This window comes from Anser anser (genome assembly GCF_964211835.1).
Source record: "Anser anser genome assembly, chromosome: 11".
In the NCBI taxonomy this organism is placed as follows: domain Eukaryota; kingdom Metazoa; phylum Chordata; class Aves; order Anseriformes; family Anatidae; genus Anser; species Anser anser.
In genome coordinates this window covers 901,019-973,107 of record NC_139732.1, presented here as the reverse complement: position 1 = coordinate 973,107, position 72,089 = coordinate 901,019, and the positions used below count along the sequence as shown (strand labels likewise).

General features: G+C 44.9%; 2 protein-coding genes across 2 annotated transcripts; both read right to left on the bottom strand.

The window, feature by feature from the left end:
* Nucleotides 1-19,639: 19,639 nt before the first annotated feature.
* Nucleotides 19,640-27,445, bottom strand: LOC310905452 (uncharacterized protein C6orf52). Its single transcript, XM_083851740.1, has 4 exons — nt 26,126-27,445; nt 21,415-21,610; nt 20,843-20,888; nt 19,640-20,024 (listed from the first exon to the last, which is right to left on the bottom strand). Exons 2-4 carry the CDS (start codon nt 21,472-21,474, stop codon nt 19,888-19,890), a joined length of 243 nt encoding a protein of 80 aa, XP_083707866.1. The 5' UTR covers nt 21,475-21,610; nt 26,126-27,445; the 3' UTR covers nt 19,640-19,887.
* A 27,900-nt stretch (nt 27,446-55,345) lies between these two features.
* On the bottom strand, nt 55,346-59,809 carry LOC310905336 (tRNA selenocysteine 1-associated protein 1-like; the record flags this gene model as incomplete). Its single annotated transcript, XM_083851509.1, has 4 exons — nt 55,346-55,880; nt 56,699-56,744; nt 57,271-57,466; nt 59,649-59,809. 4 exons carry the CDS (start codon nt 59,807-59,809, stop codon nt 55,744-55,746), a joined length of 540 nt encoding a protein of 179 aa, XP_083707635.1. The 3' UTR covers nt 55,346-55,743.
* Nucleotides 59,810-72,089: the final 12,280 nt, after the last annotated feature.

Genomic DNA, 72,089 nt, shown 5'->3' with positions numbered 1-72,089 from the left:
CTGCACTGCATCCCCAGTGGTGCCAGTGCACTCTCTGGACTCACTGCACTGCATCACCAGTGGTGCCAGTGCACTCTCTGGAGTCACTGCAGTGCATCCCCAGTGGTGCCAGTGCACTCTGTGGACTCACTGCACTGCATCCCCAGTGGTGCCAGTGCACTCTCTGGACTCACCGCACTGCATCCAGAGTGGTGGCAGTGCACTCTCTGGACTCACTGCAGTGCATCCCCCGTGGTGCCAGTGCACTCTCTGGAGTCACTGCACTGCATCCCCAGTGGTGCCAGTGCACTCTCTGGACTCACTGCACTGCATCCCCAGTGGGGCCAGTGCACTCTCTGGACTCACCGCACTGCATCCAGAGTGGTGGCAGTGCACTCTCTGGACTCACTGCAGTGCATCCCCAGTGGTGCCGGTGCACTCTCTAGAGTCACTGCAGTGCATCCCCAGTGGTGCCAGTGCACTCTCTGGAGTCTCTGCAGTGCATCTCCAGTGGTGCCAGTGCACTCTCTGGAGTCTCTGCAGTGCATTCCCAGTGGTGCAAGTGCACTCTCTGGACTCACTGTACTGCATCCCCAGTGGTGCCAGTGCACTCTCTGGACTCACTGCACTGCATCCCCAGTGGTGCCAGTGCACTCTCTGGACTCACTGCAGTACATCCCCAATGGTGCCAGTGTACTCTCTGGACTCACTGCAGTGCATCCCCAGTGGTGCCAGTGCACTCTCTGGAGTCACTGCAGTGCATCCCCAGTGGTGCCAGTGCACTCTCTGGACTCACAGCACTGCATCCCCAGTGGTGCCAGTGCACTCTCTGTAGTCATTGCGCTGCATCACCAGTGGTACCAGTGCACTCTCTGGACTCACTGCACTGCATCCCCAGTGGGGCCAGTGCACTCTCAGGAGTCATTTCAGTGCATCCCCAGTGGTGCTATTGCACTCTATGGACTCACTGCACTGCATCCCCAGTGGTGCCAGTGCACTCTCTGGACTCACTGCAGTGCATCCCCAGTGGTGCCAATGTACTCTCTGGACTCACTGCACTGCATCCCCGAGGTGCCTGTGCACTCTCTGCACTCACTACACTGCATCCCCAGTGGTGCCAGTGCACTCTCTGGACTCACTGCACTGCATCCCCAGTGGTGCCAGGACACTCTCTGGACTCACAGCAGTGCATTCCCAGTGGTGCAAGTGCACTCTCTGGACTCACTGCACTGCATCCCCAGTGGTGCCAGTGCACTATCTGGACTCAATGCACTGCATCCCCAGTGGTGCCAGTGCACTATCTGGACTCACTGCACTGCATCCCCAGTGGTGCCAGTGCACTCTCTGGACTCACTGCAGTGCATCCCCAGTGGTGCCAGTGCACTCTCTGGACTCACTGCACTGCATCCCCAGTGGTGCCAGTGCACTCTCTGGAGTCTCTGCAGTGCATCCCCAGTGGTGCCAGTGCACTCTGTGGACTCACTGTACTGCATCCCCAGTGGTGCCAGTGCACTCTCTGGACTCACTGCAGTACATCCCCAATGGTGCCAGTGTACTCTCTGCACTCACTGCAGTGCATCCCCAGTGGTGCCAGTGCACTCTCTGGACTCACTGCAGTGCATCCCCAGTGGTGCCAGTTCACTCTCTGGAGTCACTGTACTGCATCCCCAGTGGTGCCAGTGCACTCTCTGGACTCACTGCACTGCATCCCCAGTGGTGCCAGTGCACTCTCTGGACTCACTGCACTGCATCCCCAGTGGTGCCAGTGCACTCTGTGGACTCACTGTACTGCATCCCCAGTGGTGCCAGTGCACTCTCTGGACTCACCACACTGCATCCAGAGTGGTACCAGTGCACTCTCTGGAGTCACTGCAGTGCATCCCCAGTGGTGCCAGTGCACTCTCTGGACTCACTGCAGTGCATCCCCAGTGGTGCCAGTGCACTCTCTGGAGTCACTGCACTGCATCCCCAGTGGTGCCAGTGCACTCTCTGGACTCACTGCACTGCATCCCCAGTGGGGCCAGTGCACTCTATGTAGTCATTGCGCTGCATACCCAGTGGTGCCAGTGCACTCTCTGGACTCACTGCACTGCATCCCCACTGGTGCCAGTGCACTCTCTGGACTCACTGCAGTGCATCCCCAGTGGTGCCAGTGCACTCTGTGGACTCACTGTACTGCATCCCCAGTGGTGCCAGTGCACTCTCTGGACTCACTGCACTGCATCCCCAGTGGTGCCAGTGCACTCTCTGGACTCACAGCAGTGCATTCCCAGTGGTGCCAGTGCACTCTCTGGACTCACTGCACTGCATCCCCAGTGGTGCCAGTGCACTCTCTGGACTCACTGCACTGCATCCCCAGTGGTGCCAGTGCACTCTCTGGAGTCTCTGCAGTGCATCCCCAGTGGTGCCAGTGCACTCTGTGGACTCACTGTACTGCATCCCCAGTGGTGCCAGTGCACTCTCTGGACTCACAGCACTGCATCCCCAGTGGTGCCATTGCACTCTCTGGACTCACTGCAGTACATCCCCAATTGTACCAGTGTACTCTATGCACTCACTGCAGTGCATCCCCAGTGGTGCCAGTGCACTCTCTGGACTCACTGCAGTGCATCCCCAGTGGTGCCAGTGCACTCTCTGGAGTCTCTGCAGTGCATCTCCAGTGGTGCCAGTGCACTCTCTGGAGTCACTGCACTGCATCCCCAGTGGTGCCAGTGCACTCTCTGGACTAACTGAACTGCATCCCCAATTGATCCAGTGCACTCTCTGGACTCACTGCACTGCATCCCCAGTGGTGCCAGTGCACTCTCTGGAGTCACTGCAGTGCATCCCCAGTGGTCCCAGTGCACTCTGTGGACTCACTGTACTGCATCCACAGTGGTGCCAGTGCACTCTCTGGACTCACCGCACTGTATCCAGAGTGGTGCCAGTGCACTCTCTGGACTCACTGCACTGCATTCCCAGTGGTGCCAGTGCGCTCTCTGGACTCACTGCAGTGCATCCCCAGTGGTGCCAGTGCACTCTCTGGACTCACTGCACTGCATCCCCAGTGGTGCCAGTACTCTCTCTGGACTCACAGCACTGCATCCCCAGTGGTGCCAGTGCACTCTCTGGACTCACTGCAGTGCGTCCCCAGTGGTGCCAGTGCACTCTCTGGACTCACTGCACTGCATCCCCAGTGGTGCCAGTGCACTCTCTGGACTCACTGCACTGCATCCCCAGTGGTGCCAGTGCACTCTCTGGACTCACTGCACTGCATCCCCAGTGGTGCCAGTGCACTCTCTGGACTCACAGCAGTGCATTCCCAGTGGTGCCAGTGCACTCTCTGGACTCACTGCACTGCATCCCCAGTGGTGCCAGTGCACTCTCTGGACTCACTGCACTGCATCCCCAGTGGTGCCAGTGCACTCTCTGGAGTCTCTGCAGTGCATCCCCAGTGGTGCCAGTGCACTCTGTGGACTCACTGTACTGCATCCCCAGTGGTGCCAGTGCACTCTCTGGACTCACAGCACTGCATCCCCAGTGGTGCCATTGCACTCTCTGGACTCACTGCAGTACATCCCCAATTGTACCAGTGTACTCTATGCACTCACTGCAGTGCATCCCCAGTGGTGCCAGTGCACTCTCTGGACTCACTGCAGTGCATCCCCAGTGGTGCCAGTGCACTCTCTGGAGTCTCTGCAGTGCATCTCCAGTGGTGCCAGTGCACTCTCTGGAGTCACTGCACTGCATCCCCAGTGGTGCCAGTGCACTCTCTGGACTAACTGAACTGCATCCCCAATTGATCCAGTGCACTCTCTGGACTCACTGCACTGCATCCCCAGTGGTGCCAGTGCACTCTCTGGAGTCACTGCAGTGCATCCCCAGTGGTCCCAGTGCACTCTGTGGACTCACTGTACTGCATCCACAGTGGTGCCAGTGCACTCTCTGGACTCACCGCACTGTATCCAGAGTGGTGCCAGTGCACTCTCTGGACTCACTGCACTGCATTCCCAGTGGTGCCAGTGCGCTCTCTGGACTCACTGCAGTGCATCCCCAGTGGTGCCAGTGCACTCTCTGGACTCACTGCACTGCATCCCCAGTGGTGCCAGTACTCTCTCTGGACTCACAGCACTGCATCCCCAGTGGTGCCAGTGCACTCTCTGGACTCACTGCAGTGCGTCCCCAGTGGTGCCAGTGCACTCTCTGGACTCACTGCACTGCATCCCCAGTGGTGCCAGTGCACTCTCTGGACTCACTGCACTGCATCACCAGTGGTGCCAGTGCACTCTCTGGAGTCACTGCACTGCATCCCCAGTGGTGCCAGTGCACTCTCTGGACTCACTGCACTGCATCCCCAGTGGTGCCAGTGCACTCTCTGGACTTACAGCACTGCATCCCCATTGGTGCCAGTGCACTCTCTGGACTCACTGCGCTGCATCCCCAGTGGTGCCAGTGCACTCTCTGGACTCACTGCAGTGCATCCCCAGTGGTGCTAGTGCACTCTCTGTAGTCATTGCGCTGCATCCCCAGTGGTGCCAGGGCACTCTCTGGACTCACTGCACTGCATCACCAGTGGTGCCAGTGCGCTCTCTGGAGTCACTACAGTGCTTCCCCAGTGGTGCCAGTGCACTCTCTGGACTCACTGCACTGCATCCCCAGTGGTGCCAGTGCACTCTGTGGACTCACTGTACTGCATCCCCAGTGGTGCCAGTGCACTCTCTGGACTCACTGCACTGCATCCCCAGTGGTGCCAGTGCACTCTGTGGACTCACTGTACTGCATCCCCAGTGGTGCCAGTGCACTCTCTGGACTCACCGCACTGCATCCAGAGTGGTGCCAGTGCACTCTCTAGAGTCACTGCAGTGCATCCCCAGTGGTGCCAGTGCACTCTCTGGACTCACTGCACTGCATCACCAGTGGTGCCAGTGCACTCTCTGGAGTCACTGCACTGCATCCCCAGTGGTGCCAGTGCACTCTGTGGACTCACTGCACTGCATCCCCAGTGGTGCCAGTGCACTCTCTGGACTCACCGCACTGCATATAGAGTGGTGGCAGTGCACTCTCTGGACTCACTGCAGTGCATCCCCCGTGGTGCCAGTGCACTCTCTGGAGTCACTGCACTGCATCCCCAGTGGTGCCAGTGCACTCTCTGGACTCACTGCACTGCATCCCCAGGGGGCCAGTGCACTCTATGTAGTCATTGCGCTGCATACCCAGTGGTGCCAGTGCACTCTCTGGACTCACTGCACTGCATCCCCAGTGGTGCCAGTGCACTCTCTGGACTCACTGCAGTGCATCACCAGTGGTGCCAGTGCACTCTCTGCACTCACTGCACTGCATCCCCAGTGGTGCCAGTGCACTCTCTGGACTCACTGCAGTGCATCCCCAGTGGTGCCAGTGCACTCTCTGGACTCACTGCACTGCATCCCCAGTGGTGCCAGTGCACTCTCTGGACTCACAGCAGTGCATCCCCAGTGGTGCCAGTGCACTCTCTGGACTCACTGCAGTGCATCCCCAGTGGTGCCAGTGCACTCTCTGGAGTCTCTGCAGTGCATCCCCAGTGGTGCCAGTGCACTCTCTGGACTCACTGTACTGCATCCCCAGTGGTGCCAGTGCACTCTCTGGACTCACAGCACTGCATCCCCAGTGGTGCCATTGCACTCTCTGGACTCACTGAAGTACATCCCCAATTGTGCCAGTGTACTCTCTGGACTCACTGCAGTGCATCCCCAGTGGTGCCAGTGCACTCTCTGGAGTCTCTGCAGTGCATCCCCAGTGGTGCCAGTGCACTCTCTGGAGTCTCTGCAGTGCATCTCCAGTGGTGCCAGTGCACTCTCTGGACTCACTGCACTGCATCCCCAGTGGTGCCAGTGCACTCTCTGGACTAACTGAACTCCATCCCCAATTGATACAGTGCACTCTCTGGACTCACTGCACTGCATCCCCAGTGGTGCCAGTGCACTCTCTGGAGTCACTGCAGTGCATCCCCAGTGGTCCCAGTGCACTCTGTGGACTCACTGTACTGCATCCACAGTGGTGCCAGTGCACTCTCTGGACTCACCGCACTGCATCCAGAGTGGTGCCAGTGCACTCTCTGGACTCACTGCACTGCATTCCCAGCGGTGCCAGTGCACTCTCTGGACTCACTGCAGTGCATCCCCAGTGGTGCCAGTGCACTCTCTGGACTCACTGCAGTGCATCCCCAGTGGTGCCAGTACTCTCTCTGGACTCACAGCACTGCATCCCCAGTGGTGCCAGTGCACTCTCTGGACTCACTGCACTGCATCACCAGTGGTGCCAGTGCACTCTCTGGACTCACTGCAGTGCATCCCCAGTGGTGCCAGTGCACTCTCTGGACTCACTGCACTGCATCACCAGTGGTGCCAGTGCACTCTCTGCAGTCACTGCACTGCATCCCCAGTGGTGCCAGTGCACTCTCTGGACTCACTGCACTGCATCCCCAGTGGTGCCAGTGCACTCTCTGGACTTACAGCACTGCATCCCCATTGGTGCCAGTGCACTCTCTGGACTCACTGCGCTGCATCCCCAGTGGTGCCAGTGCACTCTCTGGACTCACTGCACTGCATCCCCAGTGGTGCCAGTGCACTCTCTGTAGTCATTGGGCTGCATCCCCAGTGGTGCCAGGGCACTCTCTGGACTCACTGCACTGCATCACCAGTGGTGCCAGTGCGCTCTCTGGAGTCACTGCAGTGCTTCCCCAGTGGTGCCAGTGCACTCTCTGGACTCACTGCACTGCATCACCAGTGGTGCCGGTGCACTCTCTAGAGTCACTGCAGTGCATCCCCAGTGGTGCCAGTGCACTCTCTGGAGTCTCTGCAGTGCATCTCCAGTGGTGCCAGGGCACTCTCTGGACTCACTGCACTGCATCCCCAGTGGTGCCAGTGCACTCTGTGGACTCACTGTACTGCATCCCCAGTGGTGCCAGTGCACTCTCTGGACTCACTGCACTGCATCCCCAGTGGTGCCAGTGCACTCTCTGGACTCACTGCAGTACATCCCCAATGGTGCCAGTGTACTCTCTGGACTCACTGCAGTGCATCCCCAGTGGTGCCAGTACACTCTCTGGAGTCACTGCAGTGCATCCCCAGTGGTGCCAGTGCACTCTCTGGACTCACAGCACTGCATCCCCAGTGGTGCCAGTGCACTCTCTGTAGTCATTGCGCTGCATCCCCAGTGGTACCAGTGCACTCTCTGGACTCACTGCACTGCATCCCCAGTGGGGCCAGTGCACTCTCAGGAGTCATTTCAGTGCATCCCCAGTGGTGCTAGTGCACTCTATGGACTCACTGCACTGCATCCCCAGTGGTGCCAGTGCACTCTCTGGACTCACTGCAGTGCATCCCCAGTGGTGCCAATGTACTCTCTGGACTCACTGCACTGCATCCCCGAGGTGCCAGTGCACTCTCTGCACTCACTACACTGCATCCCCAGTGGTGACAGTGCACTCTCTGGACTCACTGTACTGCATCCCCAGTGGTGCCAGGACACTCTCTGGACTCACAGCAGTGCATTCCCAGTGGTGCCAGTGCACTCTCTGGACTCACTGCAGTGCATCCCCAGTGGTGCCAGTGCACTATCTGGACTCAATGCACTGCATCCCCAGTGGTGCCAGTGCACTATCTGGACTCACTGCACTGCATCCCCAGTGGTGCCAGTGCACTCTCTGGACTCACGGCAGTGCATCCCCCGTGGTGCCAGTGCACTCTCTGGACTCATTGCACTGCATCCCCAGTGGTGCCAGTGCACTCTCTGGAGTCTCTGCAGTTCATCCCCAGTGGTGCCAGTGCACTCTGTGGACTCACTGTACTGCATCCCCAGTGGTGCCAGTGCACTCTCTGGACTCACTGCACTGCATCCCCAGTGGTGCCAGTACTCTCTCTGGACTCACAGCACTGCATCCCCAGTGGTGCCAGTGCACTCTCTGGACTCACTGCAGTGCGTCCCCAGTGGTGCCAGTGCACTCTCTGGAGTCACTGTACTGCATCCCCAGTGGTGCCAGTGCACTCTCTGGACTCACTGCACTGCATCCCCAGTGGTGCCAGTGCACTCTCTGGAGGCACTGCAGTGCATCCCCAGTGGTGCCAGTGCACTCTGTGGACTCACTGTACTGCATCCCCAGTGGTGCCAGTGCACTCTCTGGACTCACCACACTGCATCCAGAGTGGTGCCAGTGCACTCTCTGGACTCACTGCAGTGCATCCCCAGTGGTGCCAGTGCACTCTCTGGACTCACTGCAGTGCATCCCCAGTGGTGCCAGTGCACTCTCTGGAGTCACTGCACTGCATCCCCAGTGGTGCCAGTGCACTCTCTGGACTCACTGCACTGCATCCCCAGTGGGGCCAGTGCACTCTATGTAGTCATTGCGCTGCATACCCAGTGGTGCCAGTGCACTCTCTGGACTCACTGCACTGCATCCCCACTGGTGCCAGTGCACTCTCTGGACTCACTGCAGTGCATCCCCAGTGGTGCCAGTGCACTCTGTGGACTCACTGTACTGCATCCCCAGTGGTGCCAGTGCACTCTCTGGACTCACTGCACTGCATCCCCAGTGGTGCCAGTGCACTCTCTGGACTCACTGCACTGCATACCCAGTGGTGCCAGTGCACTCTCTGGACTCACAACAGTGCATCCCCAGTGGTGCCAGTGCACTCTCTGGACTCACTGCACTGCATCCCCAGTGGTGCCAGTGCACTCTCTGGACTCACTGCACTGCATCCCCAGTGGTGCCAGTGCACTCTCTGGAGTCTCTGCAGTGCATCCCCAGTGGTGCCAGTGCACTCTGTGGACTCACTGTACTGCATCCCCAGTGGTGCCAGTGCACTCTCTGGACTCACAGCACTGCATCCCCAGTGGTGCCATTGCACTCTCTGGACTCACTGCAGTACATCCCGAATTGTGCCAGTGTACTCTATGCACTCACTGCAGTGCATCCCCAGTGGTGCCAGTGCACTCTCTGGACTCACTGCAGTGCATCCCCAGTGGTGCCAGTGCACTCTCTGGAGTCTCTGCAGTGCATCTCCAGTGGTGCCAGTGCACTCTCTGGAGTCACTGCACTGCATCCCCAGTGGTGCCAGTGCACTCTCTGGACTAACTGAACTGCATCCCCAATTGATCCAGTGCACTCTCTGGACTCACTGCACTGCATCCCCAGTGGTGCCAGTGCACTCTCTGGAGTCACTGCAGTGCATCCCCAGTGGTCCCAGTGCACTCTGTGGACTCACTGTACTGCATCCACAGTGGTGCCAGTGCACTCTCTGGACTCACCGCACTGCATCCAGAGTGGTGCCAGTGCACTCTCTGGACTCACTGCACTGCATTCCCAGTGGTGCCAGTGCGCTCTCTGGACTCACTGCAGTGCATCCCCAGTGGTGCCAGTGCACTCTCTGGACTCACTGCACTGCATCCCCAGTGGTGCCAGTACTCTCTCTGGACTCACAGCACTGCATCCCCAGTGGTGCCAGTGCACTCTCTGGACTCACTGCACTGCATCACCAGTGGTGCCAGTGCACTCTCTGGACTCACTGCACTGCATCCCCAGTGGTGCCAGTGCACTCTCTGGACTCACTGCACTGCATCACCAGTGGTGCCAGTGCACTCTCTGGAGTCACTGCACTGCATCCCCAGTGGTGCCAGTGCACTCTCTGGACTCACTGCACTGCATCCCCAGTGGTGCCAGTGCACTCTCTGGACTTACAGCACTGCATCCCCATTGGTGCCAGTGCACTCTCTGGACTCACTGCGCTGCATCCCCAGTGGTGCCAGTGCACTCTCTGGACTCACTGCACTGCATCCCCAGTGGTGCTAGTGCACTCTCTGTAGTCATTGCGCTGCATCCCCAGTGGTGCCAGGGCACTCTCTGGACTCACTGCACTGCATCACCAGTGGTGCCAGTGCACTCTCTGGAGTCACTACAGTGCTTCCCCAGTGGTGCCAGTGCACTCTCTGGACTCACTGCACTGCATCCCCAGTGGTGCCAGTGCACTCTGAGGACTCACTGTACTGCATCCCCAGTGGTGCCAGTGCACTCTCTGGACTCACTGCACTGCATCCCCAGTGGTGTCAGTGCACTCTGTGGACTCACTGTACTGCATCCCCAGTGGTGCCAGTGCACTCTCTGGACTCACTGCACTGCATCCCCAGTGGTGCCAGTGCACTCTGTGGACTCACTGCAGTACATCCCCAATGGTGCCAGTGTACTCTCTGGACTCACTGCAGTGCATCCCCAGTGGTGCCAGTGCACTCTCTGGAGTCACTGCAGTGCATCCCCAGTGGTGCCAGTTCACTCTCTGGAGTCACTGCAGTGCATCCCCAGTGGTGCCAGTGCACTCTCTGGACTCACTGCAGTGCATCCCCAGTGGTGCCAGTGCACTCTCTGGAGGCACTGCAGTGCATCCCCAGTGGTGCCAGTGCACTCTGTGGACTCACTGTACTGCATCCCCAGGGTGCCAGTGCACTCTCTGGACTCACCGCACTGCATCCAGAGTGGTACCAGTGCGCTCTCTGGAGTCACTGCAGTGCTTCCCCAGTGGTGCCAGTGCACTCTCTGGACTCACTGCAGTGCATCCCCAGTGGTGCCGGTACACTCTCTAGAGTCACTGCAGTGCATCCCCAATGGTGCCAGTGCACTCTCTGGAGTCTCTGCAGTGCATCCCCAGTGGTGCCAGGGCACTCTCTGGACTCACTGCACTGCATCCCCAGTGGTGCCAGTGCACTCTCTGGACTCACTGCACTGCATCCCCAGTGGTGCCAGTGCACTCTCTGGACTCACTGCACTGCATCCCCAGTGGTGCCAGTGCACTCTCTGGACTCATTGCACTGCATCCCCAGTGGTGCCAGTGCACTCTCTGGACTCACTGCAGTGCATCCCCAGTGGTGCCAGTGCACTCTCTGGAGTCACTGCACTGCATCCCCAGTGGTGCCAGTGCACTCTCTGGAGGCACTGCAGTGCATCCCCAGTGGTGCCAGTGCACTCTCTGGACTCACTGTACTGCATCCCCAGGGTGCCAGTGCACTCTCTGGACTCACCGCACTGCATCCCCACTGGTACCAGTGCGCTCTCTGGAGTCACTGCAGTGCTTCCCCAGTGGTGCCAGTGCACTCTCTGGACTCACTGCACTGCATCCCCAGTGGTGCCGGTACACTCTCTAGAGTCACTGCAGTGCATCCCCAATGGTGCCAGTGCACTCTCTGGAGTCTCTGCAGTGCATCCCCAGTGGTGCCAGTGCACTCTATGGACTCACTGCACTGCATCCCCAGTGGTGCCAGTGCACTCTCTGGACTCACTGCACTGCATCCCCAGTGGTGCCAGTGCACTCTCTGGACTCACTGCAGTGCATCCCCAGTGGTGCCAGTGCACTCTCTGGACTCATTGCACTGCATCCCCAGTGGTGCCAGTGCACTCTCTGGACTCACAGCAGTGCATCCCCAGTGGTGCCAGTGCACTCTCTGGAGTCACTGCACTGCATCCCCAGTGGTGTCAGTGCACTCTCTGGACTCACTGCACTGCATCCCCAGTGGTGCCAGTGCACTCTCTGGAGGCACTGCAGTGCATCCCCAGTGGTGCCAGTGCACTCTGTGGACTCACTGTACTGCATCCCCAGGGTGCCAGTGCAATCTCTGGACTCACTGCACTGCATCCCCAGTGGTGCCAGTGCACTCTCTGGACTCACTGCACTGCATTCTCAGTGGTGCCAGTGCACTCTCTGGACTCACTGCAGTGCATCCCCAGTGGTGCCAGTGCACTCTCTGGACTCACTGCACTGCATCCCAAGTGGTGCCAGTGCACTCTCTGGACTCACAGCACTGCATCCCCAGTGGTGCCAGTGCACTCTCTGTAGTCATTGCGCTGCATCCCCAGTGGTGCCAGTGCAATCTCTGGACTCACTGCACTGCATCCCCAGTGGGGCCAGTGCGCTCTCTGGACTCACTGCAGTGCATCCCCAGTGGTGCCAGTGCACTCTGTGGACTCACTGTACTGCATCCCCAGTGGTGCCAGTGCACTCTCTGGACTCACTGCACTGCATCCCCAGTGGTGCCAGTGCACTCTCTGGACTCACTGCACTGCATCCCCAGTGGTGCCAGTGCACTCTCTGGACTCACTGCAGTGCATCCCCAGTGGTGCCAGTGCACTCTCTGGACTCACTGCAGTGCATCCCCAGTGGTGCCAGTGCACTCTCTGGACTCACTGCACTGCATCCCCAGTGGTGCCAGTGCACTCTCTGGAGTCTCTGCAGTGCATCCCCAGTGGTGCCAGTGCACTCTGTGGACTCACTGTACTGCATCCCCAGTGGTGCCAGTGCACTCTCTGGACTCACAGCACTGCATCCCCAGTGGTGCCATTGCACTCTCTGGACTCACTGCAGTACATCCCCAATTGTGCCAGTGTACTCTATGCACTCACTGCAGTGCATCCCCAGTGGTGCCAGTGCACTCTCTGGACTCACTGCAGTGCATCCCCAGTGGTGCCAGTGCACTCTCTGGAGTCTCTGCAGTGCATCTCCAGTGGTGCCAGTGCACTCTCTGGAGTCACTGCACTGCATCCCCAGTGGTGCCAGTGCACTCTCTGGACTAACTGAACTCCATCCCCAATTGATCCAGTGCACTCTCTGGACTCACTGCACTGCATCCCCAGTGGTGCCAGTGCACTCTCTGGAGTCACTGCAGTGCATCCCCAGTGGTCCCAGTGCACTCTGTGGACTCACTGTACTGCATCCACAGTGGTGCCAGTGCACTCTCTGGACTCACCGCACTGCATCGAGAGTGGTGCCAGTGCACTCTCTGGACTCACTGCACTGCATTCCCAGTGGTGCCAGTGCGCTCTCTGGACTCACTGCAGTGCATCCCCAGTGGTGCCAGTGCACTCTCTGGACTCACTGCACTGCATCCCCAGTGGTGCCAGTACTCTCTCTGGACTCACAGCACTGCATCCCCAGTGGTACCAGTGCACTCTCTGGACTCACTGCACTGCATCACCAGTGGTGCCAGTGCACTCTCTGGACTCACTGCACTGCATCCCCAGTGGTGCCAGTGCACTCTCTGGACTCACTGCACTGCATCACCAGTGGTGCCAGTGCACTCTCTGGAGTCACTGCACTGCATCCCCAGTGGTGCCAGTGCACTCTCTGGACTCACTGCACTGCATCCCCAGTGGTGCCAGTGCACTCTCTGGACTTACAGCACTGCATCCCCATTGGTGCCAGTACACTCTCTGGACTCACTGCGCTGCATCCCCAGTGGTGCCAGTGCCCTCTCTGGAGTCTCTGCAGTGCATCCCCAGTGGTGCCAGTGCACTCTCTGTAGTCATTGCGCTGCATCCCCAGTGGTGCCAGGGCACTCTCTGGACTCACTGCACTGCATCACCAGTGGTGCCAGTGCGCTCTCTGGAGTCACTACAGTGCTTCCCCAGTGGTGCCAGTGCACTCTCTGGACTCACTGCACTGCATCCCCAGTGGTGCCAGTGCACTCTCTGGACTCACTGTACTGCATCCCCAGTGGTGCCAGTGCACTCTCTGGACTCACTGCACTGCATCCCCAGTGGTGCCAGTGCACTCTGTGGACTCACTGTACTGCATCCCCAGTGGTGCCAGTGCACTCTCTGGACTCACTGCACTGCATCCCCAGTGGTGCCAGTGCACTCTCTGGACTCACTGCAGTACATCCCCAATGGTGCCAGTGTACTCTCTGGACTCACTGCAGTGCATCCCCAGTGGTGCCAGTGCACTCTCTGGACTCACTGCAGTGCATCCCCAGTGGTGCCAGTTCACTCTCTGGAGTCACTGCAGTGCATCCCCAGTGGTGCCAGTGCACTCTCTGGACTCACTGCAGTGCATCCCCAGTGGTGCCAGTGCACTCTCTGGAGGCACTGCAGTGCATCCCCAGTGGTGCCAGTGCACTCTGTGGACTCACTGTACTGCATCCCCAGGGTGCCAGTGCACTCTCTGGACTCACCGCACTGCATCCAGAGTGGTACCAGTGCGCTCTCTGGAGTCACTGCAGTGCTTCCCCAGTGGTGCCAGTGCACTCTCTGGACTCACTGCACTGCATCCCCAGTGGTGCCGGTACACTCTCTAGAGTCACTGCAGTGCATCCCCAATGGTGCCAGTGCACTCTCTGGAGTCTCTGCAGTGCATCCCCAGTGGTGCCAGGGCACTCTCTGGACTCACTGCACTGCATCCCCAGTGGTGCCAGTGCACTCTCTGGACTCACTGCACTGCATCCCCAGTGGTGCCAGTGCACTCTCTGGACTCACTGCACTGCATCCCCAGTGGTGCCAGTGCACTCTCTGGACTCATTGCACTGCATCCCCAGTGGTGCCAGTGCACTCTCTGGACTTACTGCAGTGCATCCCCAGTGGTGCCAGTGCACTCTCTGGAGTCACTGCACTGCATCCCCAGTGGTGCCAGTGCACTCTCTGGAGGCACTGCAGTGCATCCCCAGTGGTGCCAGTGCACTCTGTGGACTCACTGTACTGCATCCCCAGGGTGCCAGTGCACTCTCTGGACTCACCGCACTGCATCCAGAGTGGTACCAGTGCGCTCTCTGGAGTCACTGCAGTGCTTCCCCAGTGGTGCCAGTGCACTCTCTGGACTCACTGCACTGCATCCCCAGTGGTGCCGGTACACTCTCTAGAGTCACTGCAGTGCATCCCCAATGGTGCCAGTGCACTCTCTGGAGTCTCTGCAGTGCATCCCCAGTGGTGCCAGGGCACTCTCTGGACTCACTGCACTGCATCCCCAGTGGTGCCAGTGCACTCTCTGGACTCACTGCACTGCATCCCCAGTGGTGCCAGTGCACTCTCTGGACTCACTGCAGTGCATCCCCAGTGGTGCCAGTGCACTCTCTGGACTCATTGCACTGCATCCCCAGTGGTGCCAGTGCACTCTCTAGACTCACTGCAGTGCATCCCCAGTGGTGCCAGTGCACTCTCTGGAGTCACTGCACTGCATCCCCAGTGGTGTCAGTGCACTCTCTGGACTCACTGCACTGCATCCCCAGTGGTGCCAGTGCACTCTCTGGAGGCACTGCAGTGCATCCCCAGTGGTGCCAGTGCACTCTGTGGACTCACTGTACTGCATCCCCAGGGTGCCAGTGCAATCTCTGGACTCACTGCACTGCATCCCCAGTGGTGCCAGTGCACTCTCTGGACTCACTGCACTGCATTCTCAGTGGTGCCAGTGCACTCTCTGGACTCACTGCAGTGCATCCCCAGTGGTGCCAGTGCACTCTCTGGACTCACTGCAGTGCATCCCCAGTGGTGCCAGTGCACTCTCTGGACTCACTGCACTGCATCCCAAGTGGTGCCAGTGCACTCTCTGGACTCACAGCACTGCATCCCCAGTGGTGCCAGTGCACTCTCTGTAGTCATTGCGCTGCATCCCCAGTGGTGCCAGTGCAATCTCTGGACTCACTGCACTGCATCCCCAGTGGGGCCAGTGCGCTCTCTGGACTCACTGCAGTGCATCCCCAGTGGTGCCAGTGCACTCTATGGACTCACTGCACTGCATCCCCAGTGGTGCCAGTGCACTCTCTGGACTCACTGCAGTGCATCCCCAGTGGTGCCAATTCACTCTATGGACTCACTGCACTACATCCCCAGTGGTGCCAGTGCACTATCTGGACTCACTGCACTGCATCCCCAGTGCTGACAGTGCATTCTCTAGACTCACTGCACTGCATCCCCAGTGGTGCCAGTGCACTCTCTGGAGTCTCTGCAGTGCATCCCCAGTGGTGCCAGTGCACTCTGTGGACTCACTGTACTGCATCCCCAGTGGTGCCAGTGCACTCTCTGGACTCACTGCAGTACATCCCCAATGGTGCCAGTGCACTCTCTGGACTAACTGAACTGCATCCCCAATTGATCCAGTGCACTCTCTGGAGTCACTGCACTGCATCCCCAGTGGTGCCAGTGCACTCTCTGGAGTCACTGCAGTGCATCACCAGTGGTGCCAGTGCACTCTGTGGACTCACTGTACTGCATCCACAGTGGTGCCAGTGCACTCTCTGGACTCACCGCACTGCATCCCCAGTGGTGCCAGTGCACTCTCTGGACTCACTGCACTGCATCCCCAGTGGTGCCAGTGCACTCTCTAGAGTCACTGCAGTGAATCCCCAGTGGTGCCAGTGCACTCTCTGGACTCACTGCACTGCATTCCCAGTGGTGCCAGTGCACTCTCTGGACTCACTGCACTGCATCCCCACTGGTGCCTTTGCACTCTCTGGTCTCACTGCACTGCATCCCCATAAGTTCAAACGCTGCTTTATTTATTTATTTAAATGCCATTTTTCTTATTTAGAAGGATTTCCATAGGGTGACAGGCCTTTAATGACACTCACGACTCAGAAACATTTGCCGATGCAGTCAAACGGTGTCTATTAACGCGAGGCACTGAAGTTAATTGGTATTAAAAATGAGCCAAAACGAAAGGCAAGTATCTGCGTGTCCAGCAGAATGACAGCGATCATCACCATTTGATCAACCTTCCCTGTGAGGTCTATCTGCAAGTTACTTTGAGGTAGTGCTAGAAAGAAGCGGTTAGTCCAGAGCATCCCTGCAAAAAGAAACATCCACGGCTTAAGTACCATTTACTCTTTTGGTATCCTTTTAAGTACTTTTTACCCGTTTCGGACTCCTGCCTTTTCCCGGCTCACTGATGACAGCATTAGTAGCCCCTCAAGCTACTGTCCTACAGCCTTTCCCATCAGTGAAGAGATAGGAAAAAACCCACTACTTCTTGGAAGAGAAAACCAGCAGGTTTTTGAATAAAAGCACTCTCTGTTGCAGCTAGGTACAACGAAAAGAGTTTATGAAATCATTACGGGACATTCTTGTAGAAAACTTCCTCAAGCTTGGAAGAAAAAAAAACATTTCAGCTAAGTAAAACAGAAAATAACTGGAAGAAGTGAAGTCTGGTGGTGTTGGAAAAGTTGCTTCAAAGACTTGTTTAATTAAAAAGAAGGAAAAAAGCAAGTTCCTACTGCAATCCCATCTTTGTCAAACTGATGGCGGGCACCAGTACGATGTGTTCAGCTAACACAGGCTGGAAGTTGTAACTGCAGCTGTGAAGTTTACCCAGTAAAAAGACTCCGCAAAGCATTCTAGCAGTTCCGATGCAATCACTGCTTCCTGAATTTGTGACTCACGGTTAACACGGCAGTACAGGAAGAAGTCTGGCATTCACTGTGCTCTTACGGTAAAGAATCTGCACTGCGCACACCATCCCAAGCCAGGTATGCGCTCCTAACAGGAAAGGACGATAGGCTGATAAGTCTCAGCAGAGGGAAAAAGACATCAGAGAACTACTTTATAACAGCAGCACGCGGGCTGCAACCAACGTTCTCTTCCTCTCATCATTTTCATTTCTGTGGACTCCAAGAGAATACACTCCCAACATTTTTCAGCTCTGGAGAACAAACAGCCCAACCAATCTCATTCACTGAACTACAAAACTGGTATTTTCGCTATCTAGTCCGGAAAAGGAGGCGCACGTCTCTAACGTACAGTGTAGAGACCTTGTTAATAGGCAAAGTCTGCATAAAATAGGTGGCCACAGCCTGATTTTCTGACGTTCAGGGCCTTGGGTCACACACCACCACAGCATCAGACTTAATGAAGTCACCAATCTATGTGGGCCTCTCGTTACACAGGTCACATGTTATGGACCAACCTCTCAAAGGCCAAAAACCAGCACTGATACTGCCGGGCCAACACATATCTGTAGCATCCCATTTCTGGGTGACAACACAATGAATGTTTCCACAAAGTACTCGATGCAACCTAACTACTGTGTTTGGTGATGCAAAGCAAGCCGTGTCAAAGCAGGGTAGCACCCAGGCACATTCCTGGAAGATGTTTTGCTGCTCACGTTGAAGAAAATAGATAAAAAAATCCTGTGCAGTTTGCACTTCTGAGCTCAAGTACCACAGCTATGCACTACAATTGAAGTGGCATCAAAGCTTGTAAGGTTTTGAAGCTTCAGCACTGCCATCCAAAGTCAAGGAGGCTGCATCTATTATCTTGAATTTGCCCCAGCTCAGTCCCCTGAAACAATTCCATAGACACGTACAAGCAACCCTTTTCCCACCCAGATTCTTTGCTTCATCTATTGCACCTCTACCTTGTGTCATATTCTTATTAATCTGCCCCTCAAAAGACTCCCTGGCTCACACAAAGAAGCAACCCAACAAATCCCTGTTCCCAGCCACGTTGCTTTCATGCTTTGGGAAGAGTTAACTGCAACAGCTCTAACTGTGATGCCACCTCACCCCCTCCACCTATGTGAGGTTCTTTGCCTTCTGTCTCCTCCTACGTCTACACCTGCACTAGAACCAGGAAGAATGTGCTTCCTACAATACTCCAAGAGCCTCTTCTGTTTCAGGATGTCATCATTTCAATTCAGGACTGAAAGTATTCCTAGCAAAAACCCAACAGCTAATAGCTAACAGAAGCAGTTGCTGGTGATCAGCTACAAGTAACCTGGAAGTACTGAGGAGTCACAAAAGAGAATTTGCATTACATTTAAGAACAGCATGCAGCTTAGGACCACTGCTTTCACTGACTACACTAAGCCATAAAAAAGAATTGGATTCTTACCTGCCATCACAGCAATTATGGTTTATGTTGCCCCCAAAACACACATGGCAGTACCAGAACTGTGTCAACTAGCTTTAACAGCTTCCCCAGCTATTAAGTACAGTAATTTCTGCTTCCTTTTTTTTCTTGGAGGAATATTCTTTTGTTTCCAGCCTCACTTACTTATTATACACACTGTTAATTAGCAACTATTTCTCCATACTCATAGGGTTATGGAGTCCCTATGACTGGAAAAGACTCTGTACCCTTCAAGATAAAGAACAGCATAAAGGCAGCAACTCGCAAGACTGCTCTAGCTTAAAGCAAAGCTTTCCTCATTGCTCTCATCTCCTTTGACTTGAGTACTGTCATCCTTCTACCAGAGCTTTAAAAACTTCATTACCACGAATGAAGGAAGACCAGAGCAATCAGAGAGGGTAGCAGAGGGTATAACTTAAGGAGCTGTTACTAGGATTTTTTTGTTGTTCCTGGTGGACTATTTTTCTCCTTGCCAGCAAGGAGGGAAAACCAGCAAGTTGTTTTCTCCAAGATTTTTTTTTTTTTAGGTTTAAGAACACGGATTATGTTGTAGCAATTTCTTCGCTGTAAAACGTCAGCTGAGAAGTCTAACAGTAAGAAGGGCAAGGGAAAACTGAATGCTGATGCAGAGAGTGCCAGCAGACATCATCCTCATTCCATGGGATGTTTGTAGCTATGGCAGTTGAAGTCTACACTTCCATATGCTTAACATACCCTATTTATAAGCCAATTTTAGCTGACCTAGCATGTATCAGTAGTACAGTTAGAGCCAGCAGCCTGCAGGAAAAAGTGGGCACAGGTGTTTCCATAGCAAGGCCTGTGAGTGTCTCCCATACATACTTCCAGTCTAAGCAAGCACATGAAAGGCTTGGCTTGTCGCTTACCTAAGGAACCAGGAAAACAAGGGGAAGCTAGATTTTGCTTGTGTCCTAATGCCCATATAAAAATAAAGACAGATGAAATACCCTTACTACCTTGTTAAATTCCATAAGCCGGAAGAGAACGTGCTGCACACAGGTACAAGTAAAATCTCTTGCTGGCAGGTTTGCAGATACAAATTTTTTATTTACACAGGCAAGTCTATCTTTAGACCCCATTTACCTCTTTACATTTCTCGAATATTTACATGACTTCATGATGCTCCAAGAAGGGAGTGATGAACAAAAAGATTACAGAAACTGTCAAAAGCATAGCAAAAAAAACCCAACCTATCATTGTGCTTTAAAACTTATGAGCTAGAATAATGTAGAAGAAATGTAGTTTTAGCACTTTGGTCCTAACGGTCATGCTCTAGAAGACACTTAAATAGCAGAGGGGATTTCAGAAGTGACCGTATCCAGAGGTTGCCAGTGACAATTCATGAGTGAATCGTAGAGTTCTTCGCTTGTCTCCGTGAATTGTCTGTTCATTTCATCAACATCCAAGTAGAGCTGTGGATCTGAAAATAAAAGCCTGGTAAGTCCAAGTATCAAATCTGAGGCATGCACACAAAAAAACTTCATGTGAAATGGCTAATAAAATGTATTTTAAGCTAAGTGTAATAAGCTATTAGATCTACTAATTTTAGTGAGGTATTTAGTCCTCTAAAATTTTGAGCCTCACAACTCCAACTTTTGGGAATTTGTATATTAGAAGGCTGGGACTAGAACTGTCTTTCAAGATAAAGACAAAGACAATGTTTAAGATAGTAAAGATAACGTTTAAGGATAATCAGCCATGAAACCCTCCCAAGAGTCATTTAATTCACTTCTACGGCAATACACGTTACATAGGATAGTTTCTAAACACTAACACAAAATGCCTCCACGTGAGGTACTTTGCAAACCTTCCAGGACACAAATATGTTTTGTACCGTATTTGTAAGTGCAAGCTGAATCCTCCTTTTGGAATCTGCAACATAAGCTTTTACCTCAGGGTGGAGAACAAAGCTTTTGCATATTACTGAGTTTCTAATATAAAATCTGTTTAGCGGAACCAATACAAAGAACAAAATTCTGTCTTAGACCATTTTCAAATGGGAATGAAGGCACAGGTACAAGAAACCTGCTGCGAAGCATTGACAGTGTCCCGTTTTACTTGATGCGGTCAGTGTACGCTGTATCAGCTTTAAAACCCCAGCTGATTGCAGATCAACCCCACAGAGGTTTGACCTCAGCTGAACTTTCAAGATGTTCTTCATCCAGTAGAGGTTGGCTTGTATTGTTAAAAGGCACAAGGATGGCTAAACTCAAGTGACAATGATAGAACCCTTATTACCGTCAGTAATTAGGTCATCACCGATTGCAGTCATAACTGAAGATTCCTGAAAGACAGAAAAGGCTAAGTTTAATCATAACTCATTTCAGAAAGCATCACAGATTCAAAGTGCTGCAGTCTCAACCCATTCCTTCTTCCTACAACTACAAGGATAGATGGCATTTTATCTATTTATTTTAAGAAGAAAGCCAATATTACAGTACAGGTTGGAAGGGACCTCCGGAGGTCACAACTAATACATTGACCACGATAAGACCACTTACAACAACTGTTTAATTTGCTTTAAGCAAAGCAAATCAGAAGAACAGGAACAGAAGAAGCGTACGCAATTATGCTGTCAAAACCATTCTTTGGTATGCGTGAACAAATAATGGTGTATAAATCACTAATTCTATGGATTTACTATTTAAGCACTTAAATACAAACACCTCTGAATGGAATCTGCTCTTTTAACTTCACACTAAGCAGAAAGCATGTTTTCAACTTCGGATTCTTTTTGCTGATTCACACAAATCTGTACAACGTATTATCTGTGAAATATTTTCTTTACAGCAAGCGTGCACTATCTTTACCTCAAAAACAGCTGGAGCCATTAAAGAATCTCCTAAAGAGCAGTCTCCAACAGCTTGCATGCTGTCATAGGGAGCATAGGAGCTGTAGTTGTAGTCAGCGTAAGCATCGTAACTCTTCTGCGAGTGGTAGTTCTGGTAATCTTGGCAATAAGCATTATAGTTGTATGACTGGTACCGCTGCAATTCTGCTTTCAGTCTGAAACATGAGAAGTTGCATACAGTCAGAGAACAAGAGACTGTAAACCCAGTTCTGAACTTAAACAATTTGTCAGCTTACATACTTCAAAGCTTAAAAGGAAGCTTTCCTAAACAGTCACCTAAGTGACAGCTTAAGTCACAGCTCAAAACCTCATTTCTATAGAAGCAAGCATCCTCACCTTTGCCAATACCAGAAGGAATTGTTCTCATGGATTAACTCCAGAGCCTTGACATGGTTACCTGTACACATCAAGTATTTTTAGCGTTGGCATAAGCAAGCTGCTGCTATGTCTCTGTGCTTTGCTAAAGATTGATTTAAGACCAGAGACATTTATCAAGCACAGCTGCTTTAAAGATGCAGTCTTAACCCTTCTATCTTTTGTTTGGTTAATTACTAGATCTTATTTCCAGAAAGAAGTGAATGGAGTCAGATTATCCATTTCAAAGAAGCATCTGACGCTGCCTGTTAGTTTGCCATGTCTACCTCCACCTGCTCAGTTTTTTTGTTTGTTTAAAGTCCATTAAACATTCAACAGCTGCCAACTATACCGCTCAGGTGAAGTCAGTCTTGCTTAACAACACAATCGCGATTCTCCAGCGTGACGCCTTATTATTAGTGGGAGAATTACAAAATACGCTGGTTCTTAAGAAGAAAGGGCCAGCTGATTAGCTTTCACTACTTTCCCTTTCAAGATTTTCTCAGGGGCAGCTTCAGACTAATGACAAGAACCAAGACAAGTGCTATCTGTACTAAAACTGAGGTACACTGCATAAAGAACATTCAGATAACCCAGCTGCATATTCAAAAAAATCCGCTGTTTAGACTTGTCTTCACTGATTCTGTACAGGCAGACCTCCTGTGTCTGCAGTGCCCAGTTTCTCTGACTTGAATTGGGGATGCAGAGAAGTGAGTTCTATGCTTTTGGGGAAGAATACAAGCTGAAGGCATTCTGAAATAGCTTCCAAACTAAGCAAACATGAGGGACAAACTAATCCAATGGCTGGGTATTTCAATGCTAAGAGAGCACGGTACTCAGCCATTCAGAAATGTATTACTGATGTGTATTTTAATACCTACATTTGTTTCAATACTGCAAAGCTACACAAGTTCTAATAAAGAGGTAATCCATTGTCTTGTTACTGTAGTAAACAAACAGAAGATACATCATCTTAGGTCTTCTGCTTCCAACTGCACTCTTCCTACATACAGTTGTGTAGGGAAGGAAAATCTGAAAATACTGTTGACGTTCTTCTGGATAGCCGAAGCAAGAAAACATGTTTGTGGCTTATTCTTGTTTTCAAAATAAAACAATATTAATTTAATCAAAAAATTTTGGCAAAGAAGTTTGGACAGTGCTCTCTTGGAGAAGAGCATTTCCATTCTAAAGCAGAAGGAGGCAACATTTGCAGAATTATGCTAGGTAAACAGAAACAGAAGTGTCATTTTTTACTATTTAACAGAACACACAAGCTAACCTCATGAACATACTGAAATTGTTTATATGAAGTCCTGTTTTGTCAGTATCCTGGATCAAAGTTCATCAAATTTGGTATCAATTCTTTAACCGTTCAGAGACCTGAATTGCCTTAAATAAGTGATAGAACTGAGCCGGTAGAGTAAGAAACCCTCTCAGGAAGTGCTAAGCTTTAAACTCCCCATTGCCCTAAGCTCATGAAAAGCAAAGAATAGCATTCTAAACCTGTTCTAGTAATAACGCCTTTGGCTTTCTCCCTGCGTTCCCATTTTTCCCCCCCACTTCTTTCCTGTCAACCCACTGTAAAACTAGTTATGTGCTTCTCTCAAACTAGAGGGAAAGCTCTAAGAACAAGAACTCCCTAGCATATAAAACCACTTCTTGTCCCTTCTACCTTATGCAGGCCCAAACCTGAAAATATTTTCCAATGCATTCAGCTTTGCTACTGTTGAGAAACAAGGCTGGTTACAATGGCAGCTAAGCCCAAGTTGCGCTGTCTGGCTAGACTTAACAGTTGGATTCCCCCAGCCATCCTGAAGCAGGTTGATGAATCCAGGGAGTCAAAACATAGGACTTCTGCATTTCTGGTTTTGTAGACTGCATCCTGTGTACAGCCACTACAGCAAGGGCCACAGACTTTCCAAAGGCAGAGCTACAAGAATCCGATTATTTAGAATAACTGTATCAATGCACAACTCCTTGGTTACCTTTTAGAAATTCCTATGCTCAGCCGGATTCCTTTTCCCCCCAGACCTGGTGCGTTCTGGCAGTCTTGCAGTGCCCTCATCTGATCACCTTGCTCACCAAATCTGACATAGGCATACCCTCTACTATTTTCAAAAGGGAGAAAACCAATTCTGGTATGCATAACAGTTACAAAGCTAACGAATTCAGTTTCTGTCTTCTACAAAAAACAGAAGATAGCAGCTACTATAGCTTCTATTACTTAAGCAACCTCTCTGGCATGTGCACGTGCACAGAAAAGGCTTTCACCAAATTAAAAAACTTGGGCCAGGAGCAAAAAGCTTATTCCTTGGTAGCATTAAGATGCAACTCACTGAGAGCCAGCAAAACAATACATTTTAAGTGTTCTCTGCGTAAGTAATCAGATTCCATATTTCTGCATATACAGCAGTTAATCAGTTAGCACTAACCCACTCCTTTTGGAGCCACAAACTTTATTGGTCACAAACACCAAGAGCTGGCTGTAATTATCTGAACCAGTATTAACCGGTACCTCCGAACTCTTCAAACAAAAATATCTTTCAGGTGCTCTTAGAAGAACAACATCAATTGCCTGCAACAATTTGATGGCTTTGCTAAACGGAGCACTGAAAAGCACAGTGGTACAGTTTCTTTTGTAGCCTGTTCAGAAATTATAGCCCCGTGCCTACAGCTTCAAATCAGGCCAAGCTTACCAGCCCAACTCTTACAGCTTAAGTTCACTGCACTCGAATGCCTTCAAGACGTGCTTTTAGGAGCCATGGAGAAGAACCCTCTGGTAAGACCACCATTATAAAGTACTGAGTGTTGTTTTACACTTAAAATAGAACTATCTGTTACAGTCATTCATCAGCTTTCCCTAGGCTGCTGCTCTCTCACTACTGAATGTGATCCTGCTCTCAGTTTCCCACTAACTTTTTCCCCCAGCGTTTATAGCCTCTTTTCATCTATGACACTTTTAAGGGACTACACCGTGTTGAAAAATGCTGGTTAACATTTCCTTTTACACAAGGTGCCTCATCGAATTTTCCTGACTAAACCAAACCCCAGAACCTTAACTAGAAGAGGAAGCACACAAACACACACGCCTCCCTGGCCACCATATCTCCCCAAAACATATCTGTTCAGTAACAGACCAACTGTAAGAATACTGCGATTAAAATCAGTATAGCTCTATACACTGCTTTTGTTCGGGATTACTAGCTAATGTCCTTTCCCTTACCCCTTCTGGAATTAATACTGAATTCTGTACTCCAAAACGTGGTTCTTAAGTCATACAAATGACATTTAACAATCAGAATTTTTCCACACAGTGATCCTCAATAAAAACTTCAATCCTCTACTGCAGTCTTTCAACAAATTAAAGGAATACAAAACTGGCTAATAACTGTTCAGTGATTTTTGGACCTTTGTAGCACTAGAGTAACAGCAGTACACTCTGCAGCATAGTTGCAAGTACGTGGGAATAAGATACTCTCTCTCATCTCTTTTTTTCTCTGAAAAGTGTGAGGCCTCTATTTCACCCTACTAAAGATTTTACCACCAACTGTACTGCTAGCATTGAGACACTGCAACTTCTGTGCTTGTATGAGATGCAGGACAGGTTCCTTAAGGTGTCGCAATTTTTTGTCTAAACCTAGTGTTGAGATCAAAAAAGGGATTGCTACTAATTGCGTACGTATCAATAACCAGGACAGAAGACATGCTGCATATAGGAATTAAACTTTTTCTAAAGCTCTAGTACATGAACATATCAAATCCCGCAGATTTTTTCTAGTATGGTTTCAGAGGTCTTACTTGATGGACATAAGCGCACAAGTGAAGACAAAAGATATTCTGTTTACCTGAAGTACATGAAGGTTTGAACTACATTCTAGTCCTGATCTTTCCAGTCAAAACTGTTTAAAAAACAACCCACCAAACAGTAAAACAAACAAGAAAACCCCATGCTTCCTCTCTACATAAAACTTTTCACAATTGTGTTTTCTGCCCACCACCTGGCTTTAAAAAGTATACGAACTTCTTTGAAAGATCATGTTTTTAGTCTGAACTCCAAATGAACAACGTGTAGGGCATGTAAAGAACAAGCACGTCATTAATGAAAGCTTTTCTCTAAAAAGGATAAACTTATTCTTGGGGAAAAGTGTGGAAACAGATGTTATCTAGGCAATATTCCTACAGGAAAAACGAATAATTTTGCCACACCTCAAAGGAAAAAATAATTGTGCTTAACAGGTAAGAAAATAAAAAAAATCAGAGCAAACCAAAAAATAAATCACAGAATATGCATCCTCGTTTTAATCATTAAGGATTACCTTTGAGCTCTGCTTTGGTGCTTGGCTTTGCACTTTCACAGGCTACACACTTCGTGGCCTCTGCTTTGTTTTGAACCAAGCAGGTCTCCCAATCCCAGCTTCCTTCAGGCTTCTTGAATTTGTCTAAATCCAGAAATTCTCCAGAAGGAGCAGAAAATGCAGATGCACTGCTACTGGTCACAGGTGTTGGACCCTCTGTGAGACAAACAAGACAGTTAACCATCCTGTTTGAACATGAACTATAAAATGAACATTAACTTTTAAATTTGATTTGTCAAATCCCACAGAAATGTTCAAAACTACTCCGCAACTCCCCCCCCCCCCGCCCCTGAAAAAAATAAAAGCCACCAAAAACCCACAAAGAAACAAAGAAACAAACAAAAAAACCAGAGTGGAACTCAAAGCTTCCAAACAACACACAACTCTGTTCAGCACACAAGCTTCTGCTGCTGTTGACCACAGTGTAACCTCCATAAAGAGGCCTGACAGGTGCCTTTTAAAAAAAAGGTGCCTTTTAAGAGAGAAGCAGAAGATAACGCTTCAAATTCAAAACCGGAAAGACAAGAATGGCTCTTCCCTTCCACAGCACACGCAGAAAACTTTTATCCTAGTATTACTTGCATCGCTCTTCCTCCTGACAAGTGCAACGTAACCGTGCAATTCACTGCACCATGGTCACAGTAAACCCCTCATTTCCAAAATTCCTCCTTGCAATGGCAAGAGCCTCAGACAAAGATGCCGACTGACCGCTCAGAGGTTGGAAGTCCAAGAGAATCAACTCTGTCTGAAATCCATTATCTTACCTCATGAAATTTCAGTCTTACCGCACAGGATGATTACAAAAGCCCGGTCTAGTCCATCTTAATTTGTTTCTTCCACGATATATTTGCACAGGTGTTTTTCGATGTAATGGCATGTTAAATGACATTTAGAGTCAAAGTTAGAATTAGAATCGTATTTTAAAAACAATACAACCACGCTCAAAATCAATTACGGTCACACACAATGGGAAACAACCCAGTACTGCCCTGAAGAAGTTACCCAGCGGGTCACTCGCTTTCTTGAAGCCTACCACTGACCTTCATAGGCATCTCTCTGCTTTAGCTTAAGACTAGTTAAGACTACACTGTCTTGAAATCTGGCTTCACATCTCCCCTCAATTACATACAAACGGTGAGTAGAGGCATTTTGGACACATTCTGTAATTTTTTTTACTTATTTTTTGAAAGAGAAAAACGCAGTCATTTTTAACTCTTTCTATGGAGTTCTCATTTTCGCCAGTGAAAAATCACTATGTTGTTTTTAAATTAAGTCACTCACTTCAGCCACCTTCCCTCACCAGCTGCAAAGCCGGGGGTATCTGCATTGATCCAGCTCCGTACTAATACATTTCACAATCAGTTCAATTTATGCGACAGGCTGGAACCTGGGCTGAGACCTCTGAAGTGCCTGTAAACCAATCCTGCAGACAGCCGCTAACCCATCAACCGTACCTGGGAATCGTGTTGCTTAAAATATTCCATATATGCAACGTACTTTTATTCTGTACAAGATTCACAGAGGCTAGGATGGAAACAACAGGAAAAAAAGGACCATACCTGGTTTCTCAGACTGACAGGCTACACATTTGTTATCTTCCGTCTTATTTGGTACAAGGCATATTCCACAGTCCCAAGAGCCTTTCGCCTTCTTAAATTTGTCTCCAAAGCCCAGAGTGGCTGTTGTGTCAGTGCTGCTCGAGGAGGATGTCACTGTCACCGAGCTGTCTGTGACCACTGGTCATGTCAGAGCAGGCATTACTCCCGTTCCAGGTTTTGGTGTCTCACATGCTATACATTTTGTAGCTTCCGGTTTGTTTTGGACAAGACATGTATCACAATCCCACGTTCCAGGTACTGTTTTGAATTTGTCTCCAAAGCCCAGCATCCCTGCTGGGGGCGCTGCTGGCTTTGAGGTGTCGCATTGACTTGAACTTACTGTCTGTTTCATACTCTCAACTGTTGAGGCTTTAGTAGCTTGACAAGTTACACATTTGTCCTTTATGTCTTTGTTTTGCAGAAAAGGGTCACATGTATCAGATTGCCAGTACGATGCTTGTTTAGAAGTCTCTTTACCTGCAGAAAAAGTTGTTATTGCAGGCCTAGTATAAACCACTGTGCTTGTTGTAGGTTGTGCAGACGTAGAAGAGCGTGTTTTCAACAATCCAAAGTCTAGGAAGCAAGAAAAAAAAGTCTTCCTGTTAGCGCAGCACCTCACTACATGTAACTAAGTGACTTTACTAGAGGGCAAAAATTTCAACTCAGGTGCCAATGGTTACAACTAGACATTCAGACCGAGCGCAACAGGAAGTCCCCAGAAATCTTATCTAAACGGATGAAATTTCATCTGCTGCACTGGGTCACAACAGAACATTTCGTTAAAGCTTCATTTAACTCTTTGTTTCCAAGCAAGCTTTAAATCAACATTTTCACTGGTCGATACAAGTACAAACAGACAGTAGCTGACTGAAATCTGACAGTCCAACGTGGAATGGAAATAATACAATTTGATTAAGACGCGATGCCCAATCGAATCAGATTTCTAAAGCTCCTCGTTCCGTAGCAGATGACTCAAATCTACTCCAGTAACTGTACAGAAGTTTGTACTCGGAGCAGCAATCCATACGGTATTTTCCCACAGATGCTGAATATTAATTAAATAATAAAAACTCAAGACAATTGAACAACTGTCTAATTTTCTATAATTAGGACAACTCCTTATTTAAAAGGTGGCAATTTTAACAGAAAAGACAAGCTACTAATACAGAAAGACTAAAGGAAATGCATCTTAAACAGCAGCTCAAGTTGCTTGTAAATCTACCTTGAACATAGTTGTTTTGTGGTTTGTTTGTTGGTTTTTTTTAATCAAAAATGAAGTCTTCGAACAATGTGGATTTAGATTCTGCTTCTTTTAAACCGATAAAGAAAGTGAATGTCACTTCACTCAGAGGTCTTTCCTTAAACAAAATGCACAATGTATTTTCTCTCACTTAGCTCTTTCCAACAGAGAAATGTGCTGCCTTCTTAACAAGTATGTAAGTTAGAAGAAGACTTTTGGGAAAAGATCAAATTCAATAAAGCCCTTTTTCTTAAAAGATATCTTTTCCACAGACACACTTTATGAAACTGTTGAAAACAATTGCAATTGCTTAAAAACAAAATTCAGAAAAGGGTTTTTAACGTAAAACACTCCACTTCTGTTTGCAGTTTAAATTTTAATCCACAGGAGCCATTGTAAGCTAAGGCCCAAAGATTCGCAGCTTTCGCCATGTATTTGGAACTGAAGCTCTTTCCTATTCTTTCTTCACCTGGGCTGAAGGTGGGACAGGAGTGTTGAGTTTTACAAACATTTCCTTTTCAATTCCACAAATTGTATTTACTTAAAATGAAACACCGATTATCTGGCTAATTCTCTTAGTACCTCATTTACAATTACATCCTAACACGTAAAGGAGATGCAACCCATCTGCTTTTCATCTTGCAGTTTTACTTCCAGCAACAAACACCACTTAGAATAGAAGGGGGCAGATGCACCCTAACAAACGCAGCGCTTAATGTAATGCTCTCCTACATTCATATTTATAGCAGATACTCTATTAACCATAAGTCGTGTGTTGGTTTTTTTTTAATAAAAAATGCTAGCGTATTTTTTGCAGCATCTTTTTAAAAGGAGTTCATTATCTCACCAGGATTTTTTAGAACGTCTAAGACGCTTCCTTCCTTTAATACGTGGGCAGTGGTGAAGGGACCACCAGCAAAATCTTTGACCTCCTCTTTCTGTGTGTTGATGTTGGTTGAGGTGGTGGTGTCTTTTGAAACAAAAGAAAACAAAAACAGCTTTCACAATGTGACCTAGTTAGAGCAGATTATACTCACTTTTGTTAGAAACAAGAATTTCCAGCTTTCATGCTTCTCACATAAGAATCTTCACAAATTCTACTTACTTTGCAATGCTTTATGATTACAAGCAAAACAAAAAGCAACAAAACAAAACAAAAATTATAAAAGCAGATCTGTCACTGGAAAAATACTGCAGAAGTCCAACACTGCCTGGAATTGCTAGCATGCGCAGACAGGACAGATTGAAGATTTAATAAAGAAAAAAAGGAAAATCAGCACTTCAGATCTGAAGTGCTAAAGTTTCAGTTACCTAGGGTAAGAAAGGGCGTCACTGGAGTACCACTGGGTCCAGAAAGTTCTGCCGATTTTACAACGGGAACACTAAATGTAAACCCAATCTGCTATGAACAAGAGAGGTTTTTCAGATTCTCAAGCCACAGGAACTCCAATCGAATGCACACATAAAACCAAATCTGAAAGCTGCTCTTCACATTTGTAGCACGCATGCTGAATGACAAATTATAAGCCAGAAGCCTACATACTTTTCTCCATCAAGGCAGATTCTGCTTTAGTGTTCTGCAACAGCCTACTAAATGCCTAAGAAAAAAAGTCAAGCTCCTTTATTATTTTACTTACAGAAGACGTAGGTAGCACTTCTGCCTCAGTAGATTTCACAACTGGAGATGAAAACGCAAACTCAGGACTGCTAACAGTACTTGTTGGTTGTATCTGTATTTTCAAAAGAATTAAAGGTTTATATTTAAGAGCAACAACTACCTGAATTCACTACCCAACAGAAGTCCCGCAGTGACGTCGAAAAACCTGATGTTTGAGTTATTTTGCAGATAAAAGTAATAATAAAACACAGGGAAGTTTCCAAGTGGGTATAGGACAATATCTTCAAAACCAAATTCCAGAAACTGAGAGGAAAAGCTGGAGATGCTACTTAGGTCTAAATGCACGGAAAAGCAAGCCAGGAAGCTGAAGAACGGCAAACTCAGCCCAATGATACTCCAAGAACTTCAGCAAACACCTCAACATGTTAAAGCAGCTGTCTACTTCAAACCGTACAAAAAATATTTCAAGTACTCTGGAACAGATTAATGTTTATTTTATTGCAATAATATGCCAATTATTGCACCCTAGGCTCATTCTATGTGAGGCTCATATGACCACGTTACCTCTAATTTAATAACTTAAATAAAGTTGTGGTTTAACCATTGCAGGCAACTAAGCACCACACAGCCACTCGCTCACTCCCTCCAAGTGGAACAGGGAAAAGAACTGGAAATAAAGAAGTAAAGTTGTTAAATTTGAGGTAGCATTAATGACTCATCGCATGTAATGGCTACCTGGAAAGACAAATGCCATAACCCTGTACATACTCCCCACTCCTTCCCCTTCTTTCCCCCAGCATTTATTGCTGAGCACGATGCTAAATGGTGTGGAATATCCCTTCAGTCCTCTGGGCTCCGCTGTCCCGGCTGAGTGCCCTCCCAGCCTCTTGTGCATCCCCGACCTCCTCGCTGGCAGGGCAGCGTGAGAAACAGAAAAGGACTTGTCACTGTGTGAGCACTGCTCAGCAACAGCTAAAACACCAGTGCCTTACCAACACTGTTTTGCTCACAAATCTGCAACACAGCATCATCTACTACGAAGAAAATTAACTCTACCCCTGCCCAAACCACTATAAATAACTTGGCATAAAGTCCACACCCCCCTTCCCCCGCAGACTTCCACAGCATTTGAAGCAGTTATACAATCACGTTAAATGGGAGTTGGCAGGCTCTAAGACTGAGAGAAGCAGAATCAAAACATTTATGCCTTTTTCCCCAAACTGGCATACAACCCCAATTCATTCAGCTGCGTAGAAACTAATATTTGTTAGTTTCATGAGCACCACAGAAAAAGTCAACTCGCAATAAAGCAGTATACTCATTGTAAACATTATTTATAGCATAAAGATTTACCTTGCCCGCCGCCGTCGCTGCTGCATCTGCCATGCCTGCCGCCTCCGTTGAATTTGCCACGCTTGTCGTTGCCGCTGTTGACTTTGCCTTGTCCTTTGTCATCAGCAGATATGGCATGCCCGCCGCCATTATTGGATATGTCAAGCCTGAGGGCACTGTTGAACACGTTATGCCCGACGTCGCCGTTGTATAAATCATGTCCTCCACCTCCTCCTCTGATAGATCTGTCAAGTCCTCCACCTCCGATGGATCTGTCATGCCCTCCACCTCTGATGGATCTGTCATGCCCTCCACCTCTGATGGATTTGCCATGCCCGTCGCAGCTGCTGGAGTTGCCGTGCTCATTGCTGCTGTTGAAACAGCGCTCGGTGACGCTGAGACAGCGCTACTACCAACGAAACTAGAATTGAACTGAGGCAGCGATGCAGCACTGATGGGTAGGGGTATGTTCGGTAGCACTGGTTCCTCCATTTCCTAAAGTTGCAAATTTTAATTTTTCTTATACAAGACATACTACTTTCTCACCCCATCCCACCCAATTTATTAACAAAATTAAATAGAACAAAAATCCATACAAATTAAGAGAAAGCAAGTTTCCAGAAGAAATCCCGATCTCCCCACCTCTGTCTACCACGTCATTTTAATTTATGGCAGGCCTGCTTCCACATTATACTCTATTCAACAACTGTACAGCAAGAACACTGAAAGTTAACTCAAAACCTGTGCGGAACAGAGATGCACAGATCACATTTTTTTTCTTTCTTCTCTGTACTTTAGTCATCAAAGCTCTAGAGAAGCATCATCCTTTCTAACTACCCTCGCATGGCTTCAATTAAGAGTACACTCTCAAGACAAGTGAGAAAGTGTTCCTCTTGCAAAATTAGGCAGGATAGCTGCCAAAGTTTCTAAAGTCATTACAGCAGTGAACGTGGAAAAAGGTAATGTTTAAAGAAGCAGGTAGGTTCAACAACCAAACTAAACACAAAAAGCACCAAAGAAAGTCAGACTAGCAGCACTGAAGATTGTGTTCTGGTAAATACAGTCTATACCATGTATCAGGATGCAAATATAAAAATCAGAAAACAGCCTCTTAACAACTTCAATTTTCATCCCTGCCACTTACTTTATTTGATTACTAAGATTGGATGAGTTATGTTTTAAATGGCATAGAAAATCTGACCAAAATTTGTACAGTACTATCATGATCTACTTAGAAATGACTAGGCAGGGATGTAAGTTGGTACTACTGATATTCAGTGCATCCTGTAGCTTACATCTGTTTCACAGTTTTGATTTGAAAAGTTTATGGAACTTTTGATATTTGGACCATTATTTTATTTGCGTTACAGGAATAAACAACAGTGTTTACGATTTCTTTATATTGCATCATCCAGAAGTCCCATTTAATGATTTGAAACTTAAATTAACTTAAATACTTAATATTAACTTAATATTAATTAAATACTTAATGTTAACGTAAATACTTAAATTAACTTACAGGCAGCTTATATAACATCCAATAAAAGAAAAAATAATCTGAATATTCATGGTCATAGTTTTATGGAATAGATTTTTCCTATTAAAATGAGAAAAAAACTCTCTCACAATGAGTTTGGTGAGTATCAAAAACTGAGTCATCGTTAGCAGACATGCAGAATGCTCTCTTCTACTACTCTTTTTCACACTCTTGGCCTGTATCTTTCTGTATGACTTAAATATGAAACCAAAAATTAAGCTTTTTTTTTTCTTTTTATACTTGGCACTCGTTTCAAGTATCATTCCTGTAGAAAAACTATACAAACCTTCACCAAAACATTACTTCTCCTCTTAGGACTCATTCATTCAATTGCTAACGAGAAATGTTATAGTTTGAAGAATCTCCAAGGTAAGAGAATTAAAAATTTCAAAATTACATAAGCAAAGTTCAGGTATTCAAAGACAGGAAATCAATTGGAGCCTGCTCTGAAACCCACAAGAAAACAAAAACAATGCAAAAATAAAGCGGTATTGTTATAATTTACTATGATGCAATAAAACTGACACACTTAGCTAGTTACTTCAGTAAGCTCAGTGACAGCAATTAATTTAAGAGTCACTTACCTGTTCTTGTACAGCTCTTGATAAATAGTGTATTCCTCTTTCCCTTCTCATTTTGCCGCCTCCGCTACTCACTCCTGAAGACAGACCACTGGACGCAGCAGTACTGAATTTGTAGCTGGTCACATTGCTAGCACACGACAGTACAGAAGTTGGGGGAAAAAAGAGAAAAAAAACTTACCAGCCAAATTTTTTTTTCAAGATATTAGAGCTGTTATTAGTCCTAGAATTGAAACCTGCTGATCAGAAAAAAACTAAAGCTGTCTCACAAGTTGCTAAACGCTGGTAAATACTTGATGTTCTAAATAGGAAAAACTTTATTAACAGCAGCAATGAAAAGGACATACATAAGTGCACCGTTCACATGGGAACAATGACTAAGCCAGAAGACCTGAAATAGAAGAGCTGATTTAGATTGTTATTTTCCAGTGCTTCCTTTAAATAGGACTGGTTCTCTGATTCTGCGATGCACGTGTATCTTTTGCAGGGATATAAAAGAACAGCTCACAAAAATACAGAAAGAGTGCACATATGCACACATACACATGGGAAACACTGCCAACAGCTCTGATAGAATAGGGACGCCTTAGACTTGTGTGGCAAGGTAATATGGCCTAAGCTTCAGAAGCAGCTCTGGCTTTCATGTGGCCATCAGCAGGAACAGCAGAGGTGTTTGGGTATGCCAACATTCCAGAAGTCTTTTCAGACATGAATACAGATCCCTTTTGTAAGGCATACAAAGGCGTTTTTCTGGTACTTAAAAAAGCCTAGCTCAAAACCAGAAAGATATCCTAATCCAAGAGGAAATGGGGAAAAAATAACCCAAACCAGAAGTGGAATAGGGAATAACTCTAACAAAAGTACTATGGCAAGAAAATGAAGTATGCCTGGAAAAACTGTGACCTCAAAGCTTATCTTGCAGCCAATCAGTCAGTCAGTACAAAAGTGCATTAGATCGCACTGGAAGACACCAGGTCAAACTCCCACAATACTGAGGAGGAGAACTGGTCTAAACTTGTCAAATACTTGACAACAGCCTGCTTAGCACTGTAACTGCATAGAGGAAGACAGATCCCTAAGGCAGATGCTCAGACTTTTCTCTAATCCAAACTGTCAATCCATTAGAATTCTGAAAAAAGTCTTACATCAAAATAGATCTTCATTCAGACAACTATCGCTTGCCCATAACAGCCCATATTCCTCTTTCTGTTAACACCTGTGAGCTTCAAGGGGGCAAAGACAGTTGTCAGCCTTCAAGCAAGTCTAATCTACAATTGGACTCAGGATATAAAATATATATATATACACACACACGCATAGATATATAGCATTGATGGGCCAGAGATTTACTGAGTATTCCAACTCAACTGTCCAAAGGGACTCTTGCCAGCAGATCAGTGTGGTGCTCCTGCTCCAGAACATGGCACCCAACAGAGACCAGCATCACAAAAAACACTACCACCACTACCTACTCTACAAACAAAAGGTAGGGCACTGCAATAAACTTTGTGAACGAAATCAAAAGCAGTATGAGTTTGCTCTATCTCCTTCCTAAATGGAGAAGTAGAAAGGAGTTCTAACAGAGACAATTTAGAACAGTTTGAAAAAAACATAATTACAACCCAGCACCTGATTGCACCTGTACCAGAACCTTAAAGCCAGTCGCTTCCACCCCTAAAAAGGTGGTTGTTGTGAAGTCCAACTTTTAGATGCCAAAACAAAGTGTTGAGTTCTTTCTGCAAGCCAAAGAATGCCCATGGTCACATAAGAATTGCTTGGCAGATGAGCATAGAGTCAACAAAATTCCCTGCTACTGTTCTTTGAAAAGAGCGACCCCCTAAAAACCGAGTGCAAAGTCTCTTAACTCAAGCATTATTACCCAAAACACCATTTGCCCAGAAGGAAGAGCCATCAATATTATCTGGAGGATAACTCATTTGACCTAAACCAAGAAAGCAGTATAACACAAAGCAGTCTCCTCAAGAAGAAATTCAATTAATTCTGCTGGATTTTTTTTATTTTAGAGATGAGTTAGCATTTGGCCTCAAATGATTCTAAAGAACACATGGTCTTCATGTGAACTCAAAGCAGACAATTAACTTCATCATGAAAGGAGTATTAAAAAAAAGAATAATAAATCATAAATCTTCCTCCATGTTTTTGCTTAAAAAATAAAGAAAAAAACACATCAATAAACATCCTCCTGAACTGTAACTCACTTCCCCTACTTCACCTTCTAAAGAATACTTCAGAAAGAATCATCCCATTAGGACAGAGCTTTCAAACTGCAAGCAATTAAATAGCTAAAACTAATAGCTTTTCCCCTAGGGAACATTAGGAGGGACAAATTATTTTGTTATAAGTAAACTGAGTTATAAACCATGAAATATCTGTCAAAGCAAAATTTGTAACGCTACAGATTTAGTTAAACTACAAAATGAGCCATATTTCCTGTAGAAGGAAAAAATTAGGCCTCCAATAGCAAAGATCCTTTCTGTGGATACAGAAAACGTGCCTCATTTCCCATCTTCGTATCCTACTCAGAAGATAAACTTGGGATAAAAAGTGGTGTATCAGTACTTTTATTCTTGCTCATCTTCCTTCCGTTCATAAAAACAACAATTTTCTCAAAGTTATATTGATCTTCAAACACAATCCAGACTTTGCAGCTCCCTCAAAATACAAAATTTTCATTGGATTTCCCATTCCTTTTACTGAGAACTGTCACCACCTTTCAGGTGCAGACTGTACTGAAAAAGGAGATGTCTTTCTTCCTTCAAGTAAGTTTTAAATTAATAGATGTCATACCTTTCAGATGGTTCTGCTCGCTGTTCTGCAGGCAAAGTCTTCTCTCTCATCCCCTGCAAGTTAAGTTTAGTTCAAGACTTAGCTGAATATGTACAGAATACACAAAGTACCAACAACCACTTCATGTGGTTTTTTGTGGTTTTTATTTTATTTATTTATTTTTAATTTTATAGCACTGAATACACCTCACCTACTTAACGTTGTTCCCTAATTCAGCATTGTGGGTACAGTTCAGTTAAATTTTGGGGCTAAAGTAAGCACACTGCTTCACTCAGCATTGAGGACAAACTGATAGAACACTAAATCAAATTTGTCAAATCCTCTAACAAAGAAAGTAATTATTTTAAACAAAATGACAAAAATTGTGTGTGGGGGGGGGAGAGTTTTCATCAAAACTTGTGTTTACCAACCCCGTAAAAGGGACATACTTTTCTGTTTTCTGTCATTTATGAACAAACAAGGAAAAAAAAAACCTCTACCCCCCTAAAAACTAAGCAGTTGCTGCTACATTCATTTTAGAACTTTACCAAATGGAGATTGTGCTGGCTAAACAATACAGAGATTGAAAGAGTTAAAAGCAATAAGCAACCAGTATTACTGTCCACTTTGATTTCCAGCCTAAGAAGCCCATACACTTAACACGTGGTCATTTGTACACTCAGACTGATACTGGAAACACAGATGTTTTCGCAGAAAGAGATGCCCATTTAATTTTATGGAAAATTTATTAGACTCCATCTACTCCAAAGCAATCAAAACCGATAACTCAGCACATTGTCAGAACTCTCACTTGGAGCACATAGCTCACCTGGAATAGTTTACACAGAACACGAGCATGTTTCATCAGTGACAGCTTTGTGTACATGAGAATATAAAAGGAAAACATTTCTGTCTTTTAATATTCTTTCACTGACAACAGGATGACTCAATAGCACATCATGACATCGTGAAAACAACCACAAGACACTGAGTGTTCCAAAAACAGAATTAAATCCATAAAAGCTCAATCTATTTCACAATGGTTCCCACTGCCTTAAAGCTCGCCTCAAACATACTATCAGTACTTTTTGCAAAGATAGGATAACAATTGGTTTGAGAAACATTCCAAGACTGGAAAAAAAAAACAGGCACATAAGGACTCAAAAATGTACTCACTTGGAACTTTGTGTCTACTCTCTGGCAAATTTTGCTGGACTGAGTAGTTGAAGTCGGTGATGGTTCAGAATACCGCGTATAACGCATCGGTTGACGGTTTACCGTTGGTGTCACAAGTCTCTTAACAGGTGGAGGCTGGAATGCATTCTGGGATTCCAGCTTTGAAAGGGAAACAGCAATCAATTTATCCTTACGTCCACCCAAATTAATTCCAATATTTATTGATGAAAACAAATTACAGAACTATAAACCTCCCCCCATCGGTCTTGGCACTCAGTGAATACGATTTGAAAATTCTGAAGACCGTTCAACTTGTAGAGGGAAATCACCAGAAAACCAGTAACGAAATCCATAAAGCTATATATAAGTAGCCAAAGTCTGACTGAATTCCATTTCAAAATTTGGCAGTTAGCTTCATAGACAAAATAATTCATGCTACCATAATTAAAATAACCCATGTTCCTAGAATATGCTCCTATCTTTTCCTCTGCCCACACTGTGATTTTTTTTTTTCAGTAGCTTAATTCATTAATTTAACATTCGAAGTGTTAAGCAACTAATTATACAGGCTTCTGGGCTTCACATCCCCTACATTTTCCCTCTTCAAAGTTACACAAACAATAGAACACACTCAAAAAAACCAACTTGTCAGTCTTACAATAATCTCATTCATTAAAATATGATCCAATGCTTTACATGTGCATTAGATGCACTTCACGTAGTGGGTTTGACTTCCCTTTTCAAAGCATTTTCACAGACCAGAGTTAATTTTTAACACAGACCACTGCGTGTTCTGCAAAACTGACTTAACTGAACTGTCAGACAGAAAACAAACCCTAAAGGCTACAAGATTTACCGATGGCTCCGCCTGCGGTCTTAAGGATCAGAAAATACAGTCTTAGGAAGCATGCTATTGTTCAAATCAATACCAACAGGAAATTTTTGTTTACGCTGCAGCTTTAATTTCACAGTATCTCCCAGCTCTTAGTAATAGAATTCACACTCTCTCTAAAGTATATAAAAATACATCTTTCTAAAAAATATTACATTCAGTTTGAAACCTTGAATAAGACATGTTTTATGTAAGTTCACAAATCTACTTCGAGTGAACGATGGTTCATTGCTGGTTTTAAAGGTAAAAAAGAAAAATATTAATTCCCCCAGTTAGGCATTCAATACACCAAGAGCTATTCTGCCTGGTACAGCTCCTTGAAATAAGAAAAATACCACATCACTGCTACCCACTGCAGAAGTTTAGCCTGAGTGCACAAGTGTTCCGTCAACCGCATGTTCACTTTAGCAGGAAAACACACGATCGTCTCCTCAGCAAATAATTGCTTCTCATCACGGGCTACCCTTCTCCCGCCACCATTATGAATTCTAGTATTATGAATAGACAATCTATCTCCTTTCACCCACTGACAGCTGCGTGCAACATTCATTTAGTGGCTGACAATTTCAGGCTCTCTGTTGCAAATCTGGCAGATCTTTCTTAATGCCTTATCACAGGTGTATTGCTATAATATAACTGAGAATTCACACCAGATTTGGTTTTAGTTATTTGGATAATATTTATGATATACTTCACTTCTCCATGCCCTTGTAATTTGGCAGATGGTGAAAAGATGGTCCAGGAAATCTGAGATGTTTGTAAACTCTGAAGTGATTGTAAACTTAATTATACATCCATCCAATCAAGGAATTAGCACAGAAACTTCTTGAGACACTGTCCCTTTGCTCATTAGAACAGAAGATGAAAAGTTTGCACATCTTGTTATTTCCTTCAGTCACCTGATCTTCAAGTGGTCATCTAAGGGTTTTGTAATTTAATAAGCCCAAGGATACCCCTAACTAAAGTCATCAAAAAAAGATGACTAGTTTTCATTTTTTAAAGAAAATGAAAGGAAATCATGCTTTACCACAGCATTATCACCAGTTCTGTGCTACCTCCAAATAGGAATTTAGGAGCGTAAGATTTATAGCGTTGGAAAAGAAAAAGAAAAAAAAAAACCTCTACCCCCCTAAAAACTAAGCAGTTGCTGCTACATTCATTTTAGAACTTTACCAAATGGAGATTGTGCTGGCTAAACAATACAGAGATTGAAAGAGTTAAAAGCAATAAGCAACCAGTATTACTGTCCACTTTGATTTCCAGCCTAAGAAGCCCATACACTTAACAAGTGGTCATTTGTACACTCAGACTGATACTGGAAACACAGATGTTTTCGCAGAAAGAGATGCCCATTTAATTTTATGGAAAATTTATCAGACTCCAACGATGGTTCATCGCTGGTTTTAAAGCTAAAAATGAAAAATATTAATTCCCCCAGTTAGGCATTTAATACACCAAGAGCTATTGTGCCTGGTACAGTTTTGCAATTTAATGATACCCCTAACTAAAGTCATCAAAAAAAGATGACTAGTTTTCATTTTTTAAACAAAATGAAAGGAAATCATGCTTTACCACAGCATTATCACCAGTTCTGTGCTACCTCCAAATAGGAATTTAGGAGCGTAAGATTTATAGCGTCGGAAATTAACAATTTTCCTCCTCTTTACTTTGAATGGTGATAAAAAGCACAAAAACTAGTTTTCTGTGCCCGAATGAACACGGAAGTCTGTACAAAGTCTATATGACCACTCAATCAGTATTTTTCTATTTGTGATCATTTCTTTAAGAGCAAACTTGCCTCAACAGGAATTTTAATATGCAGCTTCACCCCAAGTTGGGGGACAAGATAAAACGACTTGGTGTGTTCTAGAGTTGTTGCTCTCAACTTACAAAGATAACATAATTCTTAACCTGAGTAATCTTCACAGCCCATCATCTACTGTGGATACATGCCAATATTAACTTGATTTGATGTCTATGTTGTCACTGAGGTTTGAGAAAATTTTTCTAATAGTGATAAAGCATTGAAAAAGTTATCTACCTCAGCTTAAGACATTATTGGTTCTTACCTTTCTTCGTTTGGACTGGAAGTCAGTAATATCCAGTTTATCTATGTCCGGAGGCTGAGGAAAAAACAAAGCATAACTATTAGAGGGCAATTTTTTTCTCCTGAGAGAGAGGGTTCCCTGCAACAAAAATGTGGGGGTTCATGGTCAACTTACACAACACAGCAGCAAAACAGATGCCATTCTTTTAGCATCCTGTTGAAGAAACAGCGCAATAAATTAAACCGGCCACAACGTAAGGAAGAATAATTTTATCTTTATGCTTTGATGGCACATTTACTAAGTTTTATAAACACATGAAGCAAAAACAGATTAAAAGAAGTGCTATTTACCAACAAAGGGCTTGACAGCTTCTCCATTGCCTCCAAGATGCGCCGTGCTGAGGTACTTAACGTAGCGCGGGACCACACAGTTTCTTGTCCAGCTTTCGCTCTCTTTTGTGCCTGAAAAATTAGCATTTTAAGTGTTACAATGGTCAATTCTGAGCTAAAGAGGCATGTATTTTACGTCCCAAGGCTACACTGATGATACAATCAATATATTCTGATGACAGAGAAAAATGCAGTCACTGGGATTTTAAGCCATAAAGAAGAGAATACATTCGGAGTTTAATGAAGTTTACCTTGGGCCTCAGTGCATCTTGCACGTGCTTGTTGCACGAGCAATAAAAGAACTCCGTACTTGTAAAAGGTCAAGACGGATGATGCTAGGACTGCTAAGGCCTCCGAAGCAGTAATCAGGGAAACAGAACTCAAGAAAAGGCTTGTGGTACAGAAAGCATTTTCAGTAGCAACACAGACCTCAGAGTTTCACGATGGTCTAAGTGTACCATCTTAAAATCAGTGTATACAATCATAACCAGGAACTAGTTTTACTTCTCTCTTGCTTCCTCCCTTCCCCCAAGATTAAAGTTGGCTGCAAATCTTTGTCTTAAAAGATAAAGATCTGATTTAAACTGTAACAGATCTAAACATTACACTGAAAAAGTAAACTGTTTATTTGCACCACCCAACTTCAAATATCAGTCGAAAACTTCCTTTGGTGTGACTTTTTTTCTTCCCAGGTTAAACCCCTCATATAACCACACTGTGCTTATCACACGATGTGAAGACAGGAAGCAGACCACGCAGCATGTAAAAACACAAGTGAGACTCACAGAACCACAGAATGGTTAAGGTTGGAAGTGACCTCTAGAGATCGCCTGGTCTACCCCCCCGCTCAAGCAGGGCCACCCCGAGCAGGTTGCCCAGGACCATGTCAAGTCAGCTCTTGAAGACCTCCAAAGAGGGAGACTCCACAGCCTCTCCGGGCAACCCGTGCCAGGGCTCCATCAGCCGCACAGTGCAAAAGCATTTCCTGATGCTCAGACAGAGCCTCACGTTTCAGTTTGTGCCTGTTGCCTCTTGACCTGGCACTGGGCACCGCTGAAAACACAATGGCTCTCTATGCTCTTTGCACCATCCATTCAGGTATTTATATACACCAATAAGATCCCCCCTGAACCTCATCTCCTCCATACTAAACAGGCCCAGCAGTCCCTGCCTCTCCTCAGAGGAGAGGTGCTCCCAGTCCCTTGATCTTCTTGGTGGCCCTTCGCTGGACTCTCTAGTACCTTGCTGTCATTCACAGCAAGCAGCAAGAAGCAAGCTACTCTCTCCTTTAAAAGCCTAGTATTTTGGTTCCTCTTTTTACCATAATGCAGTAATATTGTAAAAAACAAAAATAGCCGACCAAAGAGGGTTCCCAGCTTTGCACCACAAGGTTTCAAGGTTTCCCGTAAGTGAGGTACTTGTACTGCCCTTTTTCCGTTGCACAAATGGACTGTCAGAACAGAGCCAGCAAACCCGCGTTTTCATTTTCTTAAAATTCCTTTTGATTTATCGATAAAAGTCACTTTCATTTAAATACATTCCTACCAAACCTGATTTGACTTTCCTTTTCGATTCAGCTCTAGCTAATCAGAGTTGTCAGCAGTTTTTATTTGCTATTTCCAAGAACTCTTGGGGGCAAATAACTCTCTCCAAGAACTATATGAATCGTTCAAAACAGAAAGCATGTTACTGCTTATCTTGGGACTGCATTTAGTCCTGCATGCCTCTGTGTAACAGAAGAACAAAGGATCAGCAAAGTTGATTTTAGATATTTTCAAAGACTGCAGGTTTATACAACATATCCATAGCATGAATGTAGGCATGCTTGGAAAAGAAGATCCACAGATAAATATTAGCCAGGTTTGACTACTGTAGCTTTTGCTACCATAAACACAAGTTTTCAAAGTTATGCTGTCATTGGTTTTTTTGCATCAAGTTATTTTAACGTAATGTAGTCAGAGGCAGACAATGGCACTTGAATGGAATTTTTTGAAAGACCTAACAACAGAGGAAACCCCAACTACCAACAACTAGCCCAAACTGTCATTCTTGTTCTTTCTGACAAGTATTACCTGTGGTAAAAACTGTCATTAAAGAATTTAAACAGAAATCAATCTCGTCTATTTTTGTAGACCAAGAGGGCAGAAGAGCAACTGTTACCACATATTCAGCTCCCTGCTCAAAGCTCCTTTGGCAGTGCTGCTTTTTTTATTTCCATCACTATTTCCCACTACACTACTTTTCTCATACCTGATAAGGTTCCGTCTTTGGCTGCCTTGATCTTACAGCTGCACCACCGGCATAGGCCGTCTTTCCGGGGTAAAATGGAGAAAACCCAAGCTGGTTTTGCTTAAAAACAGACGTGCTTCCACGTACCTACGGAAACACAGTATGAGAAGTGGATAGAAAAACAGGTACACATTCAAACTGATTAAAAGAAATACTGTGCAGTACTTACAGGACACAGTCCTCCAAAAACAAATAAACTGAATGCAGGTTTCTTAGAGCTAGCTGCAGAATGCTGCGAGAGGGAATGAGTTCTTTCAGCTTCTGTGGGCCAGAGCAGTGACGATGAAGTATTTTTTAAAACTGCAACATCTGCCAAAATGACGTATGCTAGATGTAAATGCCTCTCGTACGTACAGAACTTTAACAATAAAGATCACACTAATTCAAGTTCTTCAATACAGAAAAATAAGCATGACTTCAGCTTCTTTAAATAGATCAACTTCACGTACAGACTGAAAACCAAGTATCACCTACAAACTTGAAAACTGTTCACAGAGCTGCAAGTAGTTTTCACCAATCTTACCAAGTTAATACTGTGCTTCCAATGCAGATATTTTTTTCCTTCAGGCTAAGATAAAAGAGGACCGCATAAACATCAGTGCATTTGTACGGACAAAGCTTTTTTCTGTGTTGGTAAAAGGCTGGAGGCCAGCACAGATCATAATCGCACAGGTTTTAAACCTGGAAGATTCCCCAAAGGCTGCTCTAAGAGTTAACGATCTTCTGCCCATGTATGTTTTACGAAGACACACCAGAAAGTTCTAGTGCACTCAGGTTATATTGCTAAAGCCCAGCAACTCTACTACTCAGCTGTACAAAAGTTCTCTGCAAAACCTGCTGAGCACACGTCAGTCCCTGTCTATATGGGGGACTAGAAAAAGCTGCAAACCTGCTGTTCGCCCTTTCAGCGAGAAGACCTACGTACCAACCTACATCGACACGATGCTTATTTTTTATTTTAAAATGGTGTGCTTTCCTCAATGAATTTGGCAAAAGACATGAAAGTATTGACAGCTGAAGCCTTCTACCAAGAAAGGTCAAAAAACAGCCTATAGCTTATGACAGAGTAGTTTCTTTATCTTCTCTTGCTGAAACACAGGAAAACATCTCGTGTTCCTATTTGTCACCTGCACTTATTCACATTTAACCAGCTGTCTGTTAGATATTCTGAGTCACTCTTCCTTCTAGACAATCAGCCTAGTTGTCAAGCTACGGCAAGTCAGCCTGATTTCCTACCGTCCCAGTTCAAAATTTACATATAACCTAGCTGAATGTGTATATTTCAGCATTGACTCTTTCTAACATCAGGGTATCATAAACGTATTCCAAAGCACGCTTCTATTAAAAAGGTGATAGGATTATATACTTCTAAAACACTAAAAATTCAATTTAATTCTCGCATCCAAAGTTGACATTCACCTATTTTATTTACTAAGGTGATGTGGAATATTAAAGAACGCAAGGTACTTCACATTAAAAAAAAAGTCAATTAAACAGAGAACACAAAAATCACCTTCATCAGATGCTCTAGAGGAGGAATCACTGGTTGTTGAGATGTTATCATCGTCTTGTTGAGAGGTAGAATCTTCTATTTCTTTTATCAAGGACAGCCTAGGACTGCCAATGCCAAATACAGAAGATGTCGAGGGCTGACAAGGTGGGACAGGAGAATCCAGCATGGTATAATTCAGACGGCTCCGATGAAGAGAGGGCCTTGTTAACACAACTGGGAAGTTCAGTGCTGATCTACTTGTGGATGGTTCTAGACAAGAACAGGGAGATAATTAGCTTTGCTATAGACAAGCTCACAGAAGCCAAAACCTGTTTCCTATCGACAGCCATGCTATTGCCAAGTTCTAAGCGCAAAAAGAGAGAAGCCAAATTTAACTTCTTCCTCACCCAGATACGGTTGCATCTAACTGTCTGGCTACAACAACAACACTGCTTGCGATACACAGTATTAATGTTGCATCCAGAAGTAGTTAACTATGAGGTTTTACAACACCACATTCTGACCCCGTGCTCAAATGCTCTAACGCTGACTTGGCCGTTCACTAAATCAAACATATATACTCCTTCTCCCATGTACAGCTTGCAATAAGCTTTACAAAATTTGAGATTACACGGTAAATTACAGATAACACTGCAGCTTCCATAATATTGGAACAAAGGTTACATTAATCTGAATACACAACATGAAAATGAACGTTTGCAGTACTTTTTTCCCAAGTTCTTCCATATCAGCTCACGTTAGAGGCAAAACATCATCTCCTACCCATTAACTATTGGGATTTTGACCCAAGGGACAAGGATGTTGACCCAAGTAACCAGATGAGCATTTTTCCCTCTTGAAGCAAAGGGTCTGCAAACAATGCTAGTGGCCTGGAATAGGTGGCCTTGAAGTCTATCTTGCTAAATGAATGGAACTATTCATGGGTATTTTGCCTGATGAAAGCCTACTGTCTCTCCCAGGAATCTGGGCAATTCAAATGACTTTGAGCCACTATCCTCTTGATACTTGAACTGAAGCTTAAACTAGTTAGTTCAATCTTCATAACCACTGCAGTACCACTAATTAGCTCTCCAAACCATGAGCAGATTTTTAGGACAGCACCGTTTGAGATACAGAAAGGTATTCAGGCGGAAGGCCACCCAATATAGGCTCCAGCACACTGATACCTCAGAACTGAAGAAACACATTGGTTTCAAAATGTAGTAATAATTAAAAAAAAAAATCTTATTCTTAAGCATAGTAAGCGACACCCACGGACAGCAACATAAGCTGCAAAAGGTTCCAGGGTGTCCACCTGCTCCTGATCTCCTGGAGTTAGCAAGCTTGCAGTGCAGCTGTTCTTACTGAAAGCTCCTTTCACGCAGTTACATAGGAAAGCCAACATGTGTTCCTCAGTCACGAAGACCTTCTCTATTCTTTTCTCCAAACTCATTCCCAAGCTACAGCTACACAGAAAGCCATCAATCTCCTTGTTTACAATTAGATGAGATTGGAGGCAAAGATATTTCCTCCTTATTTTTTGATTCTGCCAACAACAGAAGCAACTGACTTTCCACATTATCTATGGTTACCTACGCACGCTCAGACAAAACTTCTTTACTTATTAAAAGCTGACTTCCCCAAAACAGCTAATTTAAGAGAAACTCAAATAAGAATAGATGCAAATTTATACAACAGGACTACAGGAACAGTGAGAGGCACTGGATATAAGACAAATTAATCTTTCATGAGGTAAAGGAGTTGCAAACCTCGTTGCCAACGGTCCAAATACCTTTTCAAAGACACCCCCTCCCCCCGCGTAGACCTTAAAGTTATTGAATATTTTAAGGATAATAATCTCATAAACCACATCCGTGCACAAGTTCCCCAGTTCACCATCAAGTTAACGAGGAACTTTACTAAATTGATCAAAGCCCAAAACAAAAAAAAAACAAAACAAAACAAACAAAGTCGGGACACGAGACGGAATTTTCCTCTGCCATTCTAGCATCTAGTCTTTTGTTTCGAAGACTGCAAAACAAATTAATTTTTTTAATTGCCTTAGGCAATTAGACAGATTTTCATTCCATATCTTTTAAAAGATGGAAAATGCAACCCAGCACACTTGCAAATGACTTATTTTCAGCATTTAGCACCTGGCTAATAGAGTACCTAAAGTTAACTGATGCCTTCCAAGAGCATAAGATGTATGCTTCGTAACTGTGTATACAGTTTAAAGCTAAGACGGTTTCACAAACAGTTGTTTTGACTTTTTTTGTTTTTTTTTCATTCTGTCAAAACCCTCATTCCAATTTCCTTTTGAAATTCAGATTCAAAACTAGAAATCTGTGAATAAATACAGATGGCCAGAATTCCAAATGATTTTTCACATACCTCGTCTACTAATTCCTGCTGGTTCAGGCGTGAATCTCTCATCGATTATGGTATCTTCATCTGAATAATCGTGGTGATAGTTTACCGGAGTCTCCTCCTGGTTTGCAGATTCATTTCTGTCTACACACTCCTCCTCACGCTTATTGAAATACTTCTGCAGCCAGGCCGGTACAATATTTTTCACCGTTTCTGTCATTCTGCTAATTATTCCCTGCTTGAAAGAAAAAACACTTGTTTAATTACAGAAACGCAGTCAACAGCATATGCTGCGATACCACCTTCCACGGACCTTGAAGACAGATATTATACAGCAAATATTCAGAAGACGACGACGAGGTTGATCCCTGGCATAGGATCGCTACACTTCTGGTAAACCTAAAATTCACCTAAGATTGATTTACAACTACCTATCACTTTCTGCACTTCCAAGTGACCTTGGCAAGGTTCAAAGTTTTGAAACCTCTGCCAAAATTCACCAGCAGGTCGTCAATCTGCAAGGCTATCAGGAAACTCTACGCCTGAACAGCTCCTGACCTACAGACTTGTTCCAGGACTCTTCCTCTTCGCACCCTCCCGTGAAAACCAACTAAACCAGAAGTTCAGCAATTATCTACTGCGACAGTCAGGACCATACTACCCATTAAAATCAGTGAATCTAAATATTTTCAATTTTAGTAATGCTGAATTGCAGTGACTATACGCACAAAAAACAGTTCTGCTCTCAACAGTCAGGCTAACCCAGAAGATGTCCTGCAAGAAACACAGCTATAGCTATAGCACCAGCATCTCCTCTTGCAAGAGCCTTCTAAAGCTGTTGCTGTATTTTGTAGAAGACTGACTCTGCGGCATACATCGGGTACGATCGGAGAATTCCCACCTGACCGAAAGCCCCAGGAACTACGGTTAAATAAAAGATAAATTAATATAAATGAATATAATTAATAATAAAAATTAATAATAAAAATTAATATCCAGAAAGCTGACAATCATGAGCTAGGCATCCTGCTAATCATCCCTCCTGCAGGCAGGGGGAAAAAAAAAAGGTAAATTAGATCCAGGACTAGTTCCCAGGAACTTTGAAGCTGCTAACTATACTGTCTACAGTGCCCAGGCACCTTCAGAGCTTAATGGTAAGAGACAGAGGGTTTGGTGGGCTGTAATTACGATCACAAGCACACAAAACACATCTATTTAAGTATTTCTAAGAATCGACTTATCGACTAAAGTTGTAGGGGGAAGGATGAGAAAAACAGCGGGGTAGGGATCAGAACCAGAGGTATAACCTCACAAAATCGCATCGGTCGCTTTCGTGCCTCCCCAACTGCATCACTGAGAGACAATTAACATTAAGCCACAGAACCTTCTGCAGAGTGGACATGATATTGAAAATAAACTGAAATTAATTGACAAATGCTCTAAGCAAGCTATCTGCTCAAAGCTCGTCCTTTTACGTTATGAACATTTGCACGATTCGTCTGGTTACAAAGCTAACTGCTATAATAAATGCACACATGTAACACCTATCAGTTTGTCTATTTATCAAATCATTAAAATTCTTCCCCGATAAGTTACTGTTAATTTGATCTGCGCTGGATGTGCAGCAGCCATTCTCTGTGCAGAATCCCCCAGATATCCCCACGCACGTGTTTGCTCTGGCACACTCTTTAAATAAACCTACTGGAAAACACGCAGAGATAACAGACAATGGAAAAGTTAGAAAACCATCTCCACTGATTATTTTTAATCCACGTGTAAGGTTTATCAGTTAGCTACACAGTGTCGGCACACGCAAGCTATGGCACTTTCAACATTAATGCACTGTTCAAGCCAGAGGTTTCAACGGTTGCTCTGTAAGCGTGGGGAATGTTTGCATTGCCCTTCCAGGCCAGCTTTAGATGGACAAGATTGATTGTCAATATGTGGTATAAGGGACTTGGCATTTCTGCAAGTGATAAAAACCTAATTGAGCAGCTATCCATGCGTAGCGCTCCCTTGGTTTTGCATATGATAATCAATCCCCTCAGCTACGTTGCTCATTTAATAGCGGAGAGGTTTTGGCTGAACAAACATGTGCAGAGGGCATCTCCAGAGCATCTCTCTGGGCGTCCTGACATTTCTTAGCAAAGAGCTGCTGGGAGGGATCTCGGCGCGTCCCCCCTCCAGCACGGGGATTTTCACACCCCGAATTGACGGACCGCTTTCACCGTCAACCTGCTGTACCCTACAGCACAAACGAGAAGCAAAGCCTGGCAGGTAACGTTCAGAGAATTGATGATGGGCTGAGGAGGGGTGCAGGGAGCGGGGAAAGCCCTGGGGGTGGCACTGGGGGTCCTGAGGGCAGCGGGCTGGGGGTGAAGGGGAGGGGGAGGAGGGGGGTAATGGGCTGGGTAGAGGGGTAAGGGGGTAAGTAAGGGGCTGAGGGGGTAACTGAGGGGGTTAGGAAGGGGCTGAGGGGGTAACTGAGGGGGTTAGGAAGGGGCTGAGGGGGTAACTAAGGGGGTAACTAAGCCGTTGAGGGGGTAACTAAGGGGGTAACTAAGCGGTCGAGGGGGTAACTAAGGGGGTAAGGAGGTGGGTAGGGGGTAACTAAGGGGATAAAGGGGCGGGTAAGGTAAGGGGGTAAGTAAGGGGGTAACTGGTGGGCTGAGGGGGAAGGGCCCGCTGTGGGGGGGCCGCTCCTCACCCGCTTGCTCCTGGCACAGGGGGGCTTCGCGGCGCCCAAACGGTGGCGCCGCCTCTTCACCTTGCCGCCGGCCGCTCCTCCTCCTCCTCCTCCTCCTCCTCCTCCTCCTCCTGCTCCTCCTCCTCCTGATCGGGCTCCTGGGCTGCCGCCCGGCGCCCCGCCGCCACCGGCCCTGCCACCGCCGGCCATGCCGCTGCCGGTCGCGCCGCTACCGGTCGCGCCGCCCGAGGCCATACCGCCCCCCCCCCGCGTTCGGTGCCGTCACGGGGCCCCCCCGCCCCCCGCCGCCACGCGCCGCGGGGCCTGCCCTGCCCCTCGTGGGAATAAAAATGTTGTTTTTGCAGAGTTACGTTGTTTAAAGGTAAGGAATGGGGTATCGAGGTGTGCTTGCAGCGATAAGAACGCTTAGCAGGCGACCTTGTAAAATGCAGACAACCAGACTCCGTAGAACAATTCGGGGAAAATCACGGTGTTGAGTCAAGTCAGGTAAGTGAAGAACCATTACCGCTTCAACCAGTAAAAAAGTCGAAAGAAATTCGAAATTTAACAGGCCGGCAACTGAAGGCCATGCATTGTCTGGGAAGCATCAGACAGATTGTGAGCCTGGATCACCCCCTCAGTGGGGAAACAGGGGAGGGTCCCGTCATCAAAAAGTATATAAACTGGGTTTTGGAACCAGCAGGGGCGCTCCTGCTCGTGGGACGCCCGCCACTGCGATCGCGAATAAATTCCTGCTTCGCTGAGCTCCTCGCCTGAGCCCAAGTTATTGGCTACGGAGTGTTTCTCACAATTTGGGGGCTCGTCCGGGAGCCAGTCGCCTACTGGGGAGCCCCACCGCCGCAGCAGCAGGAAGGCATGCCCCGCTGATTTCAGCGGTCCTGTGCATCGACGGCGGCGGTTCTGCGGAGAGCTGACAGAGGGCCCGAGACTGATGAAAGAGGCAGGATCCGTGAAGGAGTGGGGAAGGGAAGAAGGCAGGCACTCCGGCTTTGAGAATTGATCCGGTAACTCTGTGCACAGACCAAGGTAAGAAATAGGAAGTATTGCCTTGGGGGTCGGGTGAGACTCTGTGTGCCGTGTGATTGAGACGTACTTTTGTACGGAGCGAGTGTGGAGTCCTGATCCGCGGTTCCGCAGCTCCGCGAGGGGCGCGGCCGGAGACGGACGAAGCGTGAGATAAGGGAGAGAAAGGAAGAGTCTCGGGAAATGTGGTGTATGGTAAGCCCTTGCACGGGGAAGTGCTTGGCAATACACCAGGGAAATTTGGTGTGCGGTAGTCCTCGCACGGACGGGACGCCCGCCACTGCGATCGCGAATAAATTCCTGCTTCGCCGAGCTCCTCGCCTGAGCCCAAGTTATTGGCTACGGAGTGTTTCTCACACCCTCCCCCTCCCTCCCTCGCGCGCCCCCTCCCCTCACGGGAACGCGCGCCCCCCCCTCCCGCTGCCGCTCCCGTTCCTCGCCCCGCCCCGGTCCCGTCCCGGTCCCGCCGCCCTCCCGCTCCCGCCCTCAGGACCCGGCCGCCATAATGAACCCCGGCCCGGCCACCGTAAGCACGGGGCTAGGAGTCACCTCCAGAGCCTCCCCGCGCCGTGGCGCCGACCGCTGGTGTGCCGCAGCACCGCGCCGGGCGTGGGACGGCGCCCCGAGCCCACAGTGCTCGTCAGAAAAGCCCCGCACCGACAACCGATACCCCCGCACCGACAACCAACAGCCCCCACGCCGACAACCAACGCACAAGCAGTGTTTTAGGCCGGATTCGTGGCCCCGTTGGTCCGGGAAGCAGTCGTCACGCTAAATTCTACCCCACGGCAGGGGAACGATGGGCATCGTGACAGATCGCCGCCCCAGAAAATAAACACATAAATAAAGAATAAAAACGATAACGGGACATGAATCGTGCCCTTAATAACAGACATTGGGCAGTGAAATCACCGACTTCTGCAACAATACGTGCTCAGGGAACTGACTAAAACCCCTCCTGCATCGGCCATGTAATAGCTAGGCAAACATCACATAATACTTCCCTCCCTCATGTACACCAAACCTATTAAGGCAACCATAGTAGTGTGATAACGTGATTTTTCTCCTCCAGATCAGCGTCAAAGGCAGCTACGCTAGGTTTGCTCATAAGTTCAAACGCTGCTTTATTTATTTATTTGAATTCCATTTTTCTTATTTAGAAGGATTTCCATAGGGTGACAGGCCTTTAATGACACTCACGACTCAGAAACATTTGCCGATGCAGTCAAACGGTGTCTATTAACGCGAGGCACTGAAGTTAATTGGTATTAAAAATGAGCCAAAACGAAAGGCAAGTATCTGCGTGTCCAGCAGAATGACAGCGATCATCACCATTTGATCAATCTTCCCCCCACTCTCTGTTGCAGCTAGGTACAACGAAAAGAGTTTATGAAATCATTACGGGACATTCTTGTAGAAAACTTCCTCAAGCTTGGAAGAAAAAAAAACATTTCAGCTAAGTAAAACAGAAAATAACTGGAAGAAGTGAAGTATGGCGGTGTTGGAAAAGTTGCTTCAAAGACTTGTTTAATTAAAAAGAAGGAAAAAAGCAAGTTCCTACTGCAATCCCATCTTTGTCAAACTGATGGCGGGCACCAGTACGATGTGTTCAGCTAACACAGGCTGGAAGTTGTAACTGCAGCTGTGAAGTTTACCCAGTAAAAAGACTCCGCAAAGCATTCTAGCAGTTCCGATGCAATCACTGCTTCCTGAATTTGTGACTCACGGTTAACACGGCAGTACAGGAAGAAGTCTGGCATTCACTGTGCTCTTACGGTAAAGAATCTGCACTGCGCACACCATCCCAAGCCAGGTATGCGCTCCTAACAGGAAAGGACGATAGGCTGATAAGTCTCAGCAGAGGGAAAAAGACATCAGAGAACTACTTTATAACAGCAGCACGCGGGCTGCAACCAACGTTCTCTTCCTCTCATCATTTTCATTTCTGTGGACTCCAAGAGAATACACTCCCAACATTTTTCAGCTCTGGAGAACAAACAGCCCAACCAATCTCATTCACTGAACTACAAAACTGGTATTTTCGCTATCTAGTCCGGAAAAGGAGGCGCACGTCTCTAACGTACAGTGTAGAGACCTTGTTAATAGGCAAAGTCTGCATAAAATAGGTGGCCACAGCCTGATTTTCTGACGTTCAGGGCCTTGGGTCACACACCACCACAGCATCAGACTTAATGAAGTCACCAATCTATGTGGGCCTCTCGTTACACAGGTCACATGTTATGGACCAACCTCTCAAAGGCCAAAAACCAGCACTGATACTGCCGGGCCAACACATATCTGTAGCATCCCATTTCTGGGTGACAACACAATGAATGTTTCCACAAAGTACTCGATGCAACCTAACTACTGTGTTTGGTGATGCAAAGCAAGCCGTGTCAAAGCAGCGTAGCACCCAGGCACATTCCTGGAAGATGTTTTGCTGCTCACGTTGAAGAAAATAGATAAAAAAATCCTGTGCAGTTTGCACTTCTGAGCTCAAGTACCACAGCTATGCACTACAATTGAAGTGGCATCAAAGCTTGTAAGGTTTTGAAGCTTCAGCACTGCCATCCAAAGTCAAGGAGGCTGCATCTATTATCTTGAATTTGCCCCAGCTCAGTCCCCTGAAACAATTCCATAGACACGTACAAGCAACCCTTTTCCCACCCAGATTCTTTGCTTCATCTATTGCACCTCTACCTTGTGTCATATTCTTATTAATCTGCCCCTCAAAAGACTCCCTGGCTCACACAAAGAAGCAACCCAACAAATCCCTGTTCCCAGCCATGTTGCTTTCATGCTTTGGGAAGAGTTAACTGCAACAGCTCTAACTGTGATGCCACCTCACCCCCTCCACCTATGTGAGGTTCTTTGCCTTCTGTCTCCTCCTACGTCTACACCTGCACTAGAACCAGGAAGAATGTGCTTCCTACAATACTCCAAGAGCCTCTTCTGTTTCAGGATGTCATCATTTCAATTCAGGACTGAAAGTATTCCTAGCAAAAACCCAACAGCTAATAGCTAACAGAAGCAGTTGCTGGTGATCAGCTACAAGTAACCTGGAAGTACTGAGGAGTCACAAAAGAGAATTTGCATTACATTTAAGAACAGCATGCAGCTTAGGACCACTGCTTTCACTGACTACACTAAGCCATAAAAAAGAATTGGATTCTTACCTGCCATCACAGCAATTATGGTTTATGTTGCCCCCAAAACACACACGGCAGTACCAGAACTGTGTCAACTAGCTTTAACAGCTTCCCCAGCTATTAAGTACAGTAATTTCTGCTTCCTTTTTTTTCTTGGAGGAATATTCTTTTGTTTCCAGCCTCACTTACTTACTATACACACTGTTAATTAGCAACTATTTCTCCATACTCATAGGGTTATGGAGTCCCTATGACTGGAAAAGACTCTGTACCCTTCAAGATAAGAACAGCATAAAGGCAGCAACTCGCAAGACTGCTCTAGCTTAAAGCAAAGCTTTCCTCATGGCTCTCATCTCCTTTGACTTGAGTACTGTCATCCTTCTACCAGAGCTTTAAAAACTTCATTACCACGAATGAAGGAAGACCAGAGCAATCAGAGAGGGTAGCAGAGGGTATAACTTAAGGAGCTGTTACTAGGATTTTTTTGTTGTTCCTGGTGGACTATTTTTCTCCTTGCCAGCAAGGAGGGAAAACCAGCAAGTTGTTTTCTCCAAGATTTTTTTTTTTTAGGTTTAAGAACACGGATTATGTTGTAGCAATTTCTTCGCTGTAAAGCGTCAGCTGAGAAGTCTAACAGTAAGAAGGGCAAGGGAAAACTGAATGCTGATGCAGAGAGTGCCAGCAGACATCATCCTCATTCCACGGGATGTTTGTAGCTATGGCAGTTGAAGTCTACACTTCCATATGCTTAACATACCCTATTTATAAGCCAATTTTAGCTGACCTAGCATGTATCAGTAGTACAGTTAGAGCCAGCAGCCTGCAGGAAAAAGTGGGCACAGGTGTTTCCATAGCAAGGCCTGTGAGTGTCTCCCATACATACTTCCAGTCTAAGCAAGCACATGAAAGGCTTGGCTTGTCGCTTACCTAAGGAACCAGGAAAACAAGGGAAAGCTAGATTTCGCTTGTGTCCTAATGCCCATATAAAAATAAAGACAGATGAAATACCCTTACTACCTTGTTAAATTCCATAAGCCGGAAGAGAACGTGCTGCACACAGGTACAAGTAAAATCCCTTGCTGGCAGGTTTGCAGATACAAATTTTTTATTTACACAGGCAAGTCTTATCTTTAAGATAAGACCCCATTTACCTCTTTACATTTCTCGAATATTTACATGACTTCATGATGCTCCAAGAAGGGAGTGATGAACAAAAAGATTACAGAAACTGTCAAAAGCATAGCAAAAAAAACCCAACCTATCATTGTGCTTTAAAACTTATGAGCTAGAATAATGTAGAAGAAATGTAGTTTTAGCACTTTGGTCCTAACGGTCATGCTCTAGAAGACGCTTAAATAGCAGAGGGGATTTCAGAAGTGACCGTATCCAGAGGTTGCCAGTGACAATTCATGAGTGAATCGTAGAGTTCTTCGCTTGTCTCCGTGAATTGTCTGTTCATTTCATCAACATCCAAGTAGAGCTGTGGATCTGAAAATAAAAGCCTGGTAAGTCCAAGTATCAAATCTGAGGCATGCGCACAAAAAAACTTCATGTGAAATGGCTAACAAAATGTATTTTAAGCTAAGTGTAATAAGCTATTAGATCTACTAATTTTAGTGAGGTATTTAGTCCTCTAAAATTTTGAGCCTCACAACTCCAACTTTTGGGAATTTTTATATTAGAAGGCTGGGACTAGAATTGTCTTTCAAGATAAAGACAAAGACAAGGTTTAAGATAGTAAAGATAACGGTTAAGGATAATCAGCCATGAAACCCTCCCAAGAGTCATTTAATTCACTTCTACGGCAATACACGTTACATAGGATAGTTTCTAAACACTAACACAAAATGCCTCCACGTGAGGAACTTTGCAAACCTTCCAGGACACAAATATGTTTTGTACCGTATTTGTAAGTGCAAGCTGAATCCTCCTTTTGGAATCTGCAACATAAGCTTTTACCTCAGGGTGGAGAACAAAGCTTTTGCATATTACTGAGTTTCTAATATAAAATCTGTTTAGCGGAACCAATACAAAGAACAAAATTCTGTATTAGACCATTTTCAAATGGGAATGAAGGCACAGGTACAAGAAACCTGCTGCGAAGCATTGACAGTGTCCCGTTTTACTTGATGCGGTCAGTGTATGCTGTATCAGCTTTAAAACCCCAGCTGATTGCAGATCAACCCCACAGAGGTTTGACCTCAGCTGAATTTTCAAGATGTTCTTCATCCAGTAGAGGTTGGCTTGTATTGTTAAAAGGCACAAGGATGGCTAAACTCAAGTGACAATGATAGAACCCTTATTACCGTCAGTAATTAGGTCATCACCGATATTAGTCATAACTGAAGATTCCTGAAAGACAGAAAAGGCTAAGTTTAGTCATAACTCATTTCAGAAAGCATCACAGATTCAAAGTGCTGCAGTCTCAACCCATTCCTTCTTCCTACAACTACAAGGATAGATGGCATTTTATCTACTTATTTTTAGAAGAAAGCCAATATTACAGTACAGGTTGGAAGGGACCTCCGGAGGTCACAACTAATACATTGACCACGATAAGACCACTTACAACAACTGTTTAATTTGCTTTAAGCAAAGCAAATCAGAAGAACAGGAACAGAAGAAGCGTACGCAATTATGCTGTCAAAACCATTCTTTGGTATGCGTGAACAAATAATGGTGTATAAATCACTAATTCTATGGATTTACTATTTAAGCACTTAAATACAAACACCTCTGAATGGAATCTGCTCTTTTAACTTCACACTAAGCAGAAAGCATGTTTTCAACTTCGGATTCTTTTTGCTGATTCACACAAATCTGTACAACATATTATCTGTGAAATATTTTCTTTACAGCAAGCGTGCAGTATCTTTACCTCAAAAACAGCTGGAGCCATTAAAGAATCTCCTAAAGAGCAGTCTCCAACAGCTTGCATGCTGTCATAGGGAGCATAGGAGCTGTAGTTGTAGTCAGCGTAAGCATCGTAACTCCTCTGCGAGTAGTAGTTCTGGTAATCTTGGTAATAATCATTATAGTTGTATGACTGGTACCGCTGCAATTCTGCTTTCAGTCTGAAACATGAGGAGTTGCATACAGTCAGAGAACAAGAAACTGTAAACCCAGTTCTGAACTTAAACAATTTGTTAGCTTACATACTTCAAAGCTTAAAAGGAAGCTTTCCTAAACAGTCACCTAAGTGACAGCTTAAGTCACAGCTCAAAACCTCATTTCTATAGAAGCAAGCATCCTCACCTTTGCCAATACCAGAAGGAATTGTTCTCATGGATTAACTCCAGAGCCTTGACATGGTTACCTGTACACATCAAGTATTTTTAGCGTTGGCATAAGCAAGCTGCTGCTAAGTCTCTGTGCTTTGCTAAAGATTGATTTAAGACCAGAGACATTTATCAAGCACAGCTGCTTTAAAGATGCAGTCTTAACCCTTCTATCTTTTATTTGTTTAATTACTAGATCTTATTTCCAGAAAGAAGTGAATGGAGTCAGATTATCCATTTCAAAGAAGCATCTGACACTGCCTGTCAGTTTGCCATGTCTACCTCCACCTGCTCTGTTTTTTTGTTTGTTTAAAGTCCATTAAACATTCAACAGCTGCCAACTATACCACTCAGGTGAAGTCAGTCTTGCTTAACAACACAATCGCGATTCTCCAGCATGACGCCTTATTATTAGTGGGAGAATTACAAAATACGCTGGTTCTTAAGAAGAAAGGGCCAGCTGATTAGCTTTCACTACTTTCCCTTTCAAGATTTTCTCAGGGGCAGCTTCAGACTAATGACAAGAACCAAGACAAGTGCTATCTGTACTAAAACTGAGGTACACTGCATAAAGAACATTCAGATAACCCAGCTGCATATTCAAAAAAATCCGCTGTTTAGACTTGTCTTCACTGATTCTGTACAGGCAGACCTCCTGTGTTTGCAGTGTCCAGTTTCTCTGACTTGAATTGGGGATGCAGAGAAGTGAGTTCTATGCTTTTGGGGAAGAATACAAGCTGAAGGCATTCTGAAATAGCTTCCAAACTAAGCAAACATGAGGGACAAACTAATCCAATGGCTGGGTATTTCAATGCTAAGAGAGCACGGTACTCAGCCATTCAGAAACGTATTACTGATGTGTATTTTAATACCTACATTTGTTTCAATACTGCAAAGCTACACAAGTTCTAATAAAGAGGTAATCCATTGTCTTGTTACTGTAGTAAACAAACAGAAGATACATCACCTTAGGTCTTCTGCTTCCAACTGCACTCTTCCTACATACAGTTGTGTAGGGAAGGAAAATCTGAAAATACTGTTGACGTTCTTCTGGATAGCCGAAGCAAGAAAACATGTTTGTGGCTTATTCTTGTTTTCAAAATAAAACAATATTAATTTAATCAAAAAATTTTGGCAAAGAAGTTTGGACAGTGCTCTCTTGGAGAAGAGCATTTCCATTCTAAAGCAGAAGGAGGCAACATTTGCAGAATTATGCTAGGTAAACAGAAACACGTGTCATTTTTTACTATTTAACAGAACGCACAAGCTAACCTCATGAACATACTGAAATTGTTTATATGAAGTCCTGTTTTGTCAGTATCCTGGATCAAAGTTCATCAAATTTGGTATCAATTCTTTAACCGTTCAGAGACCTGAATTGCCTTAAATAAGTGATAGAACTGAGCCGGTAGAGTAAGAAACCCTCTCAGGAAGTGCTAAGCTTTAAACTCCCCATTGCCCTAAGCTCATGAAAAGCAAAGAATAGCATTCTAAACCTGTTCTAGTAATAACGCCTTTGGCTTTCTCCCTGCGTTCCCATTTTTCCCCCCCACTTCTTTCCTGTCAACCCACTGTAAAACTAGTTATGTGCTTCTCTCAAACTAGAGGGAAAGCTCTAAGAACAAGAACTCCCTAGCATATAAAACCACTTCTTGTCCCTTCTACCTTATGCAGGCCCAAACCTGAAAATATTTTCCAATGCATTCAGCTTTGCTACTGTTGAGAAACAAGGCTGGTTACAATGGCAGCTAAGCCCAAGTTGCGCTGTCTGGCTAGACTTAACAGTTGGATTCCCCCAGCCATCCTGAAGCAGGTTGATGAATCCAGGGAGTCAAAACATAGGACTTCTGCATTTCTGGTTTTGTAGACTGCATCCTGTGTACAGCCACTACAGCAAGGGCCACAGACTTTCCAAAGGCAGAGCTACAAGAATCTGATTATTTAGAATAACTGTATCAATGCACAACTCCTTGGTTACCTTTTAGAAATTCCTATGCTCAGCCGGATTCCTTTTCCCCCCAGACCTGGTGCGTTCTGGCAGTCTTGCAGTGCCCTCATCTGATCACCTTGCTCACCAAATCTGACATAGGCATACCCTCTACTATTTTCAAAAGGGAGAAAACCAATTCTGGTATGCATAACAGTTACAAAGCTAACGAATTCAGTTTCTGTCTTCTACAAAAAACAGAAGATAGCAGCTACTATAGCTTCTATTACTTAAGCAACCTCTCTGGCATGTGCACGTGCACAGAAAAGGCTTTCACCAAATTAAAAAACTTGGGCCAGAAGCAAAAAGCTTATTCCTTGGTAGCATTAAGATGCAACTCACTGAGAGCCAGCAAAACAATACATTTTAAGTGCTCTCTGCGTAAGTAATCAGATTCCATATTTCTGCATATACAGCAGTTAATCAGTTAGCACTAACCCACTCCTTTTGGAGCCACAAACTTTATTGGTCACAAACACCAAGAGCTGGCTGTAATTATCTGAACCAGTATTAACCGGTACCTCTGAACTCTTCAAACAAAAATATCTTTCAGGTGCTCTTAGAAGAACAACATCAATTGCCTGCAACAATTTGATGGCTTTGCTAAACGGAGCACTGAAAAGCACAGTGGTACAGTTTCTTTTGTAGCCTGTTCAGAAATTATAGCCCCGTGCCTACAGCTTCAAATCAGGCCAAGCTTACCAGCCCAACTCTTACAGCTTAAGTTCACTGCACTCGAATGCCTTCAAGACGTGCTTTTAGGAGCCATGGAGAAGAACCCTCTGGTAAGACCACCATTATAAAGTACTGAGTGTTGTTTTACACTTAAAATAGAACTATCTGTTACAGTCATCCATCAGCTTTCCCTAGGCTGCTGCTCTCTCACTACTGAATGTGATCCTGCTCTCAGTTTCCCACTAACTTTTTCCCCCAGCGTTTATGGCCTCTTTTCATCTATGACACTTTTAAGGGACTACACCGTGTTGAAAAATGCTGGTTAACATTTCCTTTTACACAAGGTGCCTCATCGAATTTTCCTGACAAAACCAAACCCCAGAACCTTAACTAGAAGAGGAAGCACACAAACACACACGCCTCCCTGGCCACCATATCTCCCCAAAACATATCTGTTCAGTAACAGACCAACTGTAAGAATACTGCGATTAAAATCAGTATAGCTCTATACACTGCTTTTGTTCGGGATTACTAGCTAATGTCCTTCCCCTTACCCCTTCTGGAATTAATACTGAATTCTGTACTCCAAAACGCGGTTCTTAAGTCATACAAATGACATTTAACAATCAGAATTTTTCCACACAGTGATCCTCAATAAAAACTTCAATCCTCTACTGCAGTCTTTCAACAAATTAAAGGAATACAAAACTGGCTAATAACTGTTCAGTGATTTTTGGACCTTTGTAGCACTAGAGTAACAGCAGTACACTCTGCAGCATAGTTGCAAGTACGTGGGAATAAGATACTCTCTCTCATCTCTTTTTTTCTCTGAAAAGTGTGAGGCCTCTATTTCACCCTACTAAAGATTTTACCACCAACTGTACTGCTAGCATTGAGACACTGCAACTTCTGTGCTTGTATGAGATGCAGGACAGGTTCCTTAAGGTGTCGCAATTTTTTGTCTAAACCTAGTGTTGAGATCAAAAAAGGGATTGCTACTAATTGCGTACGTATCAATAACCAGGACAGAAGACATGCTGCATATAGGAATTAAACTTTTTCTAAAGCTCTAGTACATGAACATATCAAATCCCGCAGATTTTTTCTAGTATGGTTTCAGAGGTCTTACTTGATGGACATAAGCGCACAAGTGAAGACAAAAGATATTCTGTTTACCTGAAGTACATGAAGGTTTGAACTACATTCTAGTCCTGATCTTTCCAGTCAAAACTGTTTAAAAAACAACCCACCAAACAGTAAAACAAACAAGAAAACCCCATGCTTCCTCTCTACATAAAACTTTTCACAATTGTGTTTTCTGCCCACCACCTGGCTTTAAAAAGTATACGAACTTCTTTGAAAGATCATGTTTTTAGTCTGAACTCCAAATGAACAACGTGTAGGGCATGTAAAGAACAAGCACGTCATTAATGAAAGCTTTTCTCTAAAAAGGATAAACTTATTCTTGGGGAAAAGTGTGGAAACAGATGTTATCTAGGCAATATTCCTACAGGAAAAACGAATAATTTTGCCACACCTCAAAGGAAAAAATAATTGTGCTTAACAGGTAAGAAAATAAAAAAAATCAGAGCAAACCAAAAAATAAATCACAGAATATGCATCCTCGTTTTAATCATTAAGGATTACCTTTGAGCTCTGCTTTGGTGCTTGGCTTTGCACTTTCACAGGCTACACACTTCGTGGCCTCTGCTTTGTTTTGAACCAAGCAGGTCTCCCAATCCCAGCTTCCTTCAGGCTTCTTGAATTTGTCTAAATCCAGAAATTCTCCAGAAGGAGCAGAAAATGCAGATGCACTGCTACTGGTCACAGGTGTTGGACCCTCTGTGAGACAAACAAGACAGTTAACCATCCTGTTTGAACATGAACTATAAAATGAGCATTAACTTTTAAATCTGATTTGTCAAATCCCACAGAAATGTTCAAAACTACTCCACAACTCCCCCCCCCGCCCCTGAAAAAAATAAAAGCCACCAAAAACCCACAAAGAAACAAACAAACAAACAAAAAAACCAGAGTGGAACTCAAAGCTTCCAAACAACACACAACTCTGTTCAGCACACAAGCTTCTGCTGCTGTTGACCACAGTGTAACCTCCATAAAGAGGCCTGACAGGTGCCTTTTAAAAAAAAGGTGCCTTTTAAGAGAGAAGCAGAAGATAACGCTTCAAATTCAAAACCGGAAAGACAAGAATGGCTCTTCCCTTCCACAGCACACGCAGAAAACTTTTATCCTAGTATTACTTGCATCGCTCTTCCTCTTGACAAGTGCAACGTAACCGTGCAATTCACTGCACCATGGTCACAGTAAACCCCTCATTTCCAAAATTCCTCCTTGCAATGGCAAGAGCCTCAGACAAAGATGCCGACTGACCGCTCAGAGGTTGGAAGTCCAAGAGAATCAACTCTGTCTGAAATCCATTATCTTACCTCAGGAAATTTCAGTCTTACCGCACAGGATGATTACAAAAGCCCGGTCTAGTCCATCTTAATTTGTTTCTTCCACGATATATTTGCACAGGTGTTTTTCGATGTAATGGCATGTTAAATGACATTTAGAGTCAAAGTTAGAATTAGAATCGTATTTTAAAAACAATACAACCACTCTCAAAATCAATTACGGTCACACACAATGGGAAACAACCCAGTACTGCCCTGAAGAAGTTACCCAGCGGGTCACTCGCTTTCTTGAAGCCTACCACTGACCTTCATAGGCATCTCTCTGCTTTAGCTTAAGACTAGTTAAGACTACACTGTCTTGAAATCTGGCTTCACATCTCCCCTCAATTACATACAAACGGTGAGTAGAGGCATTTTGGACACATTCTGTAATTTTTTTTACTTATTTTTTGAAAGAGAAAAACGCAGTCATTTTTAACTCTTTCTATGGAGTTCTCATTTTCGCCAGTGAAAAATCACTATGTTGTTTTTAAATTAAGTCACCCACTTCAGCCATCTTCCCTCACCAGCTGCAAAGCCGGGGGTATCTGCATTGATCCAGCTCCGTACTAATACATTTCACAATCAGTTCAATTTATGCGACAGGCTGGAACCTGGGCTGAGACCTCTGAAGTGCCTGTAAACCAATCCTGCAGACAGCCGCTAACCCATCAACCGTACCTGGGAATCGTGTTGCTTAAAATATTCCATATATGCAACGTACTTTTATTCTGTACAAGATTCACAGAGGCTAGGATGGAAACAACAGGAAAAAAAGGACCATACCTGGTTTCTCAGACTGACAGGCTACACATTTGTTATCTTCCGTCTTATTTGGTACAAGGCATATTCCACAGTCCCAAGAGCCTTTCGCCTTCTTAAATTTGTCTCCAAAGCCCAGAGTGGCTGTTGTGTCAGTGCTGCTCGAGGAGGATGTCACTGTCACCGAGCTGTCTGTGACCACTGGTCATGTCAGAGCAGGCATTACTCCCGTTCCAGGTTTTGGTGTCTCACATGCTACACATTTTGTAGCTTCCGGTTTGTTTTGGACAAGACATGTATCACAATCCCACGTTCCAGGTACTGTTTTGAATTTGTCTCCAAAGCCCAGCATCCCTGCTGGGGGCGCTGCTGGCTTTGAGGTGTCGCATTGACTTGAACTTACTGTCTGTTTCATACTCTCAACTGTTGACGCTTTAGTAGCTTGACAAGTTACACATTTGTCCTTTATGTCTTTGTTTTGCAGAAAAGGGTCACATGTATCAGATTGCCAGTACGATGCTTGTTTAGAAGTCTCTTTACCTGCAGAAAAAGTTGTTATTGCAGGCCTAGTATAAACCACTGTGCTTGTTGTAGGTTGTGCAGACGTAGAAGAGCGTGTTTTCAACAATCCAAAGTCTAGGAAGCAAGAAAAAAAAGTCTTCCTGTTAGCCCAGCACCTCACTACATGTAACTAAGTGACTTTACTAGAGGGCAAAAATTTCAACCCAGGTGCCAATGGTTACAACTAGACATTCAGACCGAGCGCAACAGGAAGTCCCCAGAAATCTTATCTAAACGGATGAAATTTCATCTGCTGCACTGGGTCACAACAGAACATTTCGTTAAAGCTTCATTTAACTCTTTGTTTCCAAGCAAGCTTTAAATCAACATTTTCACTGGTCGATACAAGTACAAACAGACAGTAGCTGACTGAAATCTGACAGTCCAACGTGGAATGGAAATAATACAATTTGATTAAGACGCGATGCCCAATCGAATCAAATTTCTAAAGCTCCTCCTTCCGTAGCAGATGACTCAAATCTACTCCAGTAACTGTACAGAAGTTTGTACTCGGAGCAGCAATCCATGCGGTATTTTCCCACAGATGCTGAATATTAATTAAATAATAAAAACTCAAGACAATTGAACAACTGTCTAATTTTCTATAATCTTTTTCAAAATGCATCGGACACAGGACAACTCCTTATTTAAAAGGTGGCAATTTTAACAGAAAAGACAAGCTACTAATACAGAAAGACTAAAGGAAATGCATCTTAAACAGCAGCTCAAGTTGCTTGTAAATCTACATTGAACATAGTTGTTTTGTGGTTTGTTTGTTGGTTTTTTTTTAGTCAAAAATGAAGTCTTTGAACAATGTGAAAAACACACTTTATGAAACTGTTGAAAACAATTGCAATTGCTTAAAAACAAAATTCAGAAAAGGGTTTTTAACGTAAAACACTCCACTTCTGTTTGCAGTTTAAATTTTAATCCACAGGAGCCATTGTAAGCTAAGGCCCAAAGATTCGCAGCTTTCGCCATGTATTTGGAACTGAAGCTCTTTCCTATTCTTTCTTCACCTGGGCTGAAGGTGGGACAGGAGTGTTGAGCTTTACAAACATTTCCTTTTCAATTCCACAAATTGTATTTACTTAAAATGAAACACCGATTATCTGGCTAATTCTCTTAGTACCTCATTTACAATTACATCCTAACACGTAAAGGAGATGCAACCCATCTGCTTTTCATCTTGCAGTTTTACTTCCAGCAACAAACACCACTTAGAATAGAAGGGGGCAGATGCACCCTAACAAACGCAGCGCTTAATGTAATGCTCTCCTACATTCATATTTATAGCAGATACTCTATTAACCATAAGTCGTGTGTTGGTTTTTTTTTAATAAAAAATGCTAGCGTATTTTTTGCAGCATCTTTTTAAAAGGAGTTCATTATCTCTCCAGGATTTTTTAGAACGTCTAAGACGCTTCCTTCCTTTAAGACGTGGGCAGTGGTGAAGGGACCACCAGCAAAATCTTTGACCTCCTCTTTCTGTGTGTTGATGTTGGTTGAGGTGGTGGTGTCTTTTGAAACAAAAGAAAACAAAAACAGCTTTCACAATGTGACCTAGTTAGAGCAGATTATACTCACTTTTGTTAGAAACAAGAATTTCCAGCTTTCATGCTTCTCACATAAGACTCTTCACAAATTCTACTTACTTTGCAATGCTTTATGATTACAAGCAAAACAAAAAGCAACAAAACAAAAAAAAAATATAAAAGCAGATCTGTCACTGGAAAAATACTGCAGAAGTCCAACACTGCCTGGAATTGCTAGCATGCGCAGACAAGACAGATTGAAGATTTAATAAAGAAAAAAAGGAAAATCAGCACTTCAGATCTGAAGTGCTAAAGTTTCAGTTACCTAGGGTAAGAAAGGGCGTCACTGGAGTACCACTGGGTCCAGAAAGTTCTGCCGATTTTACAACGGGAACACTAAATGTAAACCCAATCTGCTATGAACAAGAGAGGTTTTTCAGATTCTCAAGCCACAGGAACTTCAATCGAATGCACACACAAAACCAAATCTGAAAGCTGCTCTTCACATTTGTAGCACGCATGCTGAATGACAAATTATAAGCCAGAAGCCTACATACTTTTCTCCATTAAGGCAGATTCTGCTTTAGTGTTCTGCAACAGCCTACTAAATGCCTAAGAAAAAAAGTCAAGCTCCTTTATTATTTTACTTACAGAAGACGTAGGTAGCACTTCTGCCTCAGTAGATTTCACAACTGGAGATGAAAACGCGAACTCAGGACTGCTAACAGTACCTGCTGGTTGTATCTGTATTTTCAAAAGAATTAAAGGTTTATATTTAAGAGCAACAACTACCTGAATTCACTACCCAACAGAAGTCCCGCAGTGACGTCGAAAAACCTGATGTTTGAGTTATTTTGCAGATAAAAGTAATAATAAAACACAGGGAAGTTTCCAAGTGGGTATAGGACAATATCTTCAAAACCAAATTCCAGAAACTGAGAGGAAAAGCTGGAGATGCTACTTAGGTCTAAATGCACGGAAAAGCAAGCCAGGAAGCTGAAGAACGGCAAACTCAGCCCAATGATACTCCAAGAACTTCAGCAAACACCTCAACATGTTAAAGCAGCTGTCTACTTCAAACCATACAAAAAATATTTCAAGTACTCTGGAACAGATTAATGTTTATTTTATTGCAATAATATGCCAATTATTGCACCCTAGGCTCATTCTATGTGAGGCTTATATGACCACGTTACCTCTAATTTAATAACTTAAATAAAGTTGTGGTTTAACCATTGCAGGCAACTAAGCACCACACAGCCACTCGCTCACTCCCTCCAAGTGTAACAGGGAAAAGAACCGGAAATAAAGAAGTAAAGTTGTTAAATTTGAGGTAGCATTAATGACTCATCGCATGTAATGGCTACCTGGAAAGACAAATGCCATAACCCTGTACATACTCCCCACTCCTTCCCCTTCTTTCCCCCAGCATTTATTGCTGAGCACGATGCTAAATGGTGTGGAATATCCCTTCGGTCCTCTGGGCTCCGCTGTCCTGGCTGAGTGCCCTCCCAGCCTCTTGTGCATCCCCGACCTCCTCGCTGGCAGGGCAGCGTGAGAAACAGAAAAGGACTTGTCACTGTGTGAGCACTGCTCAGCAACAGCTAAAACACCAGTGCCTTACCAACACTGTTTTGCTCACAAATCTGCAACACAGCATCATCTACTACGAAGAAAATTAACTCTACCCCTGCCCAAACCACTATAAATAACTTGGCATAAAGTCCACACCCCCCTTCCCCCGCAGACTTCCACAGCATTTGAAGCAGTTATACAATCACGTTAAATGGGAGTTGGCAGGCTCTAAGACTGAGAGAAGCAGAATCAAAACATTTATGCCTTTTTCCCCAAACTGGCATACAACCCCAATTCATTCAGCTGCGTAGAAACTAATATTTGTTAGTTTCATGAGCACCACAGAAAAAGTCAACTCGCAATAAAGCAGTATACTCATTGTAAACATTATTTATAGCATAAAGATTTACCTTGCCCGCCGCCGTCGCTGCTGCATCTGCCATGCCTGCCGCCTCCGTTGAATTTGCCACGCTTGTCGTTGCCGCTGTTGACCTTGATATGTCCTTTGTCATCAGTAGATATGGCATGCCCGCCGCCATTATTGGATATGTCAAGCCTGAGGGCACTGTTGAACACGTTATGCCCGACGTCGCTGTTGTATATATCATGTCCTCCACCTCCTCCTCTGATAGATCTGTCAAGTCCTCCACCTCCGATGGATCTGTCATGCCCTCCACCTCTGATGGATCTGTCATGCCCTCCACCTCTGATGGATTTGCCATGCCCGTCGCAGCTGCTGGAGTTGCCGTGCTCATTGCTGCTGTTGAAACAGCGCTCGGTGACGCTGAGACAGCGCTACTACCAACGAAACTAGAATTGAACTGAGGCAGCGATGCAGCACTGATGGGTAGGGGTATGTTCGGTAGCACTGGTTCCTCCACTTCCTAAAGTTGCAAATTTTAATTTTTCTTATACAAGACATACTACTTTCTCACCCCATCCCACCCAATTTATTAACAAAATTAAATAGAACAAAAATCCATACAAATTAAGAGAAAGCAAGTTTCCAGAAGAAATCCCGATCTCCCCACCTCTGTCTACCACGTCATTTTAATTTATGGCAGGCCTGCTTCCACATTATACTCTATTCAACAACTGCACAGCAAGAACACTGAAAGTTAACTCAAAACCTGTGCAGAACAGAGACGCACAGATCACATTTTTTTTCTTTCTTTTCTATACTTTAGTCATCAAAGCTCTAGAGAAGCATCATCCTTTCTAACTACCCTCGCATGGCTTCAATTAAGAGTACACTCTCAAGACAAGTGAGAAAGTGTTCCTCTTGCAAAATTAGGCAGGATAGCTGCCAAAGTTTCTAAAGTCATTACAGCAGTGAACGTGGAAAAAGGTAATGTTTAAAGAAGCAGGTAGGTTCAACAACCAAACTAAACACAAAAAGCACCAAAGAAAGTCAGACTAGCAGCACTGAAGATTGTGTTCTGGTAAATACAGTCTATACCATGTATCAGGATGCAAATATAAAAATCAGAAAACAGCCTCTTAACAACTTCAATTTTCATCCCTGCCACTTACTTTATTCGATTACTAAGATTGGATGAGTTATGTTTTAAATGGCATAGGAAATCTGACCAAAATTTGTACAGTACTATCATGATCTACTTAGAAATGACTAGGCAGGGATGTAAGTTGGTACTACTGATATTCAGTGCATCCTGTAGCTTACATCTGTTTCACAGTTTTGATTTGAAAAGTTTATGGAACTTTTGATATTTGGACCATTATTTTATTTGCGTTACAGGAATAAACAACAGTGTTTACGATTTCTTTATATTGCATCATCCGGAAGTCCCATTTAATGATTTGAAACTTAAATTAACTTAAATACTTAATATTAACTTAATATTAATTAAATACTTAATGTTAACGTAAATACTTAAATTAACTTACAGGCAGCTTATATAACATCCAATAAAAGAAAAAATAATCTGAATATTCATGGTCATAGTTTTATGGAATAGATTTTTCCTATTAAAATGAGAAAAAAACTCTCTCACAATGAGTTTGGTGAGTATCAAAAACTGAGTCATCGTTAGCAGACATGCAGAATGCTCTCTTCTACTACTCTTTTTCACACTCTTGGCCTGTATCTTTCTGTGTGACTTAAATATGAAACCAAAAATTAAGCTTTTTTTTTCTTTTTATACTTGGCACTCGTTTCAAGTATCATTCCTGTAGAAAAACTATACAAACCTTCACCAAAACTTCTCTTCTTAGGACTCATTCATTCAATTGCTAACGAGAAATGTTATAGTTTGCTATATAGCCTGCTTAGCACTGTAACTGCATAGAGGAAGAAAGATCCCTAAGGCATATGCTCAGATTTTTCTCTAATCCAAACTGTCAATCCATTAGAATTCTGAAAAAAGTCTTACATCAAAACAGATCTTCATTCAGACAACTATCGCTTGCCCATAACAGCCCATATTCCTCTTTCTGTTAACACCTGTGAGCTTCAAGGGGGCAAAGACAGTTGTCAGCCTTCAAGCAAGTCTAATCTACAATTGGACTCAGGATATAAAATATATATATACCCACACACACACGCATAGATATATAGCATTGGTGGGCCAGAGATTTACTGAGTATTCCAACTCAACTGTCCAAAGGGACTCTTGCCAGCAGATCAGTGTGGTGCTCCTGCTCCAGAACATGGCACCCAACAGAGACCAGCATCACAAAAAACACTACCACCACTACCTACTCTACAAACAAAAGGTAGGGCACTGCAATAAACTTTGTGAACGAAATCAAAAGCAGTGTGAGTTTTCTGTATCTCCTTCCTAAATGGAGAAGTAGAAAGGAGTTCTAACAGAGACAATTTAGAACAGTTTGAAAAAAACATAATTAAAACCCAGCACCTGATTGCACCTGTACCAGAACCTTAAAGCCAGTCGCTTCCACCCCTAAAAAGGTGGTTGTTGTGAAGTCCAACTTTTAGATGCCAAAACAAAGTGTTGAGTTCTTTCTGCAAGCCAAAGAATGCCCATGGTCACCTAAGAATTGCTTGGCAGATGAGCACAGAGTCAACAAAATTCCCTGCTACTGTTCTTTGAAAAGAGCGACTCCCTAAAAACCGAGTGCAAAGTCCCTTAACTCAAGCATTATTACCCAAAACACCATTTGCCCAGAAGGAAAAGCCATCAATATTATCTGGAGGATAACTCATTTGACCTAAACCAAGAAAGCAGTATAACACAAAGCAGTCTCCTCAAGAAGAAATTCAATTAATTCTGCTGGATTTTTTTTATTTTAGAGATGAGTTAGCATTTGGCCTCAAATGATTCTAAAGAACACATGGTCTTCATGTGAACTCAAAGCAGACAATTAACTTCATCATGAAAGGAGTATTAAAAAGAAGAATAATAAATCATAAATCTTCCTCCATGTTTTTGCTTAAAAAATAAAGAAAAAAACACATCAATAAACATCCTCCTGAACTGTAACTCACTTCCCCTACTTCACCTTCTAAAGAATACTTCAGAAAGAATCATCCCATTAGGACAGAGCTTTCAAACTGCAAGCAATTAAATAGCTAAAACTAATAGCTTTTCCCCTAGGGAACATTAGGAGGGACAAATTATTTTGTTATAAGTAAACTGAGTTATAAACCATGAAATATCTGTCAAAGCAAAATTTGTAACACTACAGATTTAGTTAAACTACAAAATGAGCCATATTTCCTGTAGAAGGAAAAAATTAGGCCTCCAATAGCAAAGATCCTTTCTGTGGATACAGCATTATAACGTGCCTCGTTTCCCATCTTCGTATCCTACTCAGAAGATAAACTTGGGATAAAAAGTGGTGTATCAGTACTTTTATTCTTGCTCATCTTCCTTCCTTTCATAAAAACAACAATTTTCTCAAAGTTCTATTGATCTTCAAACACAATCCAGACTTTGCAGCTCCCTCAAAATACAAAATTTTCATTGGATTTCACATTCCTTTTACTGAGAACTGTCACCACCTTTCCAAAAAGACAGGCATGCAGACCGTACTGAAAAAGGAGATTTCTTTCTTCCTTCAAGTAAGTTTTAAATTAATAGATGTCATACCTTTCAGATGGTTCTGCTCGCTGTTCTGCAGGCAAAGTCTTCTCTCTCATCCCCTGCAAGTTAAGTTTAGTTCAAGACTTAGCTGAATATGTACAGAATACACAAAGTACCAACAACCACTTAATGTGGTTTTTTGTGGTTTTTATTTTATTTATTTATTTTTAATTTTATAGCACTGAATACACCTCACCTACTTAACGTTGTTCCCTAATTCAGCATTGTGGGTACAGTTCAGTTAAATTTTGAGGCTAAAGTAAGCATCACTGCTTCACTCAGCATTGAGGACAAACTGATAGAACACTAAATCAAATTTGTCAAATCCTCTAACAAAGAAAGTAATTACTTTAAACAAAATGACAAAAATTGTGTGTGTGGGGGGGAGAGTTTTCATCAAAACTTGTGTTTACCAACCCCGTAAAAGGGACGTACTTTTCGGTTTTCTATCATTTATCAACAAACAAGAAAAAAAAAAACCTCTACCCCCACAAAAAACTAAGCAGTTGCTGCTACAAAGTTGCTGTAAAGCTTTTTGCTTCTGGCCCAAGTTTTTTAATTTGGTGAAAGCCTTCTCTGTGCACGTGCACATGCCAGAGAGGTTGCTTAAGCAATAGAAGCTATAGTAGCTGCTTTCTTCTGTTTTTCGTAGAAGACAGAAATTGAATTCGTTAGCTTTGTAACTGTTATGCATACTAGAATTGGTTTTCTCCCTTTTGAAAATAGTAGAGGGTATGCCTATGTCAGATTTGGTGAGCAAGGTGATCAGATGAGGGCACTGCAAGACTGCCAGAACGCACC

Bases quoted from the DNA above. Each gene is read 5' to 3' on its own strand.
- LOC310905452 (XM_083851740.1), bottom strand. From the start codon at position 21,474: ATGCAAGCTGTTGGAGACTGCTCTTTAGGAGATTCTTTAATGGCTCCA. The intron at 20,889-21,414 runs GTAAAGATAGTG...TCTGTCTTTCAG, and splicing joins TGGCTCCAGCTGTTTTTGAG to GAATCTTCAGTTATGACTGC. The intron at 20,025-20,842 runs GTAATAAGGGTT...TTTTATTTTCAG, and splicing joins TGATGACCTAATTACTGACG to ATCCACAGCTCTACTTGGAT.